Raw genomic sequence first — 60,948 nt, 5'->3', positions numbered from 1 at the left:
ATAAATGTTTTTAGCATCATCTTTAGCATCCCGTTGAACCTCTCCACCAGCCCGTTGGATTGGGGGTGATATGCTGAGGCCCAGTTGTGCCAGACCCCACATCTCTCCCACAAGCACCGGAGTAGGGCCGACATGAAGTTGGACCCTTGGTCTGTTAAGACTTCCTTGGGAAACCCCCCTCGGCTGAAAATGGTCAGCAGCGCATCTGCCACAGTGTCTGCTTCGATGGACGATAAGGGCACTGCCTCAGGGTAGTGGGTGGCGAAATCTACCACCACCAGGATGTATTTCTTCCCTGACCAGGTCGTCTTGCTGAGAGGTCCCACTATGTCCATGGCCACCTTCTGGAAAGGCTCCTCTATGAGGAGCAAAGGTCTCAAAGCCGCTTTCCCCTTGTCCCGGGCCTTCCCCACCCTCTGGCAGGGGTCACAGGATCCGCAGTACTGTCGGACGTTGGTAAAGACCCCAGGCCAGTAAAAGTTCTGTAGCAGCCTCTGCCTGGTGCGCTGGATTCCCTGGTGCCCTGCGAGTGGGATGTCATGGGCCAGGTATCAGAGGGGTCGCCGTGTTAGTCTGAATCTGTAAAAAGTAACAGAGGGTCCTGTGGCACCTTTAAGACTAACAGAAGTATTGGGAGCATACTTTCGTGGGTAAGAACCTCACTTCTTCAGATGCAAGATGGGCCAGGTACAGTAGCTTGCGGCGATACTTCTGGGGTACCACCAGCTGCCTCCTGATCCCCCAGGACTCCACTTCCCCTGAGGGAGCCCACTCTCGGTACAGGAACCCCTTCTCCCACAGGAACCTCTCCTGGTAACCTCTCCTCATGGTTTGTACCACACTGAGGTCAGCCAGGCCCCTTAGCTTCCGCAGAGGGGTCTTTCTGCAACTCGGCCTGGAACTCGGCGGCTGGGGACGGGACGGGGACCTGCTCCCTCTCGTCGGCTGGGTCGGAAGCCACAGCCCCCCTGAGCCTTGTCCTTGGGTGTCCCCTCCCCACCAGGGTAGGGTTCTGTGCCTCTGGTGTGACATCCTTCCCGAGGTCAGGGCGTAGTGCCCCTCGTCGGCTCTGGCTACGGGTCACGACTAAGGCGGTCTGGGGGCTGCTTGGCCAGTCCTCTAGGTCCCCCCCCATCAACACCTCAGTGGGCAAATGGTGGTGCACTCCCACGTCCTTGGGGCCCTCCTTGGCCCCCCATTTCAGGTGTACCCTCGCTACGGGAACCTTGAATAGGGTCCCGCCCACCCCTGTCAGGGTCAGGAAGGTGTTGGGCACCACCCGATCTGGGGCCACCACCTCGGGCTGGGCCAGTGTCACCTCTGTGCCTGTGTCCCAGTATCCATAAACTTTCCTCCCATCCACCTCCAGGGGAACAAGGCACTCGCTCCGCAGGGACAGCCCCGCGCCCACCCTGTAAACAGAGAACTTTGAGTCCGGAGCATCCGGCCCCCCAGAGAAGCTGGCCTGGGGCCCTTCGCTCTCTTGAGCAGTTGATAAGCTGCCAGCCCCCGTTGCGTAGGAAGCCTGCCCCTCGTCTGTCTGGGCCTCTACCAAGTTAACCCGGTGCGGGTTCGGTCTGCTCAGTCTGTCCTTGAGCTTGGGGCACTGGGCCCGAACGTGGCCTCTTCGGACGCAGTAATAGCAACTCATGTCCCGTGGGTCCCCTCGAGCCGGTCGGTTGTCCCTGACGCTGGGCATTCCCCTTGGGAGGGGATTCCCCATATTCCCCCTTTGGGAGGTCCCAGGGTGACTCTCTCTCTGCATCGCGGCGGGCCTGTTCCTTTGGGACACCTCCCTGCCACCCCCTGACCAGCTCTTCACAAACTCATTGGCCAGCCGACCTATGCGTCGCAGGTTCTCTGGCTTTTTGTCCCTCAACCACAGCCTCAGGTCGGATGGGCACCGCTCATACAGTTGCTCCAGTACCAGCAGTTTAACCAGGTCCTCCTTTGTCTGGGCCCCATCTGCCCACTTGCTGGCGTATCCCTCCATGCGGACGGCTAGTTGCAGATTTGAGATCTCAGGGGTTTTATCCTGACTCCAGAACCTTTCCCGGTACATCTCGGGAGTCAGCCCAAACTCACATAGCAGGGCCTTTTTTAATAGTTTGTAGTCCCCTTTCTCCGCCTCTTCCAGTTGGCGGTACAATGCCACGGCTTTGGGGTCCAGTAAGGGGGTGAGAACCCGGAGTCTGTCCGCAGGATCAACCTGGTGCAGCTCGCAGGCCGTCTCAAAGGCCTCCAGGAAGTCATCCATGTCCTCCCCCTCCTTACGTGGGGCCAGGATGCACTTATCAAAGCTCCGTGCAGTCTTGGTTCCCCCCTCACTCACTGCAGCCGGGGGTTCACTGCCCCTCAGTCTCGCCAGTTCCAGTTCATGCTGTCATGTTTCTCCTCATGCTGCCTCTGTTTCTCTCTCTCCTCTCGTTCATGCTGTCTCTGTTGTTCACGATCCTCCAGCTCTCTCAGTTTTAGCTCTCTCTCCCATTCCACGGATGCCGTGCGTCACCGGGAGGATCCCCTGCTGGCCGGGGGCGTCACGGTGCCCTCAGTATTTGCTGGGCTCCTCCCCACCCTTCCCCTAGGCATAGGAAGGAGGGGTCTCGGGAAGCCCTCAGCAGCCGGCTGACCACTCCCAGCTGGGACAGACACTGGTGTCTGTGCTGCATCTGCCAGGCTGCTTCCCTCAGCGCCAGGGATCGGTTCATTCGAGCGATCTCCCTCCTCCAGCTGGGCAATGAGCTGTTCTTTGGTGAGCCTCCCACTGCGCAGCCCCCTCTCAGTGGCGTAGCCAGCTTCTAAGAGGAAGGGGAGCAAATATAAAAAAGGCGCCCCCCTTGGCTCCTCCTCCAGCCACGACCCCTTGGCTCCTCCTCTGGCCACACCGCCTCTCCCCCCGTGGCTCCTCCGGCCCTGCCGTGCCACCCCTGTGGCCCCCGCCTCGCTCCTCCGGCCGCGGCTGCCGGGCCGCGCTGCAGGCCGCATGCTGCGTGCCCCCTGCTCCTCCGGCCGCGGCGCGCTGCGGGCCTCCAGGCTGCGCCCCCCCCTTCGCTCCTCTGGCCGCGGCTGCCGGGCCGCGCTGCAGGCCGCATGCCGCGTGCCCCCCGCTCCTCCGGCCGTGGCTGCTGGGCCATGCTGCGGGCCGCATGCCGTGCCCTGGCCCCCGCTTTTGGAAAGCAGCCGCTTCCCCTGCACCCCACTAGCTACACTACTGCCCCCTCTGCCTGCACAGCTCCACCAGGTCGCTCTTAAGCCACTTGGCATACATCTTCCTGCTGGCCATTCGCCGGCCTGTGCTCTCCGCTTTCCACCGTTCCAGGAGGACCCCTAATGTGCCAGCCCTTCTTCAGGTCACCACCTCTCTGCCAGGGTCGAGCTGCAGACTCCTCTGCCCCTGAGACCACTCGCTGTGATCCCCCGGGAGACCCGGTTACTGCAAAAGTCCTTCTCGCTGGTCACACATTCCCAGGGGTGAATCGCCCCCTGAAACCGTCTCTCTCCGACTCTTCAGCCCACCTGGTCCCCGTCGATCCCCCTTCGTTTTACTGCTCCCCAGTCACTTACTGCAGGAAGCGCCGTCCACGGGGTGCAGGAGATCCCACCACTAACACCAGTTGTCACGGAGTGTGGGGGGACACAAGGCCCTTCACCCCCGGCTTCCTGCACCATGACTCTCAGCCAGCCAGTAAAGCAGAAGGTTTATTTAGATGACAGGAACACAGTCCAAGACCGGTCTTGCAGGCACAGACAACAGGACCCCCCCAGTTAGGTCCATCTTGGGGTCTCAGGGCTCCCCAGCCCCCTTGGGAGGTCAGAGCCCCGTCTGCCTCCCAGCCATCTCCCAAAGCCCTTCCTTCAGCGACCCCTCCCACAGCCTTTGTCCAGTTTCCCGGGCAGAGGTGTCACCTGGCCCCAGTTCCCTCCTGCGTTCTCACGTTACATGCTCAGTGTCTTCCCTCAAGGCCAGTCTCCCATCCCCCAATGCAGACCGTCCCAGCCAAACTCCCCACTCAGCATTCACAGACCACAGTAAGAACAGTCCCAGTTCCTCACACCACCACATCCCCTTTCAAACTTTTGTTCCCTGTCTCACTGTCTCTTCACTGGGCTTTGGGGGGTTGGGTGGAGAGGCAGGTTCAGCTGTTGCCGGCACAATATGGCAACATCAGAGCTGCCTCCTTGGCTTATGGCCGTCCCACAGTGAGTCACATATACTGGGAGTGCTCAAATCGTGCACTAGCAGCTCACTAGGTAGGTGCCCAGGGCCACCAGGAACGGGCAGGAAAAAGGGCAAGCTGCAGGGGTCCCATCTGAATTAATATGGACAGGCAGCTCTGTGAGGCGACAGGACCCAGGGACTCTCAGATCCCACGCTGGTGAGACGGACACTGGAGTCCCTGCAGGCTGCACTGAGCCAGGCCGCCCTCGGCTTTGCCCGACGTGGGGCTGGTTTCTGTCACAGGGTGCCAGGCCCGCCTCTGCGCTGGCTGGGGACAGGCGGCCGCTTGGAACCTCCTATCTGCACTGGGAGCCTGACCCGGGAGCCCCCCACAGCCCACAGCAGCGCTCAGGGAGCAGCGAGCGCCCCCGGGATCAGGCTGCAGCTGGGGGACTGACCATGCAAAGAGCAGCCCGGGGTGGTCACAGGGTCTGCTCCCAGGGGCCGTGCGCCCAGCAGAGACCGGCGCCGGTCAGCATGCAAAACCCCTATGGGATGGGGCTCTGCAGGACCCCACTCCGCCTGGTACAGCCCCTGCCCCCAGGTATCGTCCCCCTGCCCCCCAGGGTATGGCCCTGCCCCCAGGTATCGTCCCCCGCCCGCCCCGGTACAGCCTCCCTCCCCTGGGGTACTGCCCCTGCCCCCAGGTATCGTCCCCCTCCTCCTGCCCCCCCTGGGGTACAGCCCCCGGGTACTGCCCCTGCCCCCAGGTATCACCCCCCTGGGTACAGCCCCTGCCCCCAGGTATCATCCCCTGCCCCCCCCCCGGGGTACAGCCCCCGGGTACTGCCCCTGCCCCCAGGTATTGTCCCCCTGCCCCCCAGGGTATGGCCCTGCCCCCAAGTATCGTCCCCCTCCCCCTGCCCCCCCTGGGGTACAACCCCCGGGTACTGCCCTGCCCCCAAGTATCGTCTCCCTCCCCCTGCCCCCCCCCAGGGTACAGCCCCTGCCCCCAGGTATCGTCTCCCTCCCCCTGCCCCCCCCCCCCAGGGTACAGCCCCTGCCCCCAAGTATCGTCTCCCTCCCCCTGCCCCCCCCAGGGTACAGCCCCTGCCCCCAGGTATCGTCCCCCTCCCCCTGCCCCCCCCGGGTACTGCCCCTGCCCCCAGGTATCGTCCCCCTCCCCCTGCCCCCCCCGGGTACTGCCCCTGCCCCCAGGTATCGTCCCCCTCCCCCCGGGGTACAGCCCCCGGGTACTGCCCCTGCCCCCAAATATCGGCCCCCCCGAGGACAACCCCGTCCCCCCCGGGGACAGCCCCCGGCACGGGCCTGCCCCTCCCCCTGCCCCTCGCGCCTCGAGGGGGCAGCGCGACGCTTCCGGCGGCCCGACGGGGCGTGGCCATGGGCGCGACGATGCGGTTAGGCCCCGCCCCCTCCCCTTATCCCCGCCCCCGCCGCAACCGCAGCCGTTGCGGGCCCTGCTCGGTGAGTGTCGGGGTGGGCGGGGCTGGGGGCTCTGGGGAGTGGGTGTGGGGGGGGCTCTGTGCTGGGGGTGCCCTGTGGGGGGGGGAGGCGCTCTGTGCTGGGGGTATGGGGGGGTGCCCTGTGGGGGGGGGCTGGGTGCTCTGTGCTGGGGGTGCCCTGTGGGGGGGGGTGCTCTGTGCTGGGAGTATGGGGGGGTGCTCTGTGCTGGGGGTATGGGGGGGTGCCCTGTGGGGGGGGGCTGGGTGCTCTGTGCTGGGGGTGCCCTGTGGGGGGGGGGTGCTCTGTGCTGGGAGTATGGGGGGGTGCCCTGCAGGGGGGGGGTGCTCTGTGCTGGGGGTATGGGGGGGTGCCCTGCGGGGGGGGGCCTGGGTGCTCTGTGCTGGGGGTGCCCTGGGGGGGGGTGCTCTGTGCTGGGAGTATGGGGGGGTGCCCTGCAGGGGGGGGGGTGCTCTGTGCTGGGGGTGCCCTGCGGGAGGGGGCGCTCTGTGCTGGGGGTATGGGGGGGGTGCCCTGCGGGGGCTGGGTGCTCTGTGCTGGGGGTGCCCTGTGGGGGGGGGTGCTCTGTGCTGGGGGTATGGGGGGGTGCCCTGCGGGGGGGCTGGGTGCTCTGTGCTGGGGGTGCCCTGCGGGAGGGGGCGCTCTGTGCTGGGGGTATGAGGGGGTGCCCTGCGGGGGCTGGGCGCTCTGTGCTGGGGGTGCCCTGCGGGAGGGGGCGCTCTGTGCTGGGGGTATTTGGGGGGTGCCCTGCGGGGGGGGGCTGGGTGCTCTGTGCTGGGGGTGCCCTGCGGGGGCTGGGCGCTCTGTGCTGGGGGTGCCCTGCGGGGGCTGGGCGCTCTGTGCTGGGGGTATGGGGGGGTGCCCTGTGGGGGGGGGCTGGGTGCTCTGTGCTGGGGGTGCCCTGTGGGGGGGAGGCGCTCTGTGCTGGGGGTCTGGGGGGGGTGCCCTGCGGGCTGGCTGCAGGTGTGGGGCTGGGGTACGGTGACCAGACCGTATGTGTGAAAAATTGGGACAGGGGTGGGGGGTAATAGGAGCCTATCTAAGAAAAAGACCCACAAATCGGGACTGTCCCTATAAAATCGGGACACCTGGTCACCCTAGGCTGGGCAGCAGCAGTGGGCGGCTGAGCTGGTCTCCAGGTGGGGGCATTGGGGGGTGGGGCTGTGATGAAGTAGGGGTGTCTGCAGGGTGCTGGTGCCCTGAGTGCATGGCCCAGCGAGGGTCCTGGGGGGGGGGGGGGGGGGGTTGTGTGTTACTAGCGTGTGAGGGCTGTTGTGTTTGGCGCAGCCCTGAGCTTGTGTCCCCCAGTCCCTGCCCCGAGGAGCCTACATGGGCAATGCTGCCATCTCTCAGTGCCCTCTGCAAGGCCCCATGAAGTGGGGCCAGCTGCCCCTGCCCCGTCCCGGGCCCCAGCTTCTCCATTTCACCCAGAGCCTGGCGCACCGGGCCCTGCAGGCTCCCTGGGCAGCACTTGCGTGTTAAGGGGGGCAGTGGCGAGGGGCGGCTCCCAGGCCTGTGCTGGGTGTCGCATGTATTCACGTGGGCCTGTGTGAACCAGGGAAAGGGTAAGTAAGTCGGTCGGGGCCGGCAGCAGGTCAGCTGTGTGCGTGAGAGGCCCTGTTTGACTCCAGAGTTCATTTTGGAGAGGAAGCAGTTTGCTTGTAGTCAGCCTTCTTGTGGGCTGTGGCAATGCCTGTGGGCAGTGCCAGGAGCCCCTCTGATGCGGCAGGGGGAGGGCACTGGCTGCTTGCTATGGCGTTTAACGTCCCCTGTAGGACACGTTGATGGTGTCGGAGCAGGGTAGCTGCTGCCGGCCGCACGCCCCTCTTGCTGGCCGGCTGTAGCGGAGCTGCAGCCGCTCAGCCCTTTTGCAGGCAAGGTGAACGCCACGAGCACTTGTGCACACGGACACACGCAAGGAGCCTCAGATGTTCTGTGCCCAGGGGCATCGGCTCTCAGCGGAGCGATAAAAGCTGGTTCGATTCCTCTTCATTACAGTCTGGCAGCGAGGGCAGGATCCTATCAGCATGGGCCACTCAGAGGCCTCAGGAGAGAAGCGGGTGAAGCTAAAGGGGAGGACGCTGGGCTGGCTGAGGGCATGGAGAGCCCTGGGCTCCCTGCCTGGGCAGTGCAGCTAGAGAAGGGTTTGTTTTGCTAGAGGCACAGACCAAGCGGGCAGCAGCTCCGACGTTTCCCCTCCAGATATTGGTGTTCAAGCTGGAGCCAACGTCTGCCTGCTGTGTGGAGCTGCTGGCCCTGGGCCGGTGAGTGACGGCCAGCCACCCTGCTTTGGGGGGTTGGGGAACTGTCAGCCCTCGGGGGTGTGCTCAGGCCTTGTCCATTTTCCTGTGCAGCCAGCGCGGCAAGGAGAGCGGGCACTGGTCAGCTGGCCGGGAGAGCAGGGCCCCAGCAGGAGAGTGGAAAGGCAAGTGCAAGTGGGCAGCAGGAGTCTCCTGAACTCCGCGTACTGAGATGTAGGATACACTGCCCTGGGCCAGGACTCCGGCCTGACTTGCCAATGCTCCTTTTGGGCATGGGCCGAAAGCCAGTGCTTTGCAGGCAGCCGCCCCCCTGTGCACTCAGCCAGGGGGGTCGTAGGCAGGTGAAAATAGCTTTGGGGGGGGCCTCTCTCTGCTCATCATATGTGGGCAGGTAACTTCTTTAGCCCGTCAGTGCAGCCAGCCTGGCAGTGTGGAGCTCAGCTGCACCCAGGTTCTGCTTGACTGAGCTCCGCTCTGAAGCCCCGAAGCCCAGGCTTTCTCCTGGAACTGGTGCAGAAAGCGCTGGGGTGATGCTGACCAGGGCTGCTACGCGAAGAGAACATTGGGCTTCATTAGGAAAGGGAGCGATAATAAGACAGAAAATAGCCTATTGCCTCTATATAAATCCATGGTACGCCCACATCTTGAATCTTGTGTGCAGCTGTGGTCGCCCCATCTCAAAAAAGATGTACTGGAATGGGAAAAGGTTCAGAAAAGGGGAACAAAAATGAGTAGGGGTATGGAACGGCCTCCATATGAGGAAAGATTAAAGACTGGGACTTAGTTGTCTTTTTTCCAGGCTGCAAAGTGGGGATATGATTGAGGTCTATGAAATCATGACTGATGTGGAGAAAGTAAATATGAAATGTTATTTTTCCCCTTTGTGAAGAACTGGGACTGTTCTTACTGTGGTCTTTGAATGCTGAAGTGGGGAGTTTGGCTGGGACGGTCTGCATTGGGGGATGGGAGACTGGCCTTGAGGGAGGATTCCTGAGCCTGTAACGTGAGAGACACTGGAGGGAGTTGGAGTTTTTAGGAATTGGCTGGTAATGGAGGGAGCCCGGACAGGGCTCTGACCCCACAACGGGGCTGTGGTGCCCCTGGGACCCCAAGATGGAGCTAACTGAGGGGGTCCTGTTGTCTGTGCCTGCAAGACCTGTCTTGGACTGTGTTCCTGTCGTCTAAATAAACCTTCTGCTTTACTGGCTGGCTGAGAGTCATGGTGAATCGCAGGAAGCCGGGGGTGCAGGGCCTTGTGTCCCCCCCACACTCCATGACACCCTTCTCATAACACAAGAACTAGGGGTCACCAAATGAAATCAATAGGCAGCAGGTTTAAAACAAACAAAAGGAAGCATTTTTTCACACAAAGCACGGTCAATCTGTGGAACTCTTTGCCAGAGGATGTTGTGAAGGCCAAGACCATAACAGGGTTCAAAAAAGAGCTAGAGAAGTTCACAGGGGATAGGTCCATCAATGGCTATTAGCCAGGCTGGGCAGGGATGGTGTCCCTGGCCTCTGTTTGCCAGAAGCTGGAATGGGCGACAGGGGATGGATCACTTGATGGTTACCTGGCACTGGCCACTGTCGGCAGTACTCCTGTTCTTCTTTTTGCGGATACAGACTAACACGGCTGTTACTCTGAAACCTGTCGGCAGAGAGGACACTGGGCTTGATGGGCCTTTGCTCTGACCCAGTGTGGCTGTTACTATGATTAGACCTAGCAAGTTGTTCTGGGCTCTGGACTCCGTCTAGCTGCTAGTCCCCTTCACTGGTTGCCAGTTCTGTTCCCAAACTGCACTGGGCATCAGGGCTGGCGCTCGCTGCTGTGGGCTCTGAAGGGGGCCGCACAGAGACGCTGACCGGAAGCTGGGTTTTGTGTGCACAGATTCTCTTGCTGCAGTTTTTCGTCCTGGTGCCTGGTTTTCCAGCCCCCTTGAGGCATTCTCTCTGCCTGTGGCTTGCTAGGGTTTGCATTCAGGCTGTTTGGTGCAGGTCCTGGCAGAGGTCACACTTGGCATCTCAGTCCCTGCTCTGCAGAGTATTTCCTGGGGCTCTGACAAGCTGCTTCTGTCACGGCAGCAACAAGGCACCCGCCATGCTTCAAGCATTTCTCACTTTGCTGCAGTCCAGTGCAGGGATTCCAGAGGCTCTGTTGGCATCTAAGCTCACCTGCTCCCCCGTGCACCTGCTCCCTGGCTGTGCCTGGAGTTTCTCTGGTGCCGATTCAGCCCTGAGAACTGGAGCCCAGGACTGAGCTGCAGAGAGACCCAGGGGACTGCGTGCTGTGAGGGGATGCGAGCCTAATGACCGCGCAAGTAGTGCAGAGTGTGGGCTGGGGAGATGGAGCTAGGTGGCTGCACAGAGGTGGCCAGGGCAGGAACTCTTGCTTCCGAGGACTGCCTGCCTTCCTTCGTGCTCCCTCCCTCCGCCCCCGCCCTGCGGGATCTGAGCAGCACCCTCAGGTGTGGGATTGTCCCTCACCCCTGCGAGGCAGGGAGGCGTTAGCACCATGTGACTGAGCCCCAGAGGCCGGCAGAGTCCAGCTAAGCCGGGAGCTGCATCAGGTCCCAGTCCAGTGCTCTGGCCGCTAGGCCAGGGTGGATAAAAATCTGATTTAAAAAAAACATTGATTTTTTTTTTTGTTGATAAAATGCTTTTTGAGGGGAAAAACCTATCTAAAGATAGATATGTTATAGCTCAAAGATATCTCCTCATGGAATAGGGATTATACATTCTAATTCTACAGCATGAGACAATATAGTCACGTCATGTTTAAGAACAGTTTTGTAAAGGAGTTCCAATAGTTCATGGATTAGAGACTCAATCTTGTGGGGTTCCAGGGGCTTCTGTATAGATTCTTTAGGTTAATCTTTCGATCTACCCAATGGGACTCAGTGCTCAGTCTAGAAGACACCATCAGAGATGCTTAGTTTTGCAGTTCTCAAACTGTGGATTTGTTTCTCCAGAGGTAACATGCTTGTTAACAGCAAAAATGTTTTAAAATAAATAAATAATATAGAGAGGTGAGAAATAACAGCCCTCAACCCTATGGTCCCTCTGCAAATTTGTGTACACAGAGTCAATCCCTTACCTCTCTCTAAAAGTGCAAAGTCTCAAAAAGTTCAATGACTAGAAGATTGTTGGGGCAGAATAGATCTGGACAAGGAGAAGTCTGGAGATAAATATGAGAAGGGAGGGAGAGGCAGTAGAAACAGAAGTGCAACTGTTTGTGCAGCATATTCCAGAAGTCTTGAGGTCTTTCTGAGTGTAGCCTTCATTGATTTGAGATCTACCATACCATTCTTTCACTAGAAGGGAAAACCTAGGCTGGCAGCAGGCCGTAAAAGAGACCCAGTTTCGTTCTCCTCTATCTCTGAGTTGTGAAGAACGTGTATGAAGGTTATCGCCACCAACAAGAATGCACTTTTATGTAGAAATCCATGACTGAATGGAGTCTTCCTGCCGAGTGATTTAAATCCAATCCACCCTGCACTAGACCCTCTTGGACTCTGAGCTAGCTGCACAAGATGGGTCTCCTGCTCAGCTTTGGCATGTGCTGCCCAAGGTGCTCTTCTGCCCTCAGCGTGCCCTCCTCACCCTGGCCATGCCCTGCTGGGGCGGGCCAGAGTCAGCCCCTGAACCGTTCAACGGCAGGGGAGGGGCCGAGGCATCAGCTGCTACAGGACAATGGTTCCCACCCTCTGTGGTTGGGAATAACCCCTCACCCAGTGCAGTCTGCCTGAGTCTGGAGATGGGCGCACTGCTTTCAAAGCTCTGAGCTGCTCTGGGGCAGTTCTCCGGCTTGTTACCCAGGAGCTCAGCCTAGATCCATGTTCCCCTCTGGCCATGGAGCAGCGTGGAATGGGCAAGGCACCAGGCTAGTGAGGCGCATGTAGCAGACGCTCCAGGGCTGGGAGCTGAACCGAGACCCCAAGGGGCAGATGTTGGCAGTGGTGATTAGCCATTGGAGCTGCTCCCCTGGGGCCCCCACATGGAGTCTGTAAACCCAGACTGGATCTTTCCAAGCTCTCTGTTCTAGCTCAGCCCAGGATTAGGGGCCGGCTGCAGGAGTCACTGGGTGAGACTGATCCAAGTCACCCAGGAGGGCTGACCCTGGGGATGGGGAGCCCCCTCAGGATGCCCATAGGGGTTCAGTGCCCCCAGGACTCGCAGTGCCTCGCTGAGGTGACAGGATTAGGATTTCGGATGCCGTAAATAGGCTGTGTGGTGGAATTACAGAGAGTTAGAGCAAAGCTGCTTATTGGCACTTCCCGCAAAGCCTGGCCGGGAAATACTCCACCCCTTTGGCCTGGGAAATGGTGCTGTGGGGACTTAGTATCCCCCATGGTGGTGACAGCCCCTCCTCCTGTCCTGTGATGGGATTACACCACCTCTCGCTACCTGCAACCCCCCTTTGTATCCAAGGCACTCCCAGGCCCTGCTGTCACCCCGCAGCCTCCTCCTTGTGCTGCTGGTTTCCTGGTGCTCTGGTCCAGCCAAGCAGGGACTGCCAGCCCCTTCACTTCATTTGGGTTCCTGCTTCGGGCACTAGCCCACGCCAGCAGCCTTTGGCTGCAAATCGAGCAAGGTGCTTTTCTTGGAGCTGAGCAATCAAAGGAGAGGTTCCTCGGCGTGCCACGCCCAGGTGCTGGGAGCTGGTATTCCTGCTGGTCTCGGGTGGTTCAGGCTGTTGGAACGTTGCGATTCCTTGGTTCCAAATGTGCAGTTGCAGTTTGTTAAAGTTGCGGTTCACGGCAGGACAGCAGTACAGCGGAGACGCCCTGTGTCCTGCTTGGCTCTCGAAGGCTGACGTGACGGAGGGTGGCTGGGCCAGATTTGGTGTGACCTGGTGCAGGGGGCCACGAGCTGTAGAAAGTTATGGTGTTAACAGTTGCAGGCCGTGATTTTCTTCCAGCCTTACTTGTTTGTAGCTCCCCAGGCTTCAGTGCTTCCTGGGCGGCTTTGTGGCGGTGTCCATAGGTACCTGCGCTGCACTCCTCTCTCCTGCCTGTTTCCAGCCCTCTGCTGCAGTGTGTGACGCTCTCCTGTCTGCACCCTGGGCAGGCAGCGCAGCAGCAATGGGTGTGACTGCCAGCAATGCGCTGGGGCTCCTCAGGGCCCCCGGGCAGTGCTGCCTGGGATCGTCCCGTAGTGCTGTCTCTGCGGCTGGGGAGGTGCGCTTGGCTGCTGACGCTAGGAGAAGGGGGGAGGTTTTGGTGTGCATCTCGGACTCGGAGTTGTGATGGCTGCAGCTTTGTCCAGCTCGCTCCTGCGGGGGCCTGGCTGTGTGTGGCTGATGTCACAGGCGTGGGATTAAGATAGCGAAGGACCCAGCAGGATTAGAGCGAGGTGGGGCGCTCGAGGGGGCTCGTTTGGCGGAGAGCAGCCGTGTTAGACCTGCTGCCGCTCGCTGCGTCGCTGCCTGACAGCTGAAGCTGGCGGCGGGTTTCTCTCCCGCCCCCTGGATGGAGCGGGTTTATTTATTGCAGCTGGGAGAAGGGTATCTTCCAGGCAGGGCTGGAGGCCGCTGAGAAGGAAACTGCTGCGCTGTGGACTCTGCCTGGCATTTCAGCCAGTGACTCAGCAAGCTGTGCCGCCGCCCCGCTCGGGAATCGGGCTCCGCTCTGGGGAGGAGACCCCCCCCCCCCCCCCCCCGCTCTGCTCCGGTGGCTGAGAAGATAACGGCCTGATCTGGGCCTTCCTCTCCGCACAGCTCCGGGACCACCAGGCCTGCGCACGGACTCTGCTTGCTGTGGCATTGGCAGGCACTGACACCCTAAACCGACGCCACCCAGGGCCGTATGTATCTGAGACGCCCGTGCTGGGGAGGGCATCTGGTTTGGACTGAGACCTCACGTGCCCTGTGGGGACAAGGCATGGGGCAAGTGACTTAGGTCAGGAGGCCTTGTTTCTGTCCTGGGTTGTTTTGGGGTCTTGTCCCTCCCCTTCCCTTCCACCGGCGTGCTTGGAGATTTTCAGCTCAGCCGCCCCCTGTCCTCCTCCATGCCAGTCTCTGCATTCTCGCTGGCTGAATAATGCTTAGATTCCTGGTGCCAGGGAGCCTGTCAATGGGTCAGAGGGAGGAGGTAGCCCATCATATCTGGAATTGCCTGCCTCGGCTGTCCGGTAGCAGATCTCCTAGTTAGTCTGGGGTCCCAGGTCTGGCAGGAGAATGCTCATAACTGTGTGTGTGGGTGGGGGTGGAAGGTGCTCAAAGTGCCTTGGATGGGCTGTAAATCTCTGCCTGCTGATGTCCTAGCCAGGGGGAGGATCCCCTGGCCCGCCCCACGCCTCTCAAGCTGGTGAGCAGTTTGTACCCCGAAGCATGAGGGCCGAGAGCTCCTGGAACATTGCAGTGCAGTGCTGCTCGTGCATTGCAGCTGCTGCTGTGATTGATGCTCTAGAGGGGTCCTTGGCCATCCACCTGCACAGGACAGGCCGGCGTTAGGTGGCTCAGGGCCACAGCGCAGTCTGTTACGGTCGCCTGCAAGGTGCTAATGTGCCTAGAACCCTGTCATTCGTTTAGCTGTAGCAGAGTGCCCAGCATGTGCCTTAGGGCGCCATGCCAGGAACCCCGCCTCCTTCTGATCCCTGCGAAACCCACTGCTGTCCCCACACTCAGCTGCAAATAGCAAACTGGCCTTGTGGTGTCCCAAAGGTGGGGAGGGCAGGGACTCCAGAACATCTATATCCTGTCTGCTGCCAGGGCCAGAGCATCAGCGCGTGGCTAGAACAGGGCAATCGTGGAGTGATCCACCCTGTCATCCGGTCCCCAGTTCTGGCAGTTGGGGACCCCTAGCACAGGGGCTGTGTCCCTGACCAGCGTGGCTACTAGCCATTGGTGGGCCTCTCCTCCAGCTCTTCTGAGTGAGGGAGGCTGCGGCTCTCTAGGTCACCAGGGACAGAGCTCTGAGCTCATTGAGTGCCCCACTGTCATATTATGCGGTGGGGTGACTAGCCTGGGGGCCTTCTCTGGCCCCTTAGTCTGTCCCTCTGGCCCCGCAGTGATGGTGCTGGGGGTCCCACCTCTTACTGAACGGCCCAGGTCTCTCATCTCCCTGCTCCCCAGAGCTCTGCTCCTCATCCGCCTCTGGATCCTTGTGACTTGGTCAGAGTCCTGTGACCAGCAGGACTCGCTGTAGGGAAACACCAGCCCTGTATGTAACAGCATTAGAATAGATCTGGGGCAGCTGCCCTTGCCATCTGACTCCTGCTGCACGTTGAACTGGGCTCTGCCTGGAAGGTGCCGCTAGTGCAGGGCCCACAAAGGGGGGAATCGAGGTCTCCAGACACCCGCTCAACAGTGGGATTGGTCAGGGTGAGTCTGCGCGGAGAGACTGAGGACAAATAGGCCCCCGGTCCCGGACTCACAGGAGCGATGCCTGGCCCCAGCTTTGGAACAGTTCTAGGGCAAACCCTTCAGTGGGCCTGACCCCCGAGGGGTCTCGCTCTGCCTTCGGGTAGCTACATGGCCACACCGCCGCCTTGGACTGGGCCTCTGGGCCTGCAGCCCCTCGCTCCGCTCTGCTCACCCCACTGAGCCAGACCCTGAGGGAGGCTCCTCCCTTAGAGGGGCCCATGCGCCTGGCCCTGTGTGGGCACTGATGCGCATGCCGTGTTGTGAAAGAGCTGGTTCTGTGCCTCGCACGTGGCACAGGCCGGCCTGAGGGGAGCCTAGAGCATTGTCTGGTCTGGTCGACCCAGAGCCCAGCCGAGCCTAGTGACCCCCGTGGTTCCAGCACTGGCTGTCCGTCTGACCACCTTGGTCACTAGGTGAGAGCCCTGGCTCCTTCCAGCAGCCAGCACTTACCCCCATGGATCTCGGGCTGGGGCAAGGCTGTTAAGCCTCCCCAAGGAGAGGCAGGAAAGTCCACATCCCTCTGGGTCCTTGGTTGCTAGGTGTCAATGTCCAGGCAACTGGCTTTGCCGTTGTCTTCTCAGCTGCTCTGTTGATATGGGGTTAGGGTCTGGAAATCTGGGCACCACCCACCTGTGTGTCTCAGCCTGCCTGGAGAGCAAACAGGGGGCAACAATGCAGCATCTGGGGGAAACTGAGGCACAAACAGACCACCTAAAAATATTACCGAATATTCCCACTTCGTCACACCCCCTTCCCGCTCGTAAGGGTGGCCCCAGCCCAAGGAGGAGTATTGCCCGATGGGAAGCTGGCACTGCAGCTGTACTGCACCTGGGGATAAATGGGGGCTTGTGTCTCTCGCCAGGACGGAAGGAAGCACCCACTCCGGTGTTTCTGTGTGTGTGTGTGGGGGGGGTGACGGAGCAGGGAGTGGGCGGATTTGACCTGGGAATGTTGCAGGGAAGTTGCATTGAGGATGAGGCACCTCCCTTGCAGGAAGCTACCTGAGCTGTAACCTGAGCCAGGAGGGGGGTTGGGAGAAATAACACCTTGGAGAAGTGAGGTTCTTACCCACAAAAGCTTATGCTCCCAATACTTCTGTTAGTCTTAAAGGTGCCACAGGACCCTCTGTTGCTTTTTACAGATTCAGACTAACACGGCTACCCCTCTGATACTTGACACCTTCTGCCCGGGAGACTGAACAAAGGAGAGGAGGAGCTGGGGGGAGGGGGAAGAGAGGAGCTGCTGGAGGAGTTTTGGTTTAGTTTCAGTTTGGGCTGGGTGGTGCAACGCAGGGAACCCCAAGCTGGTCTCTAAGCTCCCTAAACCCCCTAGAAGGACTTGATTGAGGGGTTCTGGTTGTACCTACATGCTCTGCTTGGGAGTGTGTTCTTGTCATCTAATAAACCTTCTGTTTTACTGGCTGGCTGAGAGTCATGGTGAATCCCAGGAAGAGGAGTGCAGGGCCTTGACTCCCCCACACTCCGTGACGGGGGTATTCCTGGGAGCTGCTGTGCCCTGGGGAGGGGTGTGCGGTATGCGGGGGCTATGCTGGGCGGCTGGGAGCTCTGGGTGACTAGGCTGCGTGGCTGACGCTGGCTGGGTTTCACTGAAGGTGTTAAATCCCCTGGGCGGTGCCGTGGTGGATGCTGCGCTGTGGGGTTTCAGCCCTTCTGGCCCAGGGTGCAGCTGTGTTTGTAAATTACTTGCAGGAGAAAGTTGGACTGAACCCAGGGCAGGGAACAGCACTGGCCCTGCAATGCCAGACCCAGCCCAGCACCATGTCATGTGAGCGGGGCCAGCTGATGCTGGGAATTAGATGGGATTTCCCAGCTCCTACTGCTGCCTGATAAATGAGCCCTAGTGTTTACAAGAAGGGGTGTTGCCCTGCTGGGGGCTGGGCAGCACCATGTCCCTCTTGCTCCTGGCATAGCAGCTCCAGCCAGGAGACCTGGTCTGTGTCCAGGGGCTGGCAGGCAAGCGCTCTGTGGCCAGCCCTGTGTGGCACAGGCAGGGAGGGAGCCTGGGAGATGGTGCTGGCCACCGGTGTTCTGGGTGGGGTGTACTTTGGCTTTAGCTCCCAGGCCTGCTGGCATGGTGGCACCCCTTCTGTTTCACTGCGTGCCAACCTGTCATGGCAGGAGCATGCATGAAACCCAAACAGGCAGGGTGACCAGATGTCCTGATTTTATATGGACAGTCCCGGTTTTTGGGTCTTTTTCTTATATAGGCTCCTATTACCACTCACCCCTGTCCCGATTTTTCACATTTGCTGTCTGGTCACCCTACAAACGGGACATAGGAACGCTGATATAATGCTGTGTAAAAAGGAGTAGTCTGCACCTGCCCTTGCCGTTAACCCCATGGGCGCCTCGGCTGTAGCTGCGGGCCAGCACGCTGTGCAGCCAGCACTGGTGAGCTGTAGTCACCACTACTGGAAAGGAGAAAAATGGGCTTGTCCTTCTTTGCTTCTGTGTGGTGGGCAGAGCGGTCCAGGGAGGGGCAGGGGGGCAACCCTAAGGCGGCCGGGGTCCCTGGGGTGGGGTGTGGGCGGGGCCTGGGGGGAGGGATCTGGGCAGAGGGGAAGTTCTGTGGGGGGTGGGGGAGGGATCTGGGCAGAGGGGAAGTTCTGTGGGAGGGTGGGCGGAGGGGTCCCTGTGGGGGGGGGGGTGAACGGGGGCCCTGTCTCCCTGGAAAAGCCGGGGGAGATTCGCTAGGTGACTGAAAAACAGGCAGGGTTGCTGTCAGCTGTTGAGGGAGGGAGGGAGGCCTGAGTAAAAGCTCCAGGCTGGGCATGGGGGTCGCTCTCTGTTTAATGAGGCAGCACCCCTGCCCCTCTGGCGGGGGGCTGTGAGCTCCCACACTCACACTCTGGGACTCCTCCTCTGAAGTCAAACTAACAAGCCAGAGCAGACCCAGCTGCTGGGGAGGGCTGAAGGAGCTTTCCTGCAGCGGGCTGGGCCCAGCCCTAACCTGGGGAGGGTGGTCAGCCGCCCTGCCTAGGCTGGGGTCTCTGGCCAGGGCTAGCCCAAAGAGCGTGTCCTGGTGTGTGCTGAGTGCTTGGGGCTTCCTCGCGGAGCGTGTCTCTACCTGGGGCCCTTCCTGCCCATCCTGAGCTGTGGCTGCCCAAGGTGCCTCGGCAGCCCGTGCAGCAGCCTCCCAGCCCCAGCCGGGCTTGGGCTAGCGCTTGGAAAACGGCTGTGTAGACACACCTTGAGTTCCACTGGGTCTCTGAAAACCCCCCGAGCCCCGCCGTCCTGCGGGCTGTTAGACGGACCTTCTGGGCAGTGCGGGCACCTGCCACCCGTGCAGTCACAGGGCACCCTGAGTAGCATGACCAGATGTCCTGATTTTATAGTGGCAGTTGTGATATTTCAGGGCTTTGTCTTCTATAGGTGCCTGTTTATCCCCTCCCACCCTATCCTGATTTTTCACACGATCTGGTCATCCTAGCCCCAAGGCAGCCCCCTGACAGCCAGAGCTGGCCCAGTAGGGCCTTCCATTTGGCCTGCCAGGCGTCAGCAGCTCGATCCTGCTCCTTGCTGGGGGCTCCGCTGTACGGCCAGCCCGGCTCCAGCACCTGGCCTCCCCTGCCCAGTCCCGGCTGCTGTTCCCTCTGTGTGCCCTCGGGGGACGCTCTGCAGCCAGGAGGGAAGGGGGCTGCCAGGAGCATGGAGCTGGGCAGAGCCCCATGGGGAGCAGAGAGGAACAGCTCGCGCGTGGCAGCTGAACAAAAGGCCCTCCCCAGATCCCTGTGCCCCCCGCCAGGCGCCCCCTTTCCCTCTGAGCTGGCAGGTGCCAGGGCTGGGCCCGGGTGGGAGCAAGGGGGCCTCAGAGGCAGGTCTGGAGCCTGGGCAGCGGAGCGGGAGTCGGAGTGGCTGGGTGCCAGGGCAGGCCCGGAGGCAGAGCTGAGCAGTGGGGCCCCAGTTGGGAACGGGGGCTGGGCTAGGCTCTAGGGGAATCACCCCAGCCCCCCCAGGCTCCGCAGGGCAGACGCCGGCCCTGCCGCTGCCCCACACCCGTCTCCGGCCTGGCCCGATCAAGCCTGAGCTTGGGAGGGAAAGCTGGCGCTAGGCCCTGGTTACCGTGGCGACGGAGCCGCAGGAACTGGGTCAGCCTGCTCCCTAGCAGAGACTGCTGCCAGCAGGGCCCACCTCACGGGCGGGTGACGTGGGCCCCCTGAGTGAGGCTGGGGGGGCCGGGGAGGCAGCGGTGGGGAGGCATGGGGTGATGGGAGGGGGAGGCAGCTGTGTGTGGGGGACATTGGGGGTGGGCTGGGGAGGCAGCTGTGGGGGTGGGGGCATGGGGTGATGGAGGTGGGTGGAGGGTGGAAGCAGCTGCGTGGGTGGTGGAGGCAGCTGCTGGCGGGGAGGGAGCTTGTGGTGATGGGGGGTGGGGTGGAGGCAGCCGTGGGGCAGGCGGGCATGGGGCGATGGGTGGGGGGAGGGGCATCCAGTCCTGTCCGCTCCGGAAAGGATGGGTCCAGGGGGTGCCTGGGATGATGAGCTTTGGGGGTCCCCTCGGGCTGTGACTGGCTGGCAGTGGGGGGACTCAGGAGCTAGGCCTCTAACGCCCTCTCCGTGTGTTTTCTCCTCAGCACTGAAGCGGCAGTGAGCGCCTGGGAACATGTCCCACGAGAAGAGCTTCCTGGTGTCGGGCGATGGCTTCCCCGCTCCAAGCCCTGCCTTCCCTGGGCAGCAGCCTCCTGCCCCGCCAGCCTACGCACAGCCCCCCTACCCAGCAGCACCCTATCCACAGCCCCAGTTCCAGCCAGGACCTTACAACCAGCCGGGCTTTCCGCAGGGCCCGTACCCTCAAGGGCCTGGGCCGTACCCACCGGCCCCGTATGCTCAGGGGCCATATCCACCAGCAGGCGTGTATCCTCAGGGGCCGTATCCATCAGGGCCGTATATGCAGCCGCCATACGCCCAGACACAGCCCATAGTCTCAGAGGACCAAGGCTGTAAGTGACATTGCTCCAAACCCCGTGGGGGCAGTGGGGAGGGCGTGCCTGGGGGAGCTGACCCATCCCCTTCTAGAGCTGAGCGAGAGTCTAACCCTCCCAGCAGCCAGGCTGCGTTCTGCCCGCCTGGGGTCACAGGTCCAGCTGGAGGCCCCTCCCCAAAGTCTGCTGCAGCTAGTGGTGCTCTGGGAGCTCTGCATGGCAGCAGGTCAGAGACTCCTCCTGGGGCTCCCAGCTCTGCTCCCCTCTCCCCCCACATCTGCTCTGCACCTGCTGTGGCCCTAGAGATAGTACCTGTGTCCACTTTGCAGCTGGGACTCAAGGATGGGGTGAGCTGCCAGGAAATGGGGTGAAAGATGCAGAGCCAGCCCCATCCCTGGGGGGGCCAAGTGAGGGGGTCTGGGTTATGTGGCCGGCTCTGGACATAGAATCCTAGAATATCAGGGTTGGAAGGGACCTCAGGAGGTATCTAGTCCAACCCCCTGCTCAAAGCAGGACCAACCCCCAACTAAATTATCCCAGCCAGGGCTTTGTCAAGCCTGACTGTAAAAACCTCTAAGGAAGGAGATTCCACCACCTCCTAGGGAACCCATTCCAGTGCTTCACCACCCTCCTAGTAAAAAAGTTTTTCCTAATATCCAACCTAAACCTCCCCTACTGCAACTTGAAACCATTACTCCTTGTTCTATCATCTGCTACTACTGAGAATAGCTGAGCTCCATCCTCTTTGGGAACCCCCTTTCAGGTAGTTGACAGCACCTATCAAATCCCCCCTCATTCTTCTCTTCTGCAGACTAAACAATCCCAGTTCCCTCAGCCTCTCCTCATAAGTCATGTGTTCTAGCCCCCTAATCATTTTTGTTGCCCTCCGCTGGACTCTTTCCAATTTCTCCACATCCTTCTTGTCGTGTGGGGCCCAAAACTGGACACAGTACTCCAGATGAGGCCTCACCAATGTCGAATAGAGGGGAATGATCAAGTCCCTCGGTCTGCTGGCAGTGCCCCTACTTATACAGCCCAAAATGCCATTAGACTTCTTGGCAACAAGGGCACACTGATGACTCTCCAGCTTCTCGTCCACTGTAACCCATAGGTCCTCTTCTGCAGAACTGCTGCCTAGCCACTCGGTCCCTAGTCTGTAGCAGTGCATGGGATTCTTCCGTCCTAAGTGCAGGACTCTGCACTTGTCCTTGTTGAACCTCATCAGATTTCTTTTGACCCAATCCTCTAATTTGTCTAGGTCCCTCTGTATCTTATCCCTACCTTCCAGCATATCTACCAGTCCTCCCAGTTTAGAGTAATCTGGAAACTTGCTAAGGGCGCAGTCCACGCCATCCTCCAGATCATTAATGAAGATATTGAACAAAACTGGCCCCAGGACCGACCCTTGGGGCACTCCGCTTGATACCGGCCGCCAACTCGGCGTGGAGCCATTGATCGCTACCCGTTGAGCCCGACGATCTAGCCCGCTTTCTGTCCACCTTATAGTCCATTCATCCAGCCTATACTTCTTTAACTTGCCGGCAAGAATACTGTGGGAGACCATATCAAAAGATTTGCTAAAGTCAAGGAATAACACGTCCACTGCTTTCCCCTCATCCACAGAGCAGTTATCTTGTCATAGAAGGCAATTAGGTTAGTCAGGCATGACTTGCCCTTGGTGAATCCATGCTGACTGTTCCTGATCACTTTACTCTCCTCTAAGTGCCTCAGAATTGATTCCTTGAGGACCTGCTCCATGATTTTTCCAGGGGCTGAGGTGAGGCTGACTGGCTTGTAGTTCCCCGGATCCTCCTCCTTCCCTTTTTTTAGAGATGGGCACTACATTAGCCTTTTTCCAGTCATCCAGGACCTCCCCTGAAAACTCGCCATGAGTTTTCAAAGATAATGGCCAATGGCTCTGCAATCACATCCGCCATCTCCTTTAGCACCCTCGGATGCAGCGCATCCAGCCCCATGGACTTGTGCTCGTCCAGCTTTTCTAAATAGTCCCGAACCACTTCTTTCTCCACAGAGGGCTGGTCACCTTCTCCCCATGCTGTGCTGCCCAGTGCAGCAATCTGGGAGCTGACCTTATTCGTGAAGACAGAGGCAAAAAAAGCATTGAGTACATTAGCTTTTTCTACATCCTCTGTCGCTAGGTTGCCTCACTCATTCAGGAAGGGGCCCACACTTCTTCTTGCTAACATACCTGAAGAAACCCTTCTTGTCACTCTTAACATCTCTTGCTCGCTGCAACTCCAAGTGTGATTTGGCCTTCCTGATTTCACTCCTGCACGCCTGAGCAAAATTTTTATACTCCTCCCTGGTCATTTGTCCAGTCTTCCACTTCATGTAAGCTTCTTTTTTGTGTTTAAGATCAGCAAGGATTTCACCGTTAAGCCAAGCTGGTCGCCTGCCATATTTACTGTTCTTTCTACACATCGGGATGGTTTGTTCCTGCAACCTCAGTAAGGATTCTTTAAAATACAGCCAGCTCTCCTGGACCCCTTTGCCCCTCATGTTATTCTCCCAGGGGATCCTGCCCATCAGTTCCCTGAGGGAGTCAAAGTCTGCTTTGCTGAAGTCCAGGGTCCGTATTCTGCTGCTCTCCTTTCTTCCTTGTGTCAGGATCCTGAACTCGACCATGTCATGGTCACTGCCTCCCAGGTTCCCATCCACTTTTGCTTCCCCTACTAATTCTTCCCTGTTTGTAAGCAGCAGGTCAAGAAGAGCTCTGCCCCTAGTTGGTTCCTCCAGCACTTGCACCAGGAAATTGTCCCCTACACTTTCCAAAAACTTCCTGGACTGTCTGTACACCGCTGTATTGCTCTCCCAGCAGATATCAAGGTGATTAAAGTCTCCCATGAGAACCAGGGCCTGCGATCTAGTAACTTCTATTAGTTGCCAGAAGAGAGCCTCATCCACCTCATCCCCCTGGTCTGGTGGTCTATAGTAGACTCCCACCACGACATCACCCTTGTTGCTCACACTTCTAAACTTAATCCAGAGAGACTCAGGTTTTTCTGCAGTTTCATACCAGAACTCTGAGCAGTCATACTCCTCTCTTATATACAATGCAACTCCTCCACCTTTTCTGCTATGCCTGTCCTTCCTGAACAGTTCATATCCATCATGACAGTACTCCAGTCATGTGAGTTATCCCACCAAGTCTCTGTTATTCCAATCACATCATAATTCCTTGACTGTGCCAGGACTTCCAGTTCTCCCTGTTTGTTTCCCAGGCATCTTGCATTTGTGTATAAGCGCTTAAGATAACTCACTGATTGTCCTGCTTTCTCAGTATGAGGCAGGAGTCCTCTTGCGCTTTCCTGCTCGTGCTTCCTCTCGGTATCCCACTTCCCCACTTACCTCAAGGCTTTGGTCTCCTTCTCCCCGTGAACCTAGTTTAAAGCCCTCCTCGCTAGGTTAGCCACCCTGCTTGCGAAGATACTCTTCCCTCTCTTCGTTAGGTGGAGCCCATCTCTGCCTAGCACTCCTCCTTCTCGGAACACCATTCCACGGTCAAAGAATCCAAAGCCTTCTCTCCGACACCACCTGCGTAGCTATTCATTGGCTTCCACGATTCGACGGTCTCTACCCAGGCCTTTTCCTTCCACAGGGTGGATGGACGAGAACACCACTTGCGCCTCAAACTCCTTTATCCTTCTTCCCAGAGCCACGTAGTCTGCAGTGATCTGCTCAGGGTCATTCCTGGCAGTATCATTGGAGCCCACGTGGAGAAGCAGGAAGGGGTAGCAATCCGAGGGCTTGATGAGTCTCGGCAGTCTCTCCGTCACATCGTGAATCCTAGCTCCTGGCAAGCAACAGACCTCTCGGTTTTCCCGATCGGGACGGCAGATAGATGACTCAGTCCCCCTGAGGAGGGAATCCCCAACCACCACCACCACCCGCCGCCTTCTCTTGGGAGCGGTGGTCGTGGAACCCCCTGTGACGGGTTGGATCACAGAAACCCCCTTGGGAGCTGCCACCCGATGTGCAAAGACTACCCCTGCTTCTGTTTTCCCTGCCAGCTCAGGACTCCAGCACCCTGTCTTGCTGAGCCAGCCACTCCTGTCTGCTCCAACCAAGACACAGGGTCTGAATCACTTGTCCCAAAGCTGCAGGTTTACCTGAAAACAGCTCACAGAAGTGTGCTTGTCTTTAGCACTCAGATGCCCAACTCCCAATGGGGTCTAAACCCAGATAAATCCATTTTACCCTGTATAAAGCTTATGCAGGTCAAACCCATAAATTGTTCGCCCTCTATAACACTGATAGAGAGATATGCACAGTTGTTTGCTCCCCCAGGTATTAATACATACTCTGAGTAAATTACTAAATAAAAAGTGATTTTATTAAATACAGACAGTAGGATTTAAGTGGTTCAAAGTAGTAACAGACAGAACAAAGTAAGTCACCAAGCAAAATAAAATAAAATGCGCAAATCTATGTCTAATCAAACTGAATACAGATAATCTCACCCTCAGAGATGCTTCAGTAAGTTTTTTCCCAGACTGGACACCTTCCAGGCCTGGGCACAATTCTTTCCCCTGGTACAGCTCTTGTTGCAGCTCAGGTGGTAGCTAGGGGATTCTTCATGATGGCTCCTCTCCCTCTCTGTTCTCTTCCCCCCTTTATATATCTTTTGCATAAGGCGGGAACTCTTTGTCCCTCTGGGTTTCCACCCCCCCTCACTGGAAAAGCACCAGGTTAAAGATGGATTCCAGTTCAGGTGACATGATCACATGTCACTGCAAGACTTCATTACTCACTTGCCAGCACACACATATACAGGAAGACTCACAGGTAAAACACACCCATCTGCAGACAATGGGAGTCATCAAGATTCCAAACCATCATTAATGGTCCACACTTTACACAATTACAATAGGCCCTCAGAGTTACATTTTATATTTCTAGTTTTAGATACAAGAGTGGTACATTTATACAAATCAGATGATCATACTCAGTAGATTATAAGCTTTGTAATGATACCTTACAAGAGACCTTTTGCATGAAGCATATCCCAGTTACGTTACATTCACTTATTACCGTATTTTCTCTAAAACTATCTCAGTTACATTATATTGACTTATTATCAAGTTTTTATAAAACCCTATAGACTGCACAACGTCACACCCCCATCCCTAGGACAGTGCATCTCATGCCTTCCAATCGGTGGAGTCTCCTGCTCCCTTCCCTCAGATGTATCCTCTAGTTCACTCTCTGCATTAGTACCTGTGGAGAGAACATGAAAACGGTTGCTCACCTGTACCTGCATTGCTGGTACATGGACACTCCTCTTTCTCCTTCTGGAGGTCACATGCTGCCAAATTTCTTCACCGTCCTTCTGTGAGTTTTCACATAGTTTGGCATGGTGGGGCAGTGGTAACACTCTTAGTCTGAGAAGCTCTCTGGGCCCCTCCATCCTGCACAGGGCCCAGGGGTCTGAGCGAGCGGTGGGATTTGGGGACTGAATCGGTGTGGCTTGGCAAGGTCACAGGAATCGCTGGGGCTCAGTGCTCTCTGCCTGCCCACTCCTTGCTGCTGCTGCAGCCATGAGGGTTTCTCTGCCCTGGGGGCAGCAGCAGCTGCTTCCTCTGGAGAAGAAGGGGAAGTCCCTTGCTTGCAGCCCTCTTGCACCCCAGGGAGAGAAGAGGAGACTCCTGCAGCCTCCCCTCCCTGGGGCAGGTGAGGCCTAGCCATGAGTCAGGACCCTGTTTCCTGCTGGTCCTCCAGCATCAGGGAGGGGGGCATGGTGGGGTCTGGCAGGCATCCCACTCTGGAGGAAATGCCGAGCTCCCTGCACTGACACCTCTTAGCCACAGGGAGGAATTGCAGGCAGCTAAGCTGCACCTATGGCTGCTTTTCCTCACCCCCCTGCTGGCAGGGGAGACGGGCTGGGCATGGGGGGCAGCCCCAGGCTTCCTCCAGCCCTCTGAGAGGCGCAGGGCGTAGACTCCTGCCTCCCCACATGGGTGCCCTCAGGTGGGCCGTGGCAGAGTCCAGGCAGGGGGGATGTCCGAGTGCTGGCATGGCAGGCATGGCCGTGCTCCTAGGCAGCTCTGCCCACCGCACCCAGCCCTGCCTGACCCCTCTCACCTGCCTTTCTTCTTTCCCTGTGTGGCACTGGCACCGCAAGACGGAATGAGCCCTGCCCGTGTGCCCTGGAGACCTGGCACCGTGGCCACCAGAGTTGGTGAGCTGCTGCGCCGGGGGCATAGCCAGGCGGCGATCTCCCCGGGGTTGGGGCTGGAGATGTGGAACAAGGTGCTGCAGTGTGTGCAGTAGAGCCCAGCACCCATCTGGTCCGGGGCCCACTCCCCTGGAGCTTAGTTCTTCCTGGGCACTGGGCGGCTCCTGGCCGGGGTGAGTGGAGGGCTGTGCACCAGCTTCTGCCTTACTCCCCCTTTCTCCAGCTCCGCTGCACAGTAACTACCATGAGGACGGGCCGCCCTCGTACTACGACAACCAGGACTTCCCCATCACCCACTGGGACGACAAGAGCATCCGCCAGGCCTTCATCCGCAAGGTGAGGAGCTCCCAGTGCACTGGGGCAGGGGCCAAGGGCCTGTGATCCCCCACTTGAGCAGGTGGGAGAGGCCCCCTCTGCATGGGGGCAGGGGAAGTGTCCCCACGGTGCGGGAGGGGATCTGTCCTCACCCATGTCATGTGCTCCTCCAGGTGTTCCTGGTGCTGACCCTCCAGCTGAGCGTGACCTTGGCCTTCGTGGCCATCTTCACCTTTGTGAAGGGCATGAAGGGCTTTGTGAGGCGCAATGTCTGGATGTACTATGTCTCCTACGCCATCTTCTTCATCTCGCTGATCGTGCTGAGTTGCTGTGGGGAGTTCCGCCGCAAGTACCCCTGGAACCTGATCGCCCTGGTGAGCTCCAGCTTGCGGGCCCAGCACGGCTCTCGCAGTCCCACCGCTGAAATCCCCTTGCTTGGGGTGACAGTCTGGGGCTGGGAGGGGCCCTCTGCTCTGGGGCAGGCTGGAGTTGCTCTTCCCACCCACCGTGCTGTTCCCTATGCTGCACCAGCCCTGGGGAGAGGTGTGAGAACTGACCGCATCCCCATACGACTCCCCTCCCTGCATGGCATGCCCAGGCTCAGCGCTGCTGTGTGCTGAGCACTCCGGGGAGTTTGCCCGACCCAGCCGCTTATGCGGGGTGCTTGTACCCCTCACCCCATGGTCTCGCTCCTCCTTCCAGGCGTGCTGAGCTGTGACAGGCGATGCAGAGGGTGTTGAGCCCAGGGAGGCACTAGGAGGTGCTGTGTTGCTGGCTCTGGGCAGAGTCCCATAGGAGGCGCTCTCTTGAGTCAGCACTGACCCCAAGCGCAGCCCCCTAGGTCCTGAGCACAGAGCCAATAACCGCCCCATGGCCACAGTCCCTGGTGGATCTGGGGTGACCGATTTCATTACATTTGGGGCTAGTCGTCCTTTCTTGTCCCTTTGGCTGGGCGTGAGCTGGCTACATTGGGGCAGGGGGTGGAGACCCCTTCTCGCTGCCCAGCCTGTCAGGCTGATGGCCGTGTGCTACGCTTTTAGCAGGTGGCCGTTCCCTCCGGCGAAGGCTGTAAACCGTTTATTCCCTGTTCTCCCCAGCTGGGCACTCTCCAGGCCCGGCCCCTCGTGGGGTTGTAGGTTTCCAGCTTGGGGCTCCCCGGTGTGTGCTGCAAAAGGGTCCCCAGGGGAATGAGGCTGTTGTGGTGCTAAGGGTTTGCAGCTCGGGGCTGGACGGTGGTGTCCAGACCGCTGCCCTAGCAGCCTGGGGCGCCCCTCACCCGGGTGCCTGCCCAGCCCTGGCTCTGCTCAGCCTGCCCATCCCCCTCTAACGCACATTCCCTCTCTCCAGTCCATCCTGACTCTCAGCCTCTCCTACATGGTGGGGATGATCGCCAGCTTCTATCAAACGGACGCCGTCATGATGGCCGTGGGCATCACGGCCATCGTCTGCTTCACCGTTGTCCTCTTCTCCCTGCAGGTGAGGGGGGCTGGGCTCGATCCCCAGGCTGGGCTGGGAGCTGGCTGCTGGGCCACCCAGCGGGATCCCTTCATTAGAAGCCCTGTAGCTGTCTGGGGAATGAGGGGTTGGCTGGCTGGCATCTGCCTTCTCCAACTGTGAGAGTGGGGAGCCAGAAGCCCCAGGCTGCCCCCTCCTGGGGACATGGCTAGCTCTCTGCCTGGGGCCCTGGCACCTTGGGTCACTGCGCAGCTCCTGTCTGAGCCTTAGCCAGACACCTGCCATTGGGAGTCGGTCCCTGCTGCAGTAGCTTCCCTGGCACCGTCAGGCCTTCATGCTGCTAGGGGTTGATGCTCTGGAGTCCTTGGGCAGGGGCAGCATCCGCCCGCTGACGTCTCCACCTCCTCAGGCTGCATTGGGTGTGGCTCGTGCTTAGTGGGAACGGCAGCGTCCTGGGAGCTGGCCATGGGGCTCTGGCAGAATCCAGGTGCAGCCTGTGAGCTGCCTGTGCTGGTTCTTGGGGAATTCGCCCTCGGACCCAGCTGTGCCGTAGCCTTGCCTGGGGCTGGGCAGCCGGCACTGCAATAGCTGGCCCGTGTCTGGGCTCCCGGGGGAGCTGCCTGGAAAGCAGAAAGACCTGGGCCCAAAGCCGGGCTCTTTTCAGCTCCTCCAGCAGGCGGAGCAGTGCTGGGGCCAGGCGCAGGCCCAGCCACGAGGCCGGGGCTGGAGACCCCGCGTGTGATGCCCCAATGGCCTGTCGTCCTCTCCTGCAGACCAAGTATGACTTCACCTCCTGCCGGGGCGTGCTGATCGTCTGCCTGGTGGTGCTGATCCTCTTCTCCATCCTGTGTATCTTCATCCGGAACCGCATCATGGACATCGTCTACGCCTCGCTGGGAGCCCTGCTCTTCACCTGCGTGAGTATCTGCCGGGGTGGGGACAGCGCCACCACACTGTCTCCTGCAGATCCCTGCCCAGCGTGGGGAAGGCCTGGGCTGGAGCTGAGTGGGCAGGAGCCAGGGCGCTCGGCCTAGGGGCTCGCCAGGGCCTCAAAGGGGACAGCTCTGCCTGATGAACCCTTCCCCATGGGGATGTGGCTGCCTCACCACGGCTGAGAAACCAAACCCGCAGGGTCACGGGTGCTGCGCCCCTCGGGCCTTAAAATCTACCCTCTCCGGCTGCTGGTCCGCTATGGCCACCATGTCCCTGGGCCCCTGGGGGAGCGCGTTGCTGGAGGGTAGGCCTGGAGCTGTGCGGTGGGGACAGCTCTAGAACTGGTGGTAGCTTCAGACCCTCAGCGTGGCACCACCTGGGAGTTTGTTCCTGCTCCTGCCTAGTCCCAGCTGGAACCCGGCTCCCCCTGCCCGGGGTGGGGGCATGAACACCAGGTCCCAGTGGCAGCTGTGGGACCCGGCATCACGCCTGGATAAACGCCCCTGTTCCACCCACCAGCAGCAGTGGCCAAGTCCGAGCTCTCGCTCACAAGCCAGAGAGCCCTGTCTGGGCCGGCACTGGGATCCGCGCCCGTATCTAGAGTGGGAGGGGCTCAGGGAGGGAGGGAGGGCTTGGCAGGGCGGTGTCAGTGATGGTCGGGGACAGCCCCTCCCCTTGGTTCACCCAACCCCCAGTGCTCTGCCCCTGGGCATGGCACTGTCCATGCCCCTCCATCCTGGCAGCACTTCCAGAGCACCCCCGGGTGCAGGGGGGAAGGAGGCACAGCCTGGCACAGCCCATCCCTCCTGCCATGCCATGCGCAGCGCTGTGAGCCCTGGGTGTGCAGGACAGGGGGCTGCATTCTCCCCCTCAGCTCATGGCCTGGAGCTGGGTACCTGGGCATGGTCCATGCTGAAAGCGTGCTGCTGCAGCAGGCCTGGTGCCAGGTCTGGCACCCTGTGTCACGGAGTCCCCGGGCGATGCTCTGGAACTGCTCCCCACAAAGCCAGTCAGGACTCTGGGGAGCCTCCTCTCCCTCGGAGCAGACTGTCTTCAGGGCAAGAAGCTCACACGGCTTCACCTCCTGGGTCTCTCCTGGGAGCATTCAGCATATGCCCCTCCGTGCGCTTCCCACAGCGAGTCCGCCCAGGCAGGGTCCTGGGGAAGCCAGAGGGTTCTGTACCCCCACTTCGCAGTCAGACGTGACTCTCAGCCAGCCAGTAACACAGAGGTTTATTAGATGACAGGAACACGTCTAAAACAGAGTTTGTAGGTCCAGAGAACAGGACCCCTCAGCCGGGTCCATTCTGGGGCCCAGCAAGCCAGACACCCCCATCTCCCTCACTCCCCATCCCCAGCCAGCTCCAAACTGCAACCCCCTCCAGCCCCTCCTTTCTGGCCTTTGTCTCTTTCCCAGGTCAGGAGGTCACCTGATCTTTGTTCACCTTTAGCTATTCCCTTGCAGGAGGGAAGGGCCCTGGCCATTTGTTGCTAGGAGACAGATTGTCGGCCAATTATGCACACTGGAGACTTAAGAAATACATAGGTTTCAGAGTAGCAGCCGTGTTAGTCTGTATCCGCAAAAAAAAGAACAGGAGGACTTGTGGCACCTTAGAGACTAACAAATTTATTAGAGCATAAGCTTTCGTGGACTACAGCCCACTTCTTCGGATGCATCCGAAGAAGTGGGCTGTAGTCCACGAAAGCTTATGCTCTAATAAATTTGTTAGTCTCTAAGGTGCCACAAGTCCTCCTGTTCTTCTTTTTGAAGAAATACATAGGGGAAACTGAGGCACCCACACAGTATTCAGAGGAAACATTAAGAACTTCTTCACACCCTGCTCCTGTGTGACCCCTCCTCCCCCTCTCTTGCAGTTCCTGGCGGTGGACACTCAGATGCTCCTGGGGAACAAGCAGTTGGCCCTGAGCCCGGAGGAGTACGTCTTCGCCGCCCTCAACCTCTACACGGATATTATCCAGATCTTCCTCTACATCCTGGCCATCATCGGCCGGGCCAAGGACTAGTGGGCGCCCGCTGCTGCGGAGAGTAGGGTAACCTGCCCCTGTGCCAGCCCCACCTCACTGCGTGTCACTGCCCCCACCCCAGCCCTGCTCCCCATAGCCATTTGGTGTGGTGTTTTCATGGCATCTCGTTGTTGGTTCTCGTGTTCTAGTTATTTTGACCCATGGTCCCCTCACCAGCTCTTCCGGGAGGACAGTGGGGCGGGGGGCAGCTGAGTGCCAGTGGGCTCATGGTTTTGGAAGGACCCATCCTGGGCCATCATGGGGTGAGGGACGCTCTCCATCCTTTGGCTGCCCGTGCTGTGTGGGGCAGGGCAGGGGTGTATACATCGCTTTGCTCTGCACCATGTCAGGAGCTGCTGTCTTGCTTCAGGGAATGTCGCTGCCTGGTTGAGTCCCAAGCATGCTGCTCCTGCCCTCTGGCAGCCCCCCTCCTCCTCCACGGATGCGCCCAGCTCCCTGGCACCCAGGGGCAGCTCTTTGGCCGCCACTGCTCCTCTCAGCTGTCACTAGCCAGCTGCGTCCCCAGCCTCCCAGTGGTGAATGGATTGAAACCCTCTGTGGCCCCACGCAGGCAGATCAGGCCTTTAGTGAGACGACCAGAGAGAGTTCAAAGGCAGGCTCTATTAGCGCCTGGGCCTGGAGATCTGGCCTGCTGGGCGGTGCCTCCCAAGCGCAGCCCCTGCCGGCCTGGCAGCACCTGCCTGCGTTCACTACAGTTGGTCATGAAGATGTTTGAGACCCTGAACCGGTGGTGGTGGTGGGCTGAGTGCAGGCCGCTCCCTGGAGTGCCCTGGTGTGCAGCCCCCTTGAGACTGCTTCCCAAGGCACTGTGTGTGGCTGGCCTGGGGGTGAGCGCAGGGATCTGCCCAGTTCCCCTCCCACGAGCACATGGTGTGGGCTGCGCCGCGGCCCTGCCTTCCCTTTCCATGCAGCCCAGCGGGCGGCCGGAGGCTGGGTCCCGGGGCCCCTGTTGTTCTGTATGTGACTGGCTGCTGCTGTTAATAAAGCTCTGTTTAGATGTGAGACCGGCACCTGTCCAGACTCTCCTTTCACCATGCCAGCCCTCTCCTGGGGCGCCCCCGGCAGGAGCAGCGTCTGTGCCGCCGCCTGCCCAGAGGCCTGGCTAAGCAAGCGGCACCAGGAGAGACCTGGGTGAGGCTGGGCCTGCGGAGCAGCGCTGGTGACCCCTGCTGGGCAGCCCAGAGACAGCTTCGCCATCCCCTCCCCACACCAATCCCTGGGGCCAGGGGGCTGCATTCCTGGAGCTGTGCAAACCTCTCCCGCCCCGTGTGCCAGCCCACTTGGCAGCTAGACACCGAAGGGAGTAAGGGGCTGGCTGAGGAGGTTCTCGCTCTATAGCAGGGTTACTAGCCCTTGGGCTCTGGGCCCCCTCGGAGCCGGGGGAGAGGACTTCAGCAGAGCAACAAGCACGTGTGCCTGCCCCCCACACCTGGGGGTATCACGGGGTTAGTGGGGGGCTTTCTGCACTGTCTGGGCCCAGGTGTGCTACGTGATGCAGCCAGCGGAGGCCAGCACCGAGGGATCGATCCCAGAGCCCCTCCCACCCCCTGGAGCAAGGGAAGGCCCTGACAGACCCTGGGGCCCTGTAGGGGCAGGGGTCCCAACAGCCCCCTGGGCCCCAACCACACATACAGTCTCCTGGTAGCACAGGTGGGCCGTGAGCAATGCTGAGCTGCCTGGACTCCAGGGGCAGGAGGTTCTGGGACGTGGCACTCAAGTGGGGTCCCTGCACTGCTGCATGCTGCCTGGCTGTCCTTGTGCCCCGAGCCCAGTGCCACTCGGCACTCGCTGTATAAACAGGATGTCCTAATAAAGTGAGAATGTACAAAGCGTTGGACTCCTCTCATCCTTCCTGCAGCTGCTGCTCCCCCTCGCTGCCCTCTCTCCTAGGCATGGCAAGACAATATCCAGGGTCATGAGGCCTCTCCCCACCGCCCGCCTTAGCATGACCCTGCCTGGTGTGGGTCAGTCCCTGAAACCAATGGCCTCGGGCAGCACAAACGCTGCCTCCCAGGCCCCACAGGCCCTGCTGGCTCTGTGCAAGTAGCGATAGGCACATGCCAAACCCCGAGTCATAGAACTGTAGGACTGATAGGGACTCGAGAGGACATCTAGTCCAGTTCCCTGCACTCATGCCAGGACTATTATCTAAACCATGTGTGACAGGTGTTTGTCTAACCTCCTCTTAAACATCTCCAAGGATGAAGATTCCACAACATCCCTAGGCAATTTATTCCAGTGCTTAACTACCCTGACAGTTAGGAACTTTTTCCTAATGTCCAACCTAAACCTTAACAAGAACAATTTTTCTCCTTCATGTCCCCTCAGTCTTCTCTTTTCCAGACTAAACAAATCCAGTGTTTTCAACCTTCCCTCATAGCTCATGGTTTCTAGCCCTTTTATCATTTTTGTTGCTCTTCTCTGGACTTTCTCCAATTTGTCCACATCTTTCCTGAAACGCAGCACCCAGAACTGAACATGATACTCTAGTTGAGATCTAATCAGCGCGGAGCAGAGCAGAAAAATTACTTTGTGTCTTGCTTACAACACTCCTGCTAATACAACCCAGAATGATGTTATGCTGTTGACTCATACCTAGCTTGTGATCTACTCTGACACCCCCCCCCCCCCCAGATCCCTTTCTGCAGTACTCCTTCATTTCCCATTCTGTATGTGTGCAACTGATTGTTCCTTCCTAAGTGGAGTACTTTGCATTTGTCCTGATTGGATTTCATCCTATTTACGTCAGACCATTTCTCCAGTTTGTCCAGCTCATTTTGAATTTTAAGCCTATCCTCCAAAGCATTTGCAACCCCTCCCAGCTGGGTATCATCAGCAAACTTTAGAAGTGTACTCTGTGCCATTAGCTAAATCACTGGTGAAGATATTGAACAGAACCAGACCCAGAACCGATCCCTGCAGGACCCCACTCGTTATGCCCTTCCAGCAGGACTGTGAACCACTGATAACTACTCTCTGGAAACAGTTTTCCAACCAGTTTTGCACCCACCTTATAGCAGCTCCATCTAGGTTGCATTTCCCTAGTTTGTGTATGAGAAGCTCATGTGAGACCGTATCAAAAGCATCACTAATGTCAAGATACACCACATCTACCACCTCCTTTCCCCCCCCCCATCCACAGGGCTTGTTACTCTGGCAACAAAAGCTGCTAGCCTTGTTTGACATGATTTGTTCTTGACAAATCCATGCCAACCCTTACTTGTCACCTTATTATCTTCTAGATGTTTGCAAATAATTAAGCAATCGATTTGCATCCATTATCTTTCCAGGTATTGAAGTAAAGCTGACTGGTCTGTAATTCCCCGGGTTGTCCTTATTCCCCTTTTTATGGATTAGCACTAGATTTGCCCTTTTCCAGTCCACTGGAATCTCTCCTGTCTTCCAGGAGTTTTCAAAGATAGTCGCTAATGGCTCAGATATCTCCTGAGCTCCTCGAGTATTCTAGGCTGCATTTCATCAGGCCCCAGTGACCTGAAAATATCTAAATAATCTCTAGCTCGTCTAAATAACTTTTAACTTCTTTCCCTATTTTAGCCTCTTCTGATCCTACCTCATTTTCACTGGCATTCACTATGTTAGACATCCAATCGCTGCTAACCTTTTTGATGAAAACTGAACCAAAATGTCATTTAGCACTTCTTCTATTTCCACATTTTCTATTACTCTGTGTGTGTGTGTGTGTGTGTGTGTGTGTGTGTGTGTGTGTGTGTGTGTGTGTGTGTGAGAGAGAGAGCGCGGGGGGGGCGGGAACAGTAACTGGCTCTCACGGATTCTCAGGATCTGTGCCCTCTCTCCTCTGTACAGCCCCTGGGAGAAACCCTCTTCAGTGTGACAGCCCTTCTCAAGGGTTGCACTCGCTCTGGGGGTTAGGTCCTTTGGCCCTGCCACCTCCCGGGACTGAACCTCTAAGCCTCCAGCACACCTGGCTCTCTCTCTGGGGGCCCCCTCAGGGTGTCCCCTTGCTCTGGAACCCCATGACCTCCACTTCCAGAGGGAATAATGCAACCCCGCTCTCTAGACTGGAGTGACTCTCAGCTAGCGTAAAACAGGAGCATTTATTGAACATCTGAACCCAGCACAAGAAACTCCAGGCCTCAGGCCTGGCCTCCCTCAGCACAGCAAATCTAAGTCTGTCCTGCATCCACATGGGCTCTGGCTGCCCTCTTCCAGCTGAACATTTGATATCCCCGTCCCCCAAGTCCCGCCTCTGTCCTTTGTCATCTGTCCCAGGTAAACAGGGTCGCCTGGGCCTCCTCTCCTCTCATCCGCCCTTTGTTTCCCCTCTGTCTGGAACTGGCTGGTCCAGTCACCGGGGTCCTCTCCGCAGCCCATTATCCTCCCACTGGCCAGAATCAGCTGCGATGCCCATGCTTGGCCTCCCGGTCACCAGGTGCTGGGCTATCCATTCTCCAGGCCATTCGCTGGCCCTCTGTAACAACAAATTCCCTCTCCCACCACCTCGTTAAACCAGTAACACACAGGGAAACTGAGTCTCACTCCCTCTGCATGCAAACCATTGGAAAACCACTGAAAAGAAGAACATCCTCCACTTCGTCACATCTCTCCCCCCTTTGAGGCTGAATGGAGCAGGGTCACTTAGTCAGTGACCTGGGGAAGTTCAGGGCCCCCGCCCCGTGATAAAGCATCTGCTATCACATTGGCACTCCCCCTCACATGGACCACCTCCATGTCATACACCTGGAGGAGCAGGGCCCATCTCAGCAGGTTGGCATTAGCCCCTTTCATTTGGTGCAGCCACATCCAGGCGAATGGTCAGTGTACACGGTGAAGCGCCACCCAAATAGATACGGCTGCAGTTTAAGGGCCCACAGCAGGGCCAGGCGTTCCTTCTCTATGGCCGCATAGTGCTGGTCCCGGGGCAGCAGCTTCTTGCTCAGGTACACAATGGGGTGTCTCTCCCCCTTAGTATCAGTTTGCATCAGTACCGCCCCCAGCCCTGTGTCCGAGGCGTTGGTGAACACCAGGAAGGGTTTGTTAGAATCCGGGTTTACCAGCACCAGGCCTGGGATAAGTGCCTCCGGTAGTACCCCGCCATCCCAATGAAAGCCTGGACCTGCTTCTTAGTCTGGGGAGCGGGCCAATCCTGGATTGCCTCCACCTTGGCCGGCTCCGGCTTCAGGTGGCTGCCGCCCACCTTGTGGCCCAGGTATAAAATCTCTGCCATCCCCACCTTGCACTTTTCAACTTATGGTCAGTCCTGCATCCTGGAGGCGACCCAGCACCCTCTTCACCTGGGACACAGGTTCTTCCCAGGTCTGGCTAAAGAGACAGATATCGTCAATATACGCCAGAGCAAAGCCCTCCATCCCCCTTCGTAACTGATCCACCAGGCGCTGGAAGGTGGCAGGTGCCCTCTTGAGGCCGAAAGGCAGGACCAGGAACTCAAAGAGCCCTATTGGGCTGGTGAAGGCAGACTTCGCCCTGGTCTCCGGGTCCAGAGGCACCTGCCAGTAGCCTTTGGTAAGATCCATGGTAGTGAGGTATCGGGCACCGCCCAACTTGTCTAGGATCTTGTTGGTCCTAGGCATGGGGTAGGCATTGGACACGGTGATGGCATTGAGCTTCCGATAGTCCACACACAACTGGATCAACCTGTCCTTCTTGGGTACCAGCACCATCGGAGAGCCTAGGGCTGGTCCCCAAGCTGGTAGCTGGATCACCCCTAAAGCCAGCATGTCCCCGACCTCTCTCTCCAGGTCCTGGGCTGTTTTCCCAGTGACCCTGAAGGGGGAACACCTGATGGGAGTGTTAGCTCCCCTCTCCACCTGGTGAACAGCCAGGTTAGTGAGCCCAGGCCAGTTGGAAAACCAGCTGCCGGTACAAATGCAGCGAATCTCTGATCTCTGCCTGCTGGGCAGGGGTTAGCTGGTCTGAGAGGGGAATTGATTCCAGTGAGGGTCTGGCTCCCATCTCAGGGAGGAGGCTGACCAGGGGATCCTCTCCCTTCTCCTCCCACTGCCCACACACGGCCCATACCAACTTCTCCCTGTCCCAGTATGGCTTCATCATGTTGACATGGTACACCTAGTGGCTGTGTGCCTAGCTGGATAGTTCCACTACATAGTTCACCTCGTTTACCTGTCCGATGACCTTGAAGGGGCCGTCACAGGCAACTTGCAGCCCGTTCTTCCTCACGGGGATGAGAAGCATCACCTGGTCCCCGGTGCCGTGGGAGCAGGCGTGACGTTATTGACAAACTGACCGTATAGATCATTGTTGCGACCACTGTTATATATTTGCACTAAATCTTGTACAAAGGACGTCCAGTAAGGTGTCTATGGAAAGGTTATGGTTTGCTGGTTATGATTATGCTGTCTGTATGTGTGTATCATTTTTGTAGTTGAAGTTATGAATATTGGCTATGTACTTGTATCTCAGTGTGTTTTTAATTCTAAGTAGCCTCAGTGAAGCATTTGGTCAGCTTCTTAAGGAAGGACTATTCTCAGTAAGTGCCCAGTCAAGAAACACTTAACTGACAATGAACTCTGGGAGACGCCAATCCACATCTGAGCTTCCCTGGGAACGTTCAAACTAACATGTAAACAATGGCGTCGGCCTGTAAAGAACTGAGTCATGCATGGACATGTGACTTGCCTATGTGACTCCAAACTCCATCTTGCTGCTGTAATTTCCACAGTAAAAATAAAGGGGTCTTTCCACGGGCAGAGACTATAAAATGCCCTGAAAACCCCTCCATCTTGTCTTCAATCCTGCTTCTTACTTCTGGAGGAGCCTTGCTACAAACTGAAGCTCTGAACAAAGGACTGATGACCCATCCGAGCTGTGGAGGTACTCCAGAGACTTGATTCAACCTGCAGTTTATTCTATCACTGCTACAAGCCTGAACCAAGAACTTTGCCATTACTGTATGGAATTGATTCCATTTAACCAATTCTAGCTCTCATCTCTATCTTTTTCCTTTTATGAATAAACCTTTAGATTTTAGATTCTAAAGGATTGGCAGCAGCGTGATTTGTGGGTAAGATCTGATTTGTATATTGACCTGGGTCTGGGGCTTGGTCCTTTGGGATCAGGAGAACCTTTTTTCTTTTACTTGGGTATTGGTTTTCATAACCATTTGTCCCCATAAGGAGTGGCACTGGTGGTGATACTGGGAAACTAGAGTGTCTAAGAGAATTGCTTGTGTGACTTGTGGTTAGCCAGTGGGGTAAAACCAAAGTCCTCTCAGTCTGGCTGGCTGGTTTGGTTTGCCTTAGAAGTGGAGAAAGTAACTGCCCTGCTCTAAGCAATTTGTCCTGAATTGGCACTCTCAATTGTGTCCCACCAAAGGCAGCATTTTTACAGTGGCGTAGTCGTGCTTGGATCCACAGAACCAGGTCAATTAAGCTTTGGGTCAGAACCCCACGCTACCCACATTTGAATTTTGGTATTGAGAGTTTGGTTGGTTAAAGAGCAGTTGCAATGGCTGAGCAAAGAGCATTTGAGGCCTTGGCAAAAAAACCCTGGAAGATTTGTGTTCAGAAAAGGGGATAAGCTTTAGAAAGAAAGCTACAAATCAAGAACGGAGAGATCTGTTAATGGCCAGTGATCAGGAGGCAGGAGCACAGCCCTTACCTGATACTACAGAAACTGCAGAAGCCATTAGAATGAAAAAGGCAGCAAATAAACTGCAACTTGAGCAGGAACAGAAACTAGCAGCTCTTGGATTGCTGGAAAATCAAAAGAATTCTGAATTAGAAAAAGAAGTGAAAGAAAGAATGGCTGAATGGGGGGGGGGGGGGGAAGCTGCTGAAAGAGAGAGAAGCCAAAGAAAGGAATGCTGAATTGAAAAGAAAAGCTGTTGAAAGAAAGAAGGAGGCTGCTGAGCGAGAGGAAAGGGCTCGTAGGGGCGTATGGAGCGGCTGGCTGCTGCGGAGAGGGTTGCCAGACTTAGGCTCCAAGTCAAAAAAGCAAGGGAAGAACAGCAGAAACGGTTATAAACAGGACTTTCAAGATGATACAACGTTGGTACGCTGTACACACGCTCCCCGGATTACGCAAACCCAATTTACGCAAATCCGCACTTACGGAAAAAGTTCCATAAGCTAGAAAGTTTTTATTTGTTTGGGTTTTTGGGGTTTTTTTTGCGCGTAATGGTCGGTTATACGTTCCCGACGTACACAAAATTCGAGTTACACAAGGCGTTCCGGAACGTTTGCGTAAGTCAGGGAGCGTCTGTATTACTCTGAGCAATTTTCTGTATTTAACCCATTACACTACGACCGGCGCAGTATAGATTGAGCGTAACAGCATTGAAGAACAAGGACGGAGAGACAGTAATTGACAGAGCAGGGATGGAGGAGGTCTGCAAGGACTTCTGTACAGAACTGTTCAAATCAAGAATCAACATCCCTCTCCCAACGCTCCAAGAGTCAGAAGAACGCGTCCCCCCAGTAATCGTCAGCGAAGTCCAAAGTGCACTACACCAGCTGAAGAAGGGAAAAGCTCCAGGCAAAGATGGAATAATGTCAGAAATTATTTCTGCAAGAGGTGAAAAATTTTGGAAGGCCCTCGCTTTAAGATTCAGTCGATATCTCGAAGAAGGAAAAATACTATCAAGCTGGAAGGAGTCGAATACCATCCTGCTGTACAAGAAGGGGGATCGAGAAAATCTTAAGAACTATCGCTCTATATGCCTGCTCTCTCATATCTATAAACTCTTTACAAAGGTGATAACAAACCGACTCTCGCAGGGTCTGGATGAACAACCGTCGAGAGAGCAGGCAGGGTTTTGAAGAAATTTCAGCACAATCGACCGTATATTTACCCTTAGCCAGCTCCTAGAAAGAGTGAGAGAATACAAACTCCCGCTGTGCATTGCTTTCGTCGACTATGAAAAGGTCTTCGATAGCGTTGAGTTCAACGCAATATTAAAGGTGCTCGCAGAGCAGGGCATTAACACGCAGTACATCAGTTTGTTGAAGGAAGTGAATACTGGATGTACAGCAGACATTACTCTCCTCGAAACTCCCCTCCGCATCCCAATCGAGAAAGGCGTAAAGCAAGGAGATACGATTTCACCGAAACTATTTACCGCCTGCCTTGAAATGGTTATGAACAAGATCAATTAGAGGAGTGGTGTTAATATAAATGGAGAACGATTATCTCATCTCAGATTCGCGGACAACATCGTACTAATTGCCGAAAGCACCAACCAACTGCAGAGCATGCTACGAAGACACGACAAGAAAAGCAGTCAGGCTGGTCTGAAAATGAACCGTTGCAAAACAAAATACATGCAATCAGACGTCTTACGAAAAGCCCGAATAACGGTAACAGGAGAAGAAATTGAAGAAGTGGAACAGTACACCTATTTGGGCCAAGAAGTAAATATGAGCCAAGACATGTAGAACTCTCGTGAAGGATTCAGGCAGGATGGTGTGCGTTTAATTCCATCAAGGACATCCTCCAAGGAAAAAACGACAAGACCACACGTACAAATTTCTTCAATTCAACAGTGCTGCCAGTCATGCTCTATGGCAGTGAAACGTGGACACTGACTAAGAGAGAACAGGGGCTGTCGGTAGCTGAAAGGGCAATGGAACGAGCGATGTTGGGAATTTCCCTTCTGGATCGTATCCCAAATGAAACAATTAGAGAACGTAGTGGTGTGAAAGATATTGTTGTGGAAAGCAGATATAAGAAGATACAATGGGTGGGCCACATAGCACGGTTCACGCACAATAGGTGGACTGCAATAATTACTGAGTGGTACCCGCACGAACAGAAAAGACCACCTGGTCGGCCTCCAAGAAGGTGGGAAGATGACATTGTAAAACGTTTCGGACGAACGTGGAGAAGAAAGGCAAGAATGCGAGAAGAATGGCGGACGTGTTGTGATCGGCACAGTCTTAACGACCGCTGAAGACCGATCGATCCAGGTGACACTATGACCAGGGGGAGAGGGACTCTAACCTGATGGGAAATAGCTGTTTGTCTGTGAATGAAGTTTCTGAATGTCTGTCTAATGGCTCAGAAGTGAATCTGGAATTAGATCAAGCACAGAAAGATCTCATTGGTCAGGAAAATGTTTCTCTGGAGCAGATTAAAGTGGATGGTCAGGCTAGCTGAGGAAGGCAAGGAAAGTTTGGATAAGCCCAGGCAGCCTTGTGAGCTGATGGCTTTATCTAGTCAGCAGTTTAGGAAGACAAGGATAGTGGAAGCTGAGTGTCGCTATACCTTACCTGTTACCTGTGTGGAGAATTGTGACAGTGAAGGGAATGTACCTGTGTCTGTTAGGGGTATTGACTTGCCTATGGAGGGAGCTACCCAGTCTCCAAGCAGTTGTCTGTGAACAGCCCGGTGTGCTGGGACAAGGGAAATGAGATCCCAAGCTGTGTGTCTGTCAAAAGGGAAGGTTTCTCCAGTTCTTCTTTGTCTGTGGAGCAGACAGAAGGTGCCTTTCAGCCTGGGATGGTTGAGAATAGTGCAGTTGTCTCAGAGTTGGTTCTGGATTCAACTAAAGCCCAGGAAGGAAATGGTCCTAAGTTTGTGTCTGCTGGGGAGAATGGCACTGTAACTAAGTTGCATCCAGTTAGTGTCTTAGCAAAATCCCAGAGACCAGACAATTCTGGTGTTTGTATCTTGCCTATTGCTAATGTGTGGCTGGAAAAGGGTGTAGCAACTCTGTCTGATCAGGGTGATACCCTAGCCAGGGCACAGGGAGAGCATGAAGGTGATTTGATTGTGTTACTTACTGACAGTGTGGCAACTGGTAGCCATAAGGAAAAGATTCCCGAGCTTGTGTGTGGCAAGGGAAGGAGAATGCTTCTGACTTTTTGACTATGAAATCTAGCAGTTTGCCTGAAAGGGGATTGTGTAGAAATCCGCCTGATGAGCCCAAGGTGATCCTGGATGTAAGTGAGACCCAGGAAGAATCTGTTGCTGCTCAGGGAAGTGTTCCTTTAGAGCAAGCCCTAGGTGAAGAGGGTCAGGGCAGAATTTCTGTGAGGGGTGATTTGTTGCTTAGAAAAGCTCCCAGGGAAAGGAATCCTCAGGGTAATCTGTGCAAGCAGTTTGCTGTAGCCAAAGGATGTGGAAGGGAGTTAATCAAGGAGGTTTCAGTTCCTGATAGCAGAAATTTTCTGCTGAGAATGAATTCATTGACTTTGCTTTGGAAAGATCCGGTGTGGGTAGCTCTGAGAAGGCTTCAGATGGAAGGGAAATTGTTAGGGAATTTAGACAGCCCTATAACCAAGTGGCTGTGCTTGACCAGTTTGTTGGGAAGACAATGTTATTGGGACAGGAATATCTCCATGTAGATTCTGTGAGTGAACAGTCAGGTTCAGAGGGAAGACTGGATACTGAGTCTTCAGAGCAGAACAGCTGTGTAGTTAATCTCTGGAGAATGCAGGGGAGGGTAGGTACACTATATCCTCTCTAGACACTTTGGATATGACTTGTTAGTCTCTCAGTGAACTTAACATTTGATTCCATGTGGAAGCAGAGATTGGTAATGGAAGGACCACAGAACTTTAAGTTTAACTTGTTCGTAAAAATGGATGGTATCTCTTTAAAACAGAGTCCAGCCTTGGAATTGGTAGCAATTAAGGATCTGAAAACTGGTTAACAGGCTTCTTTCTTTGTTGATGCAAATTACCTGGCTGACCAAGGGTACGTCTATACTTACCTCCGGGTTCGGCGGTAAGCAGTCGATCTTCTGGGATCGATTTATCGCGTCTTGTCTAGACGCGATAAATCGATCCCGGATCGATCCCGGAAGTGCTCACCGTCGACGCCGGTACTCCTGCTCCGCAAGAGGAGTAGGCGGAGTTGATGGGGGAGCCTGCCTGCCGCGTGTGGACCTTTGGTAAGTACCTTTAAGTTTGAACTAAGGTACTTCGACTTCAGCTACGTTATTCACCTAGCTGAAGTTGCGTATCTTAGTTCGAACTGGGGGGTTAGTGTGGACCAGCCCCAAGAGAAGAAAAACTTGCTAATAGCTGTTAGCACAGAGGGCACACCTTGTCAGCCAGTGGATTCTGTTAAGCAAGAGAAGTCAGGGTTTAATCCTACAGGACAAGGAGAAAAAAGAGCACTTAATTTTACAAAGGGAAGCCACAGGGTAACCCTAAAAGGCCGGTATTGAGCCAAAGGTGTGGCATAACAAACATGACTGTAGATGGACACTTACAATGGATTTGTTGTTATTGCTAATGGTAATTTTTGTAACGAATGTGTTGCTATTACCAAGAACTGTAAAAATGTACAATGTGCCTAATCTTTTGAAAAAAACCTTGACCATGTTAAAAGGAATACATGAGAACACACGTTATGTTAGAAGGCCTTGTAATGCTGATGTTTCAGAGTTAATGCCTGTAAACAGTCTTGGAACTTTTCACAGGGGAAAAGACATTCCAGACCTAATGTGCTGTATGAAAAGGGAAACTGAGGCACACTACCATATTGCTTTCACGGCTAAATGCCAAGATTCCTGTACTATGGACAACATTCATATCTACATTGGAACCCAATTAATATTGAGTCAAACATTTGCCAGAGCTTGTATGGATCAAGTAGTTATGTTCTTTAGCTCTTGGCAAGATCACATGAGACATACAGGAGCCGTGCTGCAAGAGCAGATCCAATCCACTATTTTTCTAACCTAGTTTTACCTTGAGTTTGTAAAGAGATTCAATCATGTTATTGAACATGACTTTGATAAACCATTTCTGTTATACACTGGTACGGCTTCTAACCCAATACTAGCGGTACTGAGACAAACCCAAGGATGGGGAGCTCTTGGGATGCAGTCAGTGATGTTCGTGTCATCCCTTCCTGCATCAATTTAGTGTTCGGGGTGTGACGTTATTGACATAAACTGTGACCGTATAGATCATTGTTGCAACCACTGTTATATATTTGCACTAAATCTTGTACAAAGGACGTCCAGTAAGGTGTCTATGGAAAGGTTATGGTTTGCTGGTTATGATTATGCTGTCTGTATGTGTGTATCATTTTTGTAGTTGAAGTTATGAATATTGGCTCTGTACTTGTATCTCAATGTGTTTTTAATTCTAAGTAGCCTCAGTGAAGCATTTGGTCAGCTTCTTAAGGAAGGACTATTCTCAGGAAGTGCCCAATCAAGAAACACTTAACCGACAATGAACTTTGGGAGACGCCAATCCACATCTGAGCTTCCCTGGGAACGTTCAAACTAACATGTAAACAATGGCGTCGACCTGTAAAGAACTGAGTCATCATGGACATGTGACTTGCCCATATGACTCCAGACTCCATCTTGCTGCTGTGATTTTCCACAGTAAGAACAAAGGGGTGTCCTTCCAGAGAATATAAAAGGCCCTGGAAACCTCTCCATCTTGTCTTCAATCCTGCTTCTTACCTCTGGAGGAACCTTGCTACAAGCTGAAGCTCTGAACAAAGGACTGAGGACCCATCCCAGCTGGGGATGTTCCAGAGACTTGATTTAAACCTGCAGTTTATTCTATCACTGCTACAAGCCTGAACCAAGACTTTGCCATTACTGTATGTAATTGATTCCATTTAACCAATTCTAACTCCCATCTCTATCTTTTTCCTTTTATGAATAAACCTTTAGATTTTAGATTCTAAAGGATTGGCAACAGCGTGATTTGTGGGTAAGATCTGATTTGTATATTGACCTGGGTCTGGGGCTTGATCCTTTGGGATCGGGAGAACCTTTTTTCTTTTACTGGGGTATTGGTTTTCATAACCATTCGTCCCCATAACGAGTGGCACTGGTGGTGATACTGGGAAACTGGAGTGTCTAAGGGAATTTCTCATATGACTTATGGTTACACAGTGGGGTAAAACCAAAGTCCTCTGTCTGGCTGGTTTGGTTTGCCTTAGAAGTGGAGAAACCCCAGCCCTGGGCTGTAACTGTCCTGCTCTAAGCCATTTGTCCTGAATTGACACTCTCAGTTGTGTCCCGCCAAAGGCAACATCGTGACAGCAGGCACACGCAGAGCGATTGTACCAGACCTTCTGCTTCCCTCGGGCACTGATTAGGTTTCCACTGGCTAAGTCCATGAACTCAGCGAGCTTTTCCTGGAAAGTCAATACGTACTCCACTATTGATTCTCCATCAGGAGAGGCGTTCCCCTCCAACTCATCCCTTATAAAGTCCAGGGGTCCCCTCACTCTCCTCCCATACACTGTGGATTCCTGGGGCACTTCCCTGTATGCAAACAGCAGGTGGGATAAATGCTTGTTCCAGTCCTGCGGGTGCTGGTCCATAAATGTTTTCAGCACCATCCCGTTGAACCTCTCCATCAGCCCATTGGACTGAGGGTGATATGCTGAGGCCCAGGTGTGTCGGACCCCACACTTCTCCCACAAGCACTGGAGCAGGGCCAACATGAAGTTGGACCTCTGGTCTATAAGGACCTCCTTGGGGAACCCCACTCTGCTGAAAATGGCCAGCAGTGTGTCTGCTACAGTGTCTGCCTCTATAGAGGACAGAGCCACCGCTTCCAAGTACCGGGGAGCGAAATCTACCACAAGAATGTATTTTTTCCCCAACCGAGTCACCCTGCTGAGGGGCCCCACTATGTCCATGGCACCTTCTGAAAAGGCTCCTCTATGATGGGCAAAGATCTCAGAGGTGCTTTACACTTATCCCAGGCTTTCCCCACCCTCTGGCAGGAGTCACAGAACCTACAATAGTGTTGGATTGTGTCAAGATCCCAGGCCAGTAAAAGTTCTGCAGCAGCCTCTGCCGGGTGCACCGGATGCCCTGATGCCCCACAAGGGGAATATCATGGGCCAGGTACAATAGCCTGCAGTGGTACCTCTGGAGAACAACTATTAGACCCGCAAAAGAGGTGTCAGGGTTCCCTCCCCGCTCTAAACTTTAGGGTACAGACGTGGGGACCCACATGAAGACCCCCTAAGCTTATTTCTACCAGCTTAGGTTAAAAACTCCTTGTACCTTGGATTAGGTAACACTGCCACCACCAAGTGATTTAAACAAACATTTAGGGAGGGCCACTTGGAGCCCTACCTTCCCCAAATAATCCCCCCAAGTCCCTACACCCCTTTTCCTAGGCAGGCTTGAGAATAATCCCCTCACCAATTGGTACAGGTTAACACAGTCCCAAACCCTTGGATCTTAAAACAATGAAAAATCAATCAGGTTCTTAAAAGAAGAATTTTAATTAAAGAAAAGGTAAAAGAATTACCTCTGTAAAATTGGGATGGTAAGTACTTTACAGAATAACAAAAGACTCAAGAACATAGAGGATCTCCCCTCTAGGCAAAACCTTAAAGTTACAAATCCAGGGATAAACCTCCCTCTAGACAAGGAAAATCACAAGCCAAAATAAAAGTAATCTAACGCATTTCTTCGCTAGTACTTACTAATGGAGTTGGGTAGCTTGCTTTCTTGATCTGTGTCCGGCAAGCACACACAACAGACAGAACAAAGCCTTTTCCCCCTCCCAAGATTTGAAAGTATCTTGTCCCCTTATTGGTCCTTTTGGTCAGGTGCCAGCTAGGTTACCTGAGCTTCTTAACCCTTTACAGGTAAAAGGATTGTGTGCCTCTGGCCAGGAGGGATTTTATAGTATTGTACACAGAAAGGTGGTTACCCTTCCCTTTATATTTATGACGAGGTCTCCCAAGGGAATGGGGAGCAGGCAGATACCGGACACAGTGTTGGTATATAATACTCTAAATTCTCTTTATTGATTACAAAACAAACCTTACTCCACATTCACACCTCAAACATACTATACCAGAATCCAAAGGTCAGAATGGTTCCGATGACCAGTCGAGATTCCTTCCAATGTGGGCAGCCATTGAAAACCACATCTATATCCACCCGGGACTATGGATCAATAAATGACTCCAACTTGCAGAAATCATAGGCACCCATTTCTAGTCCATTCCATTGCATCATCGGTTCTTTGTCTTTGTTTACTAGACCTTCTACCCACACAATTCCGAAGAGACAATCCTGGGCAGGCCACCAGATCCATGGCGTGCCAGTTCCTCCAATTCTTAAACAATTTTATATCAGTCCAGCTGGTGGTGTTTCCTTTTCTGCTGATTTTCTGTATTTTTCTCAGAACATAACAAGACTGTTTATTTTTGCACAAAGAGTTCTAATAGTCCTTGACCTTAAGTTCTTCTTCGAGTGCTTGCTCATATCCATTCCATTAGGTGTGCGCGCGCCGCGTGCACGATCGTCGGAAAATTTTCTACCCTAGCAACACCGGCGGGTCGGCTGTGGAGCCCCCTAGAGTGGCGCCTTCATGGCGCTGAATATATACCCCAGCCGACCCGGCGCCCCCTCAGTTCCTTCTTACCGCCCCTGACGGTCGTTGGAACTGTGGAGCGCGGCATAGCTGTTCTCCACTCTCCCTAGCTTATTTAGTCATTCACAGTTATAGTTATAGTTCTAGTTGTTTATAGTTAAATAGTTGGTTTTTTCACTTGTTACTGGTTGTTATATAGCTCAAGGGGATTAAGGGGGTTGTCTTCCCCCTTTTTCCCCCGGCCGCGTGGCCGGGCTCATGCCCAAGGCTCCCGGCTTCAAGCAGTGCGCCTCCTGCGCTAAGCCTATGCCAACGAGCGACCCGCACGACTCCTGTCTGAAGTGCCTGGGAGAGTCCCATCAAACAGATAAGTGCAAGATCTGTAAGGCCTTCAGACCAAGGACCAAGAAGGAGCGGGACTTTCGGCTCCGGCAACTCCTTATGGAGGCGGCACTTACCCCGGACGCTCCATCAGCGAGTCAGGCCCCGGCACCTGGCACCTCGGTGCGCAGTGCCCCGGCGGCACCGACTATTCCGACCACACGAGTGGCGTCGGACAAGCCTCCACGGCACCGGACCTCGTCGGCACCGCAAGCACAGCAAGTGCCTCGGCGCCGGTCATTATCCCCGGGACATAAAAAAGCCCATAAGACGGGGACTTCCGTGCCGAAGACGCCGGCTCCCCCAGTGCCGGGGGTAGAGCCGCGTCCGCCTGTGGAGCACCGGAAACAGGTGCCTCCAGCACCGTCGACTCCGGCTCCGAGGCCGTTGAGTCCGGTGCAGATAGGGTCTCCACCGAGACTGGCGGTGATACAGTGCCTCCCGTCGACCCCAGAGACCTTCGCGATGGCGAGAGACTTGATCGCTCTCACGGAGCCGGCACCGCCCCAACCACCGGCACCGCCGGCACCGTTGACTCGTCGGGTCCAGTCTAGGGGGAAACCTGCCTTGATGCGCCCTCCATCGCAAGGGCTGGAACCACGACACCGGTCCAGGTCCCGAAGCAGGTCCCCACGCCGCTCGCAGTCCCGGCGCCGGATATCACCTCGGCACCGGTCGTACTCGCGGCCAAGATCTTCGTCGTGGCATCGCTCTACGTCTCGGCACCGCTATGATCGTCGGCACCGATCAACATCGAGACGTAGTTCTCGGCACCGCTACGATCGACGCTCGACGTCGAGAGGCCGCTCCCGGCACCGGGCCTACTCCAGGTCATCGTCGAGGTCCAGATCCGACTCCCGGCACCGGCGAGGTCATCGGCACCGGTCGCGGTCCCGGCACCGATCGCCGGCACCGCGTGGAGATAGAACATCTCCGGACCGGCACCGTGCGGCACCGCAGCCCACGGGATTCGTCTCGGCGCACTCGGCACCGCCATGGCCATCGAGATCGGTGTCTCGCTCCTCTGAGGACTTATCGAGATCGGCATACCCCCCTCAGGGGCAAGCCGAGGAGCAGGACATAGGCCATTGGCAGGAGGTAGCAGAGGACCATGCTCATGGCCCATCTCACTGGTCGTTTTGGACCCCGTGGGCGTACCATCAGGCGCAAGGGGCTCCAATAGCTTCGACCTCTCGCTCGGGTCACTCCGTTAGAAGGGCCCCGGAGTCCACCATCTCTCGGCCTCCGCCAGGGGGCATGGAGGCTTCCGTGTCCGCACCACCTGACGTCCTGGACCCAAGCGCAGGTGATGCTCCGGCCCAGGAGCAGGGAGACCAGGACCCTCCCTTGGATCCTGTTCCACCGGAGGCATCTTCCTCTTCCTCTCCGGATGAGGCAGTGGCGGGCACATCGTGCACAGGTCCACCCCAATAGATCTTCGGGCTCACCAGGATCTCCTGCGTAGGGTGGCCCGTAATATGGACCTGCAGGCGGAGGAGATAGTGGAGGTGCAGGACCCCATCGTAAATATCCTCGTGGCGGATGCCCCATCGAGAGTGGCGTTACCCCTGATCCGCACGATCCAGGCGAATGCAAGTACGATATGGCAAACTCCTGCCTCTATCCCACCCACAGCGAGAGGGGTGGAAAGGAAGTACTTTGTCCCTTCCAAAGACTACGAGTACTTGTATACCCACCCCCAGCCGTGTTCACTGGTGGTGGCATCAGTGAATGCAAGGGAGCGCCACGGTCAACAGGCCGCAGCGCCCAAATCGAAGGAGGCTAAGCGCCTCGATTTGTTTGGCCGTAAAGTTTATTCAGCCGGAGGGCTGCAACTTAGAGCGGCTAACCAGCAGGCGCTCCTGAGCCGCTACAACTTTAACTCCTGGAACTCTATGGGGAAGTTCAAGGAATTGGTTCCCCAAGAGTCCAGGGAGGAGTTTGGGGCCTTGGTAGAGGAGGGTAAGAAGGTGGCTCGGACCTCCTTACAGGCCTCCTTGGACATAGCGGACTCTGCTGCGAGAACCCTGGCCTCAGGTATCGCTATGCGGAGGATCTCCTGGCTCCAGGTTTCGGGTTTGCCTCAGGAACTGCAGCAAACCCTGCAGGATCTGCCCTTCGAAGGACAGGGGTTGTTCTCGGAGAAGACGGACTCTCGCCTGCAGAGCCTCAAGGACTCCAGGACAATCATGCGTTCCCTGGGGATGCATGTTGCGGGCCCTCAGCGCAGGCCATTTAGGCCTCAGCCTCAGCACTTCTACCCCCCCCCCCCACCTCGTCAGAGACAGGACTCGGCCCGGAGGCGCGGGCGAGGTGGTAGACGAAGGTGGACCGGCCCTCAACCCGGTCAGAACCAAGGGCCACCAAGGCCACCCGCAGGCCCCAGGCAGAACTTTTGAAGGTGCGGTCGAGGACGGCGCCCCAGTCATCCCCCAGGATCCAGCCCCCTCTTTTCGGGATCGCCTCTCCCACTTCCACCGTGTTTGGTCCCTTATAACTTCGGACCGTTGGGTCCTTCGCACGGTGGAGAGGGGATACGCTATCCAGTTTTCTTCAATCCCCCCCTCCTCCCCCCCTTCCCCGTCCCTCTTCAGGGACCCTTCTCACGAGCAACTTCTTATACAGGAGGTTTCCACACTCCTTGCTATGGGGGCCATAGAGGAGGTTCCAGTAGAGTTAAGGGGCAAGGGATTTTATTCCCGTTACTTCCTCTTTCCCAAGTCCAAAGGAGGTCTGCGACCCATCTTGGACTTGCGCGGACTCAACAAATTCGTAGTAAAGTTGAAGTTCCGCATGGTCTCTCTGGGGGCCATTATCCCTTCCCTCGATCCTGGAGACTGGTTCGCCGCCCTCGACATGAAAGACGCATACTTTCATATTGCAATTTACCCGCCTCACAGACGCTTCCTGCGATTCGTGGTAAGCAAGGTGCACTACCAATTTGCAGTCCTTCCCTTCGGCCTATCCTCGGCCCCAAGAGTGTTCACGAAATGTATGGCTGTCGTGGCAGCGTACCTTCGTCGGCAAGGGATACAGGTGTTCCCGTACCTAGACGACTGGCTGGTACGCGGTCGCACCAAAGAACAAGTTCGAGCTCACGTCCACATAATAGTGCACACATTCAACGAGTTGGGCATCCTACTCAACAAGGACAAATCCACTCTAGAACCTACCCAGAGAATAGAATTCATCGGCGCAGTCCTAGACTCCAGACGTGCACAAGCCATCCTGCCAGACAACCGCTTTTGCACCATCACGAGCCTCATTCAAGGGCTCAGGGCCTTCCCAACTACCACGGTGAGGTCGTGCCTTACCCTGCTGGGTCACATGGCTTCCTGCACCTACGTAACCAGGCATGCCAGACTTCGGCTTCGCCCACTCCAGACCTGGGTGTCATCGATATACCGCCCACATCGGGACAGCCTGAACATGGTGGTCACGGTCCCGAACTCGGTCCTGACCTCCCTCACATGGTGGCTAGATCGCAATGTGGTTTGCGAGGGGATGCCGTTTCACGCCCCACAACCCTCTCTGCACCTGGTCACAGACGCTTCATCTCTGGGTTGGGGCGCCCATCTCAACGAGGACCATACCCAGGGACTGTGGACTGCACCTCAGCTAGCCCTACACATCAATGTTCGGGAACTAATGGCGGTGCGCCTGGCGTGCCAGGCATTTCTCAATCTCCTACGTGGCCGCTGTGTGTTAGTTCTCATCGACAACACCACGGCCATGTTTTACATCAACAAGCAAGGAGGAGCACGTTCGTCAATTCTATGCCAAGAGGCCATTCGCCTGTGGGACTTCTGCATCGCCCACTCAATCCATCTCACGGCATCGTTCCTCCCTGGAGTCCAGAACACTTTAGCGGACCGACTCAGCAGGTCCTTTCAGACGCACAAGTGGTCTATCCGGCCGGACATCATACATTCCGTCTTCCAGAAGTGGGGGTTTCCCCAGATAGACCTGTTTGCATCTCGAGACAACAGGAAGTGCCACGTGTTCTGCTCCCTGCAAGGTCGAGCTCCGGGCTCCCTCTCGGATGCCTTTCTCCTTCCCTGGAAAGACCACCTGTTTTATGCCTTCCCTCCGTTTCCTCTGGTCCACAAGGTACTGCTCAAATTGCGCAGAGACCAGGCACAGGTAATTCTGGTCGCTCCAGCGTGGCCGAGACAACATTGGTATACCACACTGTTGGAACTCTCGGTTCAGACACCGATCCCGCTTCCATTATGTCCGGATCTCATCTCTCAGGACCACGGCCGGCTGCGTCACCCCGACCTGCAATCACTCCACCTCACGGCGTGGCTGCTCCATGGTTCACCCAGGCAGAGCAACAATGCTCGCACTCTGTCCAACAGATTCTGCTGAGCAGTAGGAAGCCCTCAACACGGACCACATACTTGGCCAAGTGGAAGCGGTTCTCCTGTTGGTGCGAACAACGAGCCACGTTTCCGTTACAGGCACCTATTCCTCTCATATTGGAATATCTCCTCTCCCTAAAACAGCAAGGGTTGGCGATATCTTCAATTAGAGTTCACCTGGCCGCTATATCGGCCTTTCACCCAGGGGAACTCGCGTCCTCGGTATTCTCTAACCCGATGGTTGTTAGATTCCTCAAGGGCTTAGACCGGATGTACCCACAACAACGTCAGCCCGTTCCGACGTGGGACCTCAACCTGGTTCTCTCCAAGCTCACAGGTCCTCCATTCGAGCCACTGGCCACCTGTTCACTTTTGTACCTATCCTGGAAGACAGCCTTCCTCGTAGCCATCACCTCAGCAAGGCGCGTTTCTGAACTCAGGGCGCTTACATCCGAGCCCCCTTACACAGTTTTCCATAAGGATAAAGTGCAGCTTCGTCCACATCCTGCCTTTCTCCCTAAGGTGGTTTCTCCATTTCACATCAATCAGGATATATTTCTCCCGGTCTTTCATCCTAAACCACATGCTACTCGCCAGGATCAACGTTTGCATTCTCTGGACGTACGCAGAGCCCTGGCCTTCTATATTGACCGCACAAGGCACTTTAGAAAGACGACGCAACTCTTCGTTGCAGTGGCCGACTGAATGAAAGGCTCACCGGTCTCCTCACAACGCCTATCCTCCTGGATTACGTCTTGCATCCGGACTTGCTATGACCTGGCAGGTGTCTCAGCACCGCACCTCACCGCCCACTCCACGAGGGCCCAAGCTTCCTCGACTGCTTTCCTGGCGCAAGTTCCGATCCAGGACATTTGTAGGGCTGCGGTTTGGTCATCAGTCCACACGTTTACAGCTCACTATGCACTAGTGCAGCAGTCCAGGGACGATGCTGCCTTCGGATCAGCGGTTTTGCACACAGCAATGTCTCACTCCGACCCCACCACCTGAGTTGGGCTTGGGAGTCACCTAATGGAATGGATATGAGCAAGCACTCGAAGAAGAAAAGACGGTTACTCACCGTTGTAACTGTTGTTCTTCGAGATGTGTTGCTCATATCCATTCCAAACCCGCCCCCCGTCCCCACTGTCGGAGTAGCCGGCAAGAAGGAACTGAGGGGGCGCCGGGTCGGCTGGGGTATATATTCAGCGCCATGAAGGCGCCACTCTAGGGGGCTCCACAGCCGACCCGCCGGTGTTGCTAGGGTAGAAAATTTTCCGACGATCGTGCACGCGGCGCGCGCACACCTAATGGAATGGATATGAGCAACACATCTCGAAGAACAACAGTTACAACGGTGAGTAACCGTCTTTTCTTGCTGCGGTTGTCAACTTGCAACGTACGCATTCATGTCAAGCACGTGTCATTCATACCAGGCCTCAATGACCTATAACATATACATGAATATATGAATCACTACATATATTTATATATATATATAGTTTATATATATAACAACACCACCAGCTGCCTCCTGGCTTTCCAAGGTTCACTTTGCCCTGGGCCAGCCCATTCCTGGTACAGGAATCCCTTCTCCCACTGGAATCTCTCCCTGCAGTCCTCCCCCAGGGATCCTGCACTGCTGTGGCCAGCCAGGGCCCTCAGCTTCTCTAAGGAGGGATCCTCCTGCAGCTCCGTCTGGAATTCAGCTGATGGGTTTGGGAGCACAGCCCTGGCTGGCTGTGCCTCGGTTTCCCCACCTTGGGACAGAGGCTCAGGCCAGGCCCTATCAAGCTTTACCCTCTCAGGCTCATGTATGAATCTGGCACTAGGTGGTCTGGGGCCACACCTCCAGCTGGGCCAGTGTCACCTCTGTGCCCGTGTCCCAGAACTCCGGAGGATGCTCCTTTCCTCCACCTCAATGGGGATGATGTGGCGATTGTCCCCCAGGGTCTGTCTCACGCTCACTCAGCGAATTGCATGTGGGCACTCCAGGGCTGGAGCCCCGCCTTCCCCAGCTGGCCTGGCCTGGCAGTCCCCTCCCCCTGGCCCTGCCATGTTGACTGTGGCCCCTTGGACTGGTGATGCCCCTTCTCGGTTGGCTTCCACCCAGTTGACACCCCGCGGGTTCTGCTTAGCCGCCATTTCCTTCCTCTTCAGGCATTGTGCCACCTTGTGTCCTTTTCGGCCACTAATTACATTTCAGATCCCTCAAATCCCACGATGGGGGGTCGGCCCAGGCACCCCTGAGTTGGGCTTCCTGGAGTCCCACCTTTGAGAGGTCTCTGGGTGACTCCCCTTCTGAGCCCCCGACGTGCTGTTCACAAACTCATCCGCCAGTGCCCCTGCACTGCGCAGATCTTTAGGCTTCCGGTCCACTAACAACATCTCAAGGTCTCGAGGGCAGATGTCATACAGCTGCTCCAACCCCACCAGGTTATACACCTCCTCTGCGGTAGTGGCCCCTGCGCCCTCCCCCCACTTGCGGAGATATTCACCCAGCTGGTTGGTGACCTCCTTGTAAGTGACACCTGAGGTCTTGCGCACACCCTGGAATCGCTTCCTGTACGCCTCGGGGGTCAGTTCAAACTTCAGCAGCAAAGTCTGTTTGAACAGGTCATAGTCGCCCGTCTCAATATCATCCATTTGGCTGAACGCCTCTATGGCCTTGGGACCCAGCCGGGGGATCAGACAGCGGACCCTGTCCGCAAGATCAATCTGGTTCAGATCATAAGCCTTCTCAAAGGCCATGAAATTGGCATCAATATCCCCCCTCTCCTTAAACTGGGGCAACAACTGGGTGTCCAGATTCCCCGCAGAACTGGCATCTCGGGATCCTTCCCCTTATCCCCTGGCAGGCCCTCTTGGCCTACCACTCCTCCAACTCCAGTTCGTGCTTCCGCTGTTCTGCAGGGTCCTCTGGTTCTCTCTCTCTCTCCGCCAGCCTTCGCTCCTCCAGTTCCAGCTCTCACGGCTTCACCTTCCTGGGTCTGCCCTTGGAACATTCAGCATCCTCTGCCCCTGCGTGCGCTCCCACAGCGAGTCCGCCCTGGAGGGGTCCTGGGGAAGCCAGAGGGTCCTGCACCCCCCCTTCGCAGTCAGACGTGACTCTTAGCCAGCCAGTAAAACAGAGGTTTATTAGACGACAGGAACACGTCTAAAACAGAGCTTGTAGGTACAGAGAACCGGATCCCTGAGCCGGGTCCATTCTGGGGTCCAGCGAGCCAGACACCCCCGTCTGCCCTCCCTTCCCGTCCCCAGCCTGCTCCAAACTGAAACTCACCCTCCAGCCCCTCCTTCTCTGGGCTTTGTTCCTTTCCTGGGCCAGGAGGTCACCTGATCCCTTTGTTCTCCAAACACCTTTAGCATCCCCTTGCAGGGGGAAGGGCCTGGCCATTAGTTGCCAAGATACAGAGACAGGCCCATTGGTCTCCAGCACTTACACCCCCTTATCCCACCACCAAGAGACTTAAGAAATGCATAGGGGAAACTGAGGCCCCCACACAGTATTCAGAGGAAACATTAAGAACAGTCCCACTTCGTCACATCTCTCCCCCTTTGGAGACCGAACTGAGCGAGGTCACTTTAGCCAGTGACCTGGGGAAGTTCGAACCCAGCAACGTTCCCATGGATGGCCCATCATCTCTCCCATTCCTTGGTGGGAGTTACACCAGGACCTTCCAGTTTCAGGCCCTCCCGTGGGTCTGTTGTGCTTGATGGCGCTTGCAGGCTGCATGTGGGAAGGTTTATGTGGCCCGTACCCATTTGCCACCCCAATACTCCTGGGGTTTAAACTGGGATTGGGTCTTTTCCCAGCGCTCCAGTCTGGAGGACTGCAATTCGGGCTCTCTTGGTTGAGAGCCCCCATCTTGACCTTTGCCACCCTCTGAACAGGTGTCTCTGTCCCCAGCAGCTCGGCATCAGCCCCTTGCGTGTGACGCCGCCACGTCGGAGAGTGGTCAGTATACGCAGTAAAGCACTGCCCAAATAGATACGGCTGCACCTTTCTGAGGGCCTGCACCATGGCCGGGCATTTCTTCTCTGAGGCCGCATAGTTCTGCTCCCGGGGCAGCAGCTTCTGGCTCAGGTACCCGGTGGGGGGGTCTCCCCCCCTCAGCATCGGCTTGCATCAGCCCCGTGCCCAGCCCTGCGTCTGAGGCGTCGGTGAACACTGCAAAAGGCTTGGCAAAGTCTGGGTTTACCAGATTTACCGGGCCCTGGATTAGAGCCTCCTTCAGTATACAGAGAGTCCTCTGGCACTGCTCAGTCCAGACCACCTCGTCTGGCTTACCACCTCACATAGCTCAGGGATGGCATGGGGTGGGGGGGACCGCATCCCGGAGAAGATTCAAGAGCAGGCATGTGGGGGGCAGATGCAGGGCTGGGGCAGAGCGGAGGAACCGACAGCTCCCTGCCCCGCTCAGCACCAGCCACGCTGGGGGGAGCTGGCAATGAGCTCTGAGCAGAGCCCCTGGAGTCCCTGGGCCACGCTGGGCTTGGGGCATGGCCCTGTTTGTGCCAGGCTGGCTGTGTGCCAGGACTCTGCCCAGGGCCGGGAGAGGAGGCAGGGGCTGGTGGGGACAGTCCTGGCCGGAAGGTGAGAGTCGGGCTCCGGCGCTGTGAGGGACCCATGATGCAGGGCTGGCGGGAGCGTTGTGAGCGGACTCAGCCCCCCGGGCAGTGCGGGTGCCCCAGGCCCCCCGCCCCGGCACAGGCCAGTCTGGGGAGCTGACCCCGAGCTGGCACTGACCCACGCGTGGGGGGGGGCCAGGCCACGCTGGGGTCAGGCATCAGCAGGGCTTGCGCCAAGCGCCAAGGCAACAGCGCTGCGAGGAGAATGAGCCCCGGGGGCAGCGGCAGGTCGGGGCCAGCACCTGGGGGGACACAGCAGGGCACCGCCTGGGGGTGGGCAGCCTGTAGGGGGGAGACGCATCTTCCGTTCAGAGCAACTCCTCAGCTCTTAACTCAGCCGTCAGCAGGGACTTTAATGTGCCTGGGATGCCCCAGCGTCTCCCTTCCCTGTGCACCTCCACCAACGCTTCCTACCCCATGGTGCCCTCCTCCCCCGCTCCCCACACCCCCTGCCGGCCTGCAGCGCCCTCCCCCCTCTGCCCCCGCCGGCCTGCAGCGCCCTCCCCCCTGCGCCCCGCAGCCTGGAGTGCCCTCCCCATCTCCACTGGTGCCTTTCCCCCTGCTCTCACAGCCAGGAGCTGAGGTGCCCGTCCCTCCACTGGGCTCTGGCTTCCCTCCTGGGGTGGGGTGGCCCCAGTGGATGGGCCCTGGCGACAGCCCGGCTCGGGGGAGTTTGCTGCCTGGAGTCTTTGACCTGGACGTTGCCTCTCTTGGGCTCTTGGGAACGGCCCCTGGGCTCCCTCCCCGGGCTGCCTGGGGACCTCAGAGCCCTGTGTTCCTGAGCCCTCCGCTCCCTCTTGGCCCGCGCGGCCTCGCGCTGTGCTCGCTGCTCAAAGGTCTTGGCAATGACCCACACCCTGTTTGCATGGCCCTGCCTGGGGCCCCCAGCCGACTCCCTGGGCCAGCCCCACGGCTGCTCCCTGCGCCGGGCTCTGCGCTGTTCTGGGGCCCTCCCTTGCTCCCCAGCCCTTTGCCACGCATCCCTGTCCCATTCCCCCACCCATCCCCGGTCCCCGGCCCATCCCTGGTCCCCGCCCCGCTCCCTGGCCCGTCCCTGGTCCCTGACGCCCTCCCTGGCCCATTCCTGGTCCCTGTCCCATTCCTCCGCCCATCCCCGGTCCCTGCTGCCCTCCCTGGCCCATCCCCGCTCCCTGGCCCGTCCCTGGTCCCTGACGCCCTCCCTGGCCCATTCCTGGTCCCTGTCCCATTCCTCCGCCCATCCCCGGTCCCTGCTGCCCTCCCTGGCCCATCCCCGGTCCCTGCCACCCTCCCCGTCCATCCCCCGGTCCCTGCCCTGCTCCCTCCTGTGGTCCCGCTCGCATCCGTGCTCTGAGTCCTGCTCGTCCCCGCCCAGCGAGGGGTGGCTCTGGCTCCAGGCCCCCGGGCACCGGCCCAGCTGGCACCGTTTCATGCAGTAGGTGCGGGCGCAGTCGTCTTCTGGGCTCTCGGCAGAGTCCGTGTCGCTGCAGCTCAGCTTCCTGGGGACGGGCTGTGGCCAGCGAGGAGAGACAAAGGGAGAGCTCAGCCCAGAGGCAGCCGGGGACCAACTGCCCCCAGGCCTGGCGAGCCAGGCTGGCACCTCAGGGGAGCCCTGGGCTGAGGGCAGCAGCGTCCACCTGCCCTGAGGGGCTGCTGGGCGCCGAGAGCCGGCTCTCTAGGGCGGCCCATGGAGCTGGCCCTGCTCCAGCATGGGGCCAGGTGGGTCAGCCCGCGGCAGGGCAGTCTGCTGAGTGCTGCCAGCTCCGTGCTGTGCTGCTCCGTGGCTGCCCCAGCCTGAGGCCTGGTGCCCCCCTGGCAGGGCCGGGGGTCGCGCCAGCTGGAAGCTGGGGTCAGAGCTGCCCTGTGAGCTCCAGCCCTGGCCGGGGGCTGATAGACTTCGGGATCCCTCATGCTGCAGGGGCCCCATCCCTGGTGCGTCTTCACTGGCTGCCTGGCTGGGCAGCCCAGAGCCCGGCCTAGGCACCTGCTGCTGGGCACCGAGCGGGAGCCTGGGCCCGCAGGCCGGGAACTCCCCAGGGTGAGAGCGGAGCCGGTGGGGAGCCCGTGGGGCGCAGAGCAGGCCCCGGGTCAGGGCCCACAATGACAAGCTGGGAGGATGAGCACCAGGCATGGGGCAGGTGGGGGGCTGGGGCAGAGCCAAGCCGAGCCCTTTGGCGGGTGCCAGGGCCAGAGCAGGCCACGGCCGGGCGGGTTTGGGGTCCTGGGGCCTGCGGGGTCTGAGCAGGGTGTGTCAGAGCGGGACGTGCTGGGGCTGTGGTGGCAGCGAAGCCTGCTGCAGCCACGCAGGGCACCTGAGGGGGCAGAGTGGGGAGCGGGACTGTGATGAAATGGGAATTTTCTCTGCTATTTCTATGGCCCGTAGGGTTTTCGACTGGAATGCCTGGTTGAAACGGGAGCCTGGCGGTTGTTAAAGGCTGGGCGGCGGCGCAGCGGGGGCCTGGGATAAGGGAGGCTCCTTGACTGCCCTGGCTCCGCACGGCTCCCGGGAAGCGGCCGCCAGGTCCCTGCAGCCCCTAGGCACATGGACAGCCAAGGAGGCTCCACACGCTGCCCCCGCCCCCAGTGCCAGCTCCGCAGCTCCCATTGGCCAGGAACCGTGACCAATGGGAGCTGCGGGGGCGGTGCCTGCGGGCACAAAAGCAGCACGCAGAACCTCCCTGGCCGCCCATGTACCTAGGGGCTGCAGAGACCTGGCGGCAACTTCCTGGGAGCTGCAGTAAGCACTGCCAGGACCCTACACCCCGAACTCCCCCCAACACACCAACTCCCTGCGCCAGCCTGGAGCCCCCTCCTCCACCCACACTCCCTCCCAGAGCCTGCACCCCCACAACACACCAACTCCCTGCCCCAGCCTGGAGTCCCCTCCTCCACCCAAACTCCCTCCCAGAGCCTGCACCCCCCCCCCAACACACCAACTCCCTGCCCCAGCCTGGAGTCCCCTCCTCCACCCACACTCCCTCCCAGAGCCTGCACCCCCCCCCCCAACACACCAACTCCCTGCCCCAGTCTGGAGACCCCTCCTCCACCCACACTCCCTCCCAGAGCCTGCACCCCCCCAACACACCAACTCCCTGCCCCAGCCTGGAGTCCCCTCCTCCACCCACACTCCCTCCCAGAGCCTGCACCCCCCCAACACACCAACTCCCTGCCCAGCCTGGAGCCCCCTCCTCCACCCAAACTCCCTCCCAGAGCCTGCACCCACCCCCCCAACACACCAACTCCCTGCGCCAGTCTGGAGACCCCTCCTCCACCCACACTCCCTCCCAGAGCCTGCACCCCCCCCCCAACACACCAACTCCCTGCCCCAGCCTGGAGTCCCCTCCTCCACCCACACTCCCTCCCAGAGCCTGCACCCCCCCAACACACCAACTCCCTGCCCAGCCTGGAGTCCCCTCCTCCACCCAAACTCCCTCCCAGAGCCTGCACCCCCCCCCCAACACACCAACTCCCTGCCCCAGCCTAGAGTCCCCTCCTCCACCCACACTCCCTCCCAGAGCCTGCACCCCCCCCCCAACACAACAACTCCCTGCCCCAGCCTGGAGTCCCCTCCTCCACCCAAACTCCCTCCCAAAGCCTGCACCCCCCCCCCCAACACACCAACTCCCTGCCCCAGCCTGGAGCCCCCTCCTCCACCCAAACTCCCTCCCAGAGCCTGCACACCCCCCCCCCCCAACACACCAACTCCCTGCCCAGCCCGGAGTCCCCTCCTCCACCCAAACTCCCTCCCAGAGCCTGCACCCCCCCCCCAACACCCCAACTCCCTGCCCCAGCCTGGAGTCCCCTCCTCCACCCACACTCCCTCCCATAGCCTGCACCCACCCCCAGCCTGGAGACCCCTCTTGCACCCCAAACCCCTCATCCCTGGCCCCACCCTACAGCCCACACCCCTAGCCGGAGCCCTCACACACACCCCGCACCCCAACCTCCTGCCCCAGCCTGGAGCCATTTCCTGCACCCTTAACCCCTCATTTCTGCCTCCAGCTGGAGCCCGCACCCAGAGCCCCTGCCTCAGGCCTGGAGAAAGTGAGTGAGGGTGGGGGACAGCGAGCGACGGCGGGGGGGGGGGAGGAGTGAGCAGGGGCAGGGCCCCAGGGCAGAGGCAGGGCAGGGGTGTTCGATTCTGTGCAATTAGAAAGTTGGCA

At 57.1% G+C, this 60,948-nt stretch overlaps 1 protein-coding gene across 7 annotated transcripts; it reads left to right on the top strand.

Moving 5' to 3' along the window:
* Positions 1-5,533: 5,533 nt before the first annotated feature.
* On the top strand, positions 5,534-32,154 carry GRINA (glutamate ionotropic receptor NMDA type subunit associated protein 1). 7 transcript variants are annotated; one of them, XM_065586417.1, is made up of 8 exons: positions 5,534-5,644; positions 19,860-20,225; positions 26,350-26,406; positions 26,627-26,739; positions 26,892-27,092; positions 28,066-28,194; positions 28,947-29,090; positions 30,982-32,154. In XM_065586417.1, the coding sequence occupies exons 2-8, from the start codon at positions 19,889-19,891 to the stop codon at positions 31,129-31,131; spliced, it is 1,131 nt and encodes a 376-aa protein (XP_065442489.1). In that variant the 5' UTR covers positions 5,534-5,644; positions 19,860-19,888; the 3' UTR covers positions 31,132-32,154. The 7 variants fall into 7 exon arrangements, with proteins under 7 accessions (XP_065442489.1, XP_065442490.1, XP_065442492.1 ...); XM_008177609.4 differs by lacking the exon at positions 5,534-5,644 and adding an exon at positions 13,119-13,704; XM_042848035.2 differs by lacking the exon at positions 5,534-5,644 and adding an exon at positions 13,777-13,799.
* The last annotated feature ends 28,794 nt before the right edge of the window (positions 32,155-60,948 follow it).

The sequence above is a fragment of the Chrysemys picta genome, chromosome 2, assembly GCF_011386835.1.
Source record: "Chrysemys picta bellii isolate R12L10 chromosome 2, ASM1138683v2, whole genome shotgun sequence".
NCBI classification, from domain to species: Eukaryota; Metazoa; Chordata; order Testudines; family Emydidae; genus Chrysemys; species Chrysemys picta.
Note: the sequence above shows the minus strand (reverse complement) of the source record. Positions and strands in the feature narration are given on the sequence as shown.

Excerpts from the sequence above, each read along its gene's own strand:
- GRINA (XM_065586417.1), top strand. The coding sequence starts at position 19,889 with ATGTCCCACGAGAAGAGCTTCCTGGTGTCGGGCGATGGCTTCCCCGCT. Across the intron at positions 26,407-26,626 it reads CACCGTGGCCACCAGAGTTG|CTCCGCTGCACAGTAACTAC; the intron begins GTGAGCTGCTGC and ends CCCTTTCTCCAG. Across the intron at positions 27,093-28,065 it reads CCTGGAACCTGATCGCCCTG|TCCATCCTGACTCTCAGCCT; the intron begins GTGAGCTCCAGC and ends CCCTCTCTCCAG.